The sequence below is a fragment of the Myxine glutinosa genome, chromosome 2 (assembly GCF_964187855.1).
Source record: "Myxine glutinosa chromosome 2, kmMyxGlut1.1, whole genome shotgun sequence".
Classification (NCBI taxonomy): Eukaryota; Metazoa; Chordata; class Myxini; order Myxiniformes; family Myxinidae; genus Myxine; species Myxine glutinosa.
Genome location: NC_136262.1, coordinates 257805593 through 257877681, shown reverse-complemented (window position 1 = coordinate 257877681; position 72089 = coordinate 257805593). Strand labels below are relative to the sequence as shown.

At 45.8% G+C, this 72089-nt stretch overlaps 2 protein-coding genes across 4 annotated transcripts in view; both read right to left on the bottom strand.

Annotated features, from left to right (window-relative positions):
• The window catches only part of TTC31 (tetratricopeptide repeat domain 31), a 103855-nt gene extending 91576 nt beyond the window's left edge, over nt 1-12279 (bottom strand). For both annotated transcript variants that reach the window (XM_068105827.2, XM_068105828.2), the window contains exons 1-2: nt 12232-12279; nt 12004-12082 (exon numbers count right to left, since the gene is read on the bottom strand). The gene's annotated coding sequence lies outside the window, so the exon portion shown is untranslated. The remainder of the gene's footprint in view (nt 1-12003; nt 12083-12231) is intronic.
• A 12990-nt stretch (nt 12280-25269) lies between these two features.
• On the bottom strand, nt 25270-65766 carry ETF1 (eukaryotic translation termination factor 1). 2 transcript variants are annotated; one of them, XM_068105830.2, is made up of 10 exons: nt 65465-65766; nt 50825-51000; nt 47541-47680; nt 45480-45618; nt 39958-40148; nt 39529-39658; nt 29146-29301; nt 28915-28988; nt 28577-28724; nt 25270-27048 (listed from the first exon to the last, which is right to left on the bottom strand). In XM_068105830.2, the coding sequence occupies exons 1-10, from the start codon at nt 65548-65550 to the stop codon at nt 26969-26971; spliced, it is 1320 nt and encodes a 439-aa protein (XP_067961931.1). In that variant the 5' UTR covers nt 65551-65766; the 3' UTR covers nt 25270-26968. The 2 variants fall into 2 exon arrangements, with proteins under 2 accessions (XP_067961931.1, XP_067961932.1); XM_068105831.2 differs by lacking the exon at nt 65465-65766 and adding an exon at nt 52092-52209.
• Nucleotides 65767-72089: the final 6323 nt, after the last annotated feature.

Sequence of the window (72089 nt, the reverse complement as noted above, 5' to 3'; positions counted from 1 at the left end):
GATTTTCATTGGATGGCCACTCCTAGAAAGAACAACAATGGTGTTCAATTTTCTCCATTTGTACATTATCTGCCTGACAGTGGATTGGTGGAGCCCAACATCTTTAGAAATGGTTTTGCAACCTTTTCCAGACCGATGAGCATCGACAAATCGTTTTCTGAGATCCTCAGAAATCTCTTGATCGGGGAATGAAACGGTTCCACAAACCTGTGGTGAAGACCAGACTCTGATGGTGAACAAGCTTTATGTTTTACATATAGGGCAGGACTACCCAAACTCACTCCTGAGTGTCATTCCATCGATGGAAACACCTGACTGCAATTACTTCCTTAATCAAGCTTCCTTAATACTTTTCCCGAAAACAAAACAACAACAGGAATTTTAAGGCCATTTTCCCTGCTGGAGCGGGGGTTAGCATTGCGGGCCGCATGACAATCCACTCAACCCTGCCCCATTATCCGCATCCCACCCCCCCCCCCCCCCCACCCACACCTCTTCCTCCACCACCCCCAACCATGTCCCTCTCGATCCCCCGTGTCCTCCACCTCCCTCCACACCCACCTCCATCACTCCTCCTAACCAGCCACCCCCAACGCCTCTCAACACATGACCAAACCATCTCAACCCACCCCTCTTCACAGCATCCATCACAGGCTCCACCCCCATCATCCCTCGCAATTCACCACCCGTCCTCCTCTCTCTCAACGACACTCCGCACACCCACCGAACCAGGTCTGCATCTCCACCCCCTCCAGCCGCTCTACACTCTACTTTTTCCGACAAATAAATAGAATTTTTTTTTTTTTTGTATACAAGATCGAGGCTCGTGTAAGAGCTAACATTGATCACAAAAAAGACAAACAAAACATAAAACATGATAAAGGGAGCGGGAGACAAGATGGACAGAGAGAGAGAGGGAAGCACACAAGAACAACATTTGAGAGTAGGGACATCGGGAGATCTGTGGGAGGGAGAGGGCTTGGGGGGAGGAGGCATGGGAAGGGGGGCAGGGGGGGGGGACAATAGGTAAAAAAAAACACATGGACACTGCTAGGACTTCCAGGAAAGAAGTCGGTCAAAAAAAAGGACAGAAGTCGGAAGGAATGTTGGATCATTTTGCTCAATAAATAAATGAAAAGGAAGATTTTGTTTGTGTGCTATTTCTTTGATCAGGCTCTCTTTATATATTATTATTAGGACTTAGATGAATGAAGATCTGATCTGATCACATTTTCGGTCAAATTTAAACAGAAATAAAGAAAATTATAAATGGTTCACAAACTTTTTCTCACCACTGCACATAGTCGAGGCTTGTGAAGGAGCCAGTACTAGTACATTGAACGGATCAGGACATAACAGGACAAAAGGAACAGTAGAGAGGGGGGGAAAAACACCAACATCAGAGCTGAAGTCAAAGGCAGAGGCAGGTGGACAAACAATGGGTGTGGAGAGGAATTGAGGAATTGAAGGCAGAAGAGGATGCATGGTGTGAACAAGACAGATACAGAAGAGAACTTTCAGGAGCAAAAAACAGAAACTTGGAAGGGATTGGGGTGAGTGAGGGTTCAAGGAAGGATTAAAAAAAAAAAGATCAGGGTTTGGATTGGGGATGATCTGAGATGGTGGTGAACTGCCGTCTTGAATACCTGGAGGGAAGGCTTCGATTGAAGAGGATGTGAAAGTTGGTTCCTCAGATGAATAAATGACTGAATGATCGTTTTAAGGCCATTTTTCCCCGCGAAAGTGGGGGTTAGCCTTGCGGGCCCCATGACAATCATGGTTCCCTGTTTGAGGCAATGTTTTTATGGCCGGATGCCCTTCCTGACGCCAACCGTTGGATCACGCTCTTTACGATGCGCAGGGATACGGTGTACCTATTCTAAATCGGGGTACACACCGTGATCATTCATCCCAGCAAGCTGGTACTCAATTTGCCGACCTCGGAAGGATGACAGGCTGAGTCAACCCCCCTGGTGTTAATTCAGCGATCGACTGGGATTCGAACCCAGGATCCTTGGATCCCAAGCCGGCACCCTAACCACTAGGCCACCACCATCCTCAGATGGGAGGGGGAAAATGAAAAAAGAGGAACAAATGAGTGAAGGTCAGCAGTGATCCTGGATTTAGGTCATTTCACCAAAAGTGGTTTGATGGTGGGCAGCGTGTGTTCTACAGAAACATGGGGGGGGGGGGAAGAGAGGAGGCAAAGCACAGAAAGAGCAGAGGGCACAATACCAGAGTGGAAATGGTAGAAAATAGAGACCACCAGCCTGTCTGTGATGGTGTGGCATTGGTATCAGACTCAACTTCATCACAGGAGGGTTCTATAATTTTGAAGGCCTTGGTTTCCACAGCATCAAGTTCAGCAAGATGTGAGGCAGGGGAGCAAACCCAGATGGGAGAGCGGTACTCCATCAAGCGGCGGATAAAGGCCTTGTTCAGGTGAATCAAGGTTCAGGATAGGATAGGAGTTCAGGTGAATCAAGGAAGGTCTTTGTACGAAGTAGGATGCCCAGTCAACATCGGGTTTTGGAGGCCAGCTTTGAAATGTGATTTGCCAAACAAAGATCATGGCTGATAGCGAGACCCAGGATGATCAACTTCCTCAAGAAGATTGTTAAGGAAATAGTTTGGAGAGTTTGCCAGACAGTCCTTTCGGAGAGATGATGATGGGAGTGTGAGATTTGCCAGGATTGAAAGACATATTCCAAGTGTTTGATCATCTTGCGATTATTTTTTTCAAGGTCTGAAGAGGGAAGAGGATGCAGCCTGCCTATTAGTCAGGTTCACTATGTCAATAAATTATATTTCGTTCAAAATCATGGTAGATTAGCAAACCTATACATTTTTGGAAAGGTTATAGCATAAGGAAACTAAAAATCAATGTTTACATTTGGAGAGATACCTGTATGGCGGCCATTTTGGATTTTCAAAATGGCCACTGTAAAATACATATTTTGTTCTATTTCTGCCTCTAATTACCCTAAAAACTTTTTAAAATATACTAAACCTATATTTTCAGGGACAAGGAATCCAATGAAAGTATCAAATTAGTGCTATGGGGAATGGTAAGACACGAATCAAAGGTTTTGAATTGCAAAATACTGTCTTTATATTCGCAATAAGTTGCATAAACAAATACATGTTATCATTTTGTACAGGCAGTTAACATCAAAATGTGTCACAATAATTCATATCACCAAACATACACAGGCAGTCAGCAAAATCATACATACACATGCAGTCAGTATAACTTCACATCTACACAGGCGGTCAATGACAAAATATACACAGGCAGTCAATGGCATCAAACATACACGATTACAGAATATGCCATTTAGAGTTCGTCATCACTGTCCTGTGTGTCGTATCCGACAATATAGTCCGCATCGTTTTCACAGTCCGTTCCACACAAGCAAAGGTCGGTCAAATTGATTGGCAAATCGAATTGGTCGAATGGTCGAACGAAGCGATTGGTCGAATGGAATTGGTCGATTGGTCGAATTGGTCGAATCGAATTGGTCGGAATTGGCAAATGTAAACATTGATTTTCAGATTTTCCATGTAATAACGTTTCCAAAAATGTATAGGTTTGCTAATCTACCATGATTTTGAACGAAAAAAACATAGTGAACCTGACTATATCTGAAAAATGAGGGATGTCACGGCAACGGGTTGAGTCATCAGCAAATAGATGAGGATTTTCCAAAGAGATCATTGATGAAGCTCAGGAACAGGAAGTACTGGGCCCAGACCACTGCCTTGAGGCACTCCAGCCTTGACAGGGAGGGGATACAGACGGCCCCCCTCCTCCCCTCCATAAAAGACCACCCCCACCCCTTTCCCCATTTTTCCATTTAAAAAAAAAAAACTTTTTCCATAAAAGAGTAATTATGTTATAATTATGTCTCTTCTATTGGAATTCGAGATGGTGGCTTGCAAATCGAGCCTCACGGGTGCTGTACAGCAGCATAAAAAAAAAAAATGCAAGGCACAGGGAGGTGAAATTTGCTGCACATGTTGCACACAGAGCAAAACAAGTGTTCATTTACATTCGTATGATGTCTAATAAAGAATATAGAAGCACAGCTGACACGAGGCCGAGGCTTCAGACTCTGGTACGGGAGGTTGCACCGTCAAATAAGCTGTTCCAACCCATCATCTTTGACGGGCGTTTTACCAGTTATTAATAAATATTGTATTCCATAATTAGTCTACATTATTACGTGCAATATTTTTCAAAGTACTGTATTGGTTAGTTGCAAAGTTGGAAAAGAGGAAACTCGCCTTAAACCAATTCTGTATACAGTGCTGATAAGAAAGTCTACATCCCCTTTCAAAATGTTCACCTTTTGTTACCTTGTCGCCTGGAATTAAGTTGCATTAAATCAGACTTTTTGCACCTTTATTTACACATCGTAACCCACAACTTCCATGTGAAAAACAAATTCTACAAATTTCAGAAAATCAATTAAAAATACAAAATTAGAATATGTTGGTTGGATAAGTGTCCACCCCCTTATAATAGCAATTGTAAATCAACTCTGATGATGTCGAGTCTCCTCGGGCTATGATGGCGTGTGCCATCATATTGCCTTTCTATGGCTGGTACACGGGTAAGTGTGTGGTATAGACAAGGAGGGAAGGGGGGGGGGGGGGGGGAGGTCACCCCTCATCTCCGTTTAAATTCACCCTCTCCGTAAATTAGCTCAGGTGTAACCAATCACCTTCAAAATCACACACCAAGTTAATTGGCCTCGACCTGTGTGAAATTGTAGTGATTCTGATTATTTCAGCGTAAAATCGGCTGTTCCTGTAGGTTTCCTCTGCTGGGTAGTGCATTTCACAGCAAAGACTCAACCATGAGCACCAAGGAGCTTTCGAGAGATCTCTGGGATGACGTTGTGGAAAGCACAGATCAGGGGATGGGTATAAAAATATTTCAAAGGCCTTGAATATCCCTTAAAACACAGTCAAGACAATCATTAGGAAGTGGAAGGTGTATGGTACCACCAAGACCCCGCCTATATCAGGCCATCCCTCCAAAGTGGATGCAGAAGAAAGGAGGAGACTGATCTCCTGAGAGGTCAACAAGATGCCAATGGAAACTTTGAAAGAGCTACAGGGCTTTATTGCAAAGATTGGTCACTGTGTGCATGTGACAACAATATCCCAAGCACTCCACAAGTCTAGCCTGTATGGGAAGGTGGCAAGAAGGAAGCCATTACTCAAAGAAGCCCACCTTGAGTCCCAGTTGGAGGTATGCAAAAAAACACCTCTGGAGATTCTTTAGTCGTGTGGCAAAACGTTTTGTGGTCTGACGAAACAGAGATGGAACTTTTTGGCTGAAATGCTAAATGTTATGTTTGGCAGAAACCCGAGACAGCACATCACCCAAAGAACACCGTCCCCACTGTGACGCAGGGTGGCGGCAGCATCATGTTATGGGGATGTTTCTCATCAGAAGTGACTGGGGCACTTGACAACACAGAAGGAAAAATGGATGGAGCAAAATACAGAAAAATCTGAGGAAAACCTGCTGCCCTCTGAAAGAAATCTGAAATTGGGACGGGAGTTCACCTTTCAGCATTACAACAACCCGAAGCACAAAGCCAAAGCTACACTGGAGTGGCTAAGGAACAAAAAGATAAATGTCCTCGAATGGCCCAGTCAGAGCACCGACCTAAATCCAATCGAAAAATCTGTGGCATTATTTGAAGATTGGTGTCCAATCAACACTCCCCATGCAGTTTGACTGAGCTTGAACAGTTTTGTACAGAATGGTTAAATATTTCCCAATCAAGTTGTGAAAAGTTGTTACAGACCTATCCCAACAGACCCACAGCTGTAATTTCTATCAAAGGTGCTTCCACCAAGTATCAACTCAGGGGGGTGGACATTTATCCAACCAAGGTATTCTAGCTTTGTATTTTAAATAAATTTACTGAAATTTGTGGAATTTGTTTCTCACTTGAAAGTTGTGGGTTTGTTGTGCAATTAAAGGTGGAAAAGTGCGATTGAATGCAATTTAATTCTGGGCTATAAGGCAACAAAAGGTAAAAATCTAGAAAGGGGGTGTAAACTTTATATAGGCACTGTGCATACCCCGGGAATATGAAAAAAAAAATAGGGGGCAATACCCTTGGGCGCTCATCTGGTAGAACAAGAGTTACGCCTAGGTCCCCCGTCGGGAAAGTGATGTGAGTTGACAAAGTGGAAGACGCAGAAAACATGCTATGATATGATATTTCGCTCACAAGGTTCAGACATACATGGAGGCAGCCATCTTGGATTTTGACGTGCCGACCCAATTTGCAACAGGGTTCTTCCTTATGCCTAGATACACCCACCCACCAGATTAGAAGTTGGTACTTCGCTTATTTTTCAAGACATTTCGCTCACAAGGTTCAGACATATACATGGCGGCGGCCATCTTGTATTTTGACGTGGCGACCCAATTTTCAATAGGGTTCTTCCTTGTGCCTAGATACACCCACACACCAGATGAGAAGTTGGTACGTTGCTTATTTTTCAAGATATTCAGCTCACAAGGTTCAGACATACATGGCGGCGGCCATCTTCGATTTTTACGTGGCGACCCAATTTTCAATAGGGTTCTTCCTTATGCCGAGATACACCCACACACCAGATTAGAAGTTGGTACTTCCTTATTTTTCAAGATATTTCGCTCACAAGGTTCAGACATATATATGGTGACGGCCATCTTGGATTTTGACGTGGCGACCCAACTTTCAAGAGCGTTCTTGTGCCTAGATACACCCACACACCAGATTAGAAGTTGGTACTTCGCTTATTTTTCAAGATATTCAGCTCAAGGTTCAGACGTGCATGGCGGCGGCCATCTTGGATTTTGACGTGGCGACCCAATTTTCAATAACTAGGGCATGCCCGTACTATATATATATCTAAAAGTATATCCCCCCCCCCTCTATTTACATGCAATGGTTTGGTCCAAAGCTAACGGCTTGCGAGTACGGTGACAATCCCCCCCCTCTATTTACATGAAATGGTTTGGTCCAAAGCTAACGGCTAGCGGAGTTTGGTAAAGAAATCGCCATAGCGTGCACAAATGCGCAGGAAAGCGAAAGAATCGCAAATTAGTTTTAATTAGTTGTAAAACATAGTTTAACGCCAACATAGCGGCAACATAGTTTGCCAACGTGAAATAAATGAATACGCTCTCAAATGTGCCAAAAAAAAAAAAAACGCTACCCGTACGCTCTACCCCGCCCGTACGCCCGTACGCCCGTAAACAAAAAAAACAACGCTCTTCGCTTCCGCCCTTCGCTCTGACTGAATTGGGAGAAATAATGCGCATAAGAAATCGAGAAATTATTATTTTCTCCGGAAGAAATCGAATTACGTACCGTAATGGCGCACGCGCTGGGCTCAGCATCAGCTCGCTCTCACATCGGCCACGCCTACGCAATAACGCGTTCTGTGATTGGATGCCGGAAGTGCAGTCCTCACTGTCCGGAAGGTCGTATATCGCAGTTACGATGAATCGCAAATTAGTTTTAATTAGTTTTATAATTAGTTTAACGGCAACATAGTTTGCAAACGTGAAATAAATGAATACGCTCTCAAATGTGCCATCCGAGGCAGAGTGTGTCCGCCACGTTCGGCACACGCGATAGCTCGCTGCTCTCTGATTGGTTGAATCGTTTTTTGGACATAGCTCGGTAAGTAATTGTCCGATTAATATGAAACCTTGAAAAGGCACATCCTCGGGTCCCCAGCAATATACCTGGCAAGTTTCAAGTATATCGGACCGGTAGTTGTCGAGAAACAGCGGTCACAGACATACAAACAAACAAACGTACAAACAAACATACACACAGAGATTAGTGGAATTATAGATAGATAATAATAATAATCATTCATTTATTTTGTATAGCGCTTTTCATGAAGCCCAAAGGCGCTTTGACAGAGTGCAAAACATAATGCATAACAAAACATGAAAACAACAATTGCAAAAAGACAAGAATCAATAGGGAAATATTTAAAGCAAAAGGAGGGAGAAGGAGAAGTGATAGTCAGGGGTTAAATGCTGTGGGTTGAATGTTGAATGCAGTGCTGAACAGGTGGGTCTTTAGTGATGTTTTGAATGTGGTGAGTGAGGAGGAGTCTCTGATGGTGTGAGGTAGTGAGTTCTAGAGGGTGGGAGCAGCGATGGAGAAGGCCCTGTCCCCCCAGGATCTGAATTTGGTCCGGATGGGGGGGGGGGTCAGGAGGTTGGTACCAGCAGAGCGGAGGTTGCGGGTGGGAGTATGTCTGGAGAGGAGGTCAGCCAGGTAGGATGGGGCCAGGTTATGGAGGGCTTTGTAGGTCAAGAGGAGGATTTTGTACTGGATTCTCTGGGGGATGGGGAGCCAGTGAAGCTTGTAAAGGACGGGGGTGATGTGGTCACGGGTCCGGGAATGGGTGAGTAGACGGGCAGCGGAGTTCTGAATGTATTGGAGTTTATTGGTGATTGTTGAGGGTGAACCATAGAGGAGGCTATTGCAGTAGTCCAGACGGGAGGTGATGAAGGCGTGGATGAGGGTTTCTGCAGCCGTGGAGGAGAGGGATGAGCGGACACGGGCGATGTTTTTCAGGTGAAAGAAGGCTGTCTTTGTGATCTGTTTAGTGTATTTGTCGAAGGAGAGGGTTTGGTCAAAGATGACGCCAAGATTCCGGATGAGAGGGGAGGTGGATACTGGGATTCCGTCGATGTTGAGGGCAAAGTTATGGGTGGATTTTGTGAGCGTTTTTGGGCCAATGACGATTATTTCAGATTTATCACAGTTAAGTTTGAGGAAGTTGATTTGAAGCCAGGATTTTATTTCAGTGATGCAGTTTGTCAGGATAGAGTGGGTGTCGGTGGAGACGGACTTGGTGGAGATGAAAAGCTGGATGTCATCGGCGAAGCAGTGGAATTGGAGACCATGACGGCGGATTAAGTGACCGAGGGGGGACAGGTACAGGATGAAGAGGAGGGGGCCAAGAACTGAACCTTGGGGGACACCTTGGGAGAGGGGAGCAGTGGGGGATTTGCAGTTATTGATGGAGATGAACTGGCGTCTGTCAGAGAGGTATGATTTAATCCAAGAGAGGGCAGTGCCGGTAACGTTAAAGGTGGATTCAAGTCAGGTGAGGAGGATGGTGTGATCGATGGTGTCAAAGGCAGCGCTGAGGTCGAGGAGGACGAGAATGTTGAGGTTGCCAGCGTCAGAGGATCAATAGCGTTCTTCCTTATGCGTAGATACACCCACACCAGATTAGAAGTTGGTACTTCGCTTATTTTTCAAGATAGTCCGCTCACAAGGTTCAGTCATACATGGCATCAGACATACATGGTGGTGGCCATCTTGGATTTTGACGTGGGTTGCACCCACACACCAAGTTCGAATGCGGTCCTTCGCTTATGCACGCACACACGTACGCACGCACGCACGGACGGACACACGGACGGAGGGGAAAACCATAGTCCCCCTTTTGCTCCGCGGTGCGACAGGGGACAACAAAGCAGTATACCACACTGACTAAAGGTATTTTAAACTATCACAGTATTTTTTTTAACCAATTTCATCGGTTGCTAGAAGACAGAGTAGCATGTACAATCACACTAACGTAATCATAAGACTTTAAACAAACAAAAAATACCGATTTGGGGGGAAACCACCACCCTAACTGCCTGATACCTTCTCAGACACCATTTTTTCAAATGCCTTGAACAAATGTTGGTACATCACAGGTGATGAAGGTTGTGGTCAGGTTTCATCGAAATTGTGTGTGTAGTTTCAGAGAGGAAAGCAAATACCTATTGGTGCGGGGCGGGGGGGGGGGGGGGGAGACCGTCAAACCTGGGGGAGGGGTGAGGTGGGGATGGAGGGGGGAGGGGTCAAACCTGGATCCACTTTGACCGACGGTAGACCCACTTAGACATCCGATTTTTTTTTACTTTAGTCACAACATAAATATCATGTGCCAAGTTTAGTCACAATCCCATCAGCGGCTTCAGAGAAGTTGCAAGTGTTTACGGACCGTCGACGGCCATCGCATAAGCTCCCCGGGACTTTATTCCAGGTGAGCTAAAAAGTAAGTTGCCCGTTTGGAATGACTTTCAATATTGTTTTACTACCAGGTAGGCAGACAGAGTAAAAATAAATAAACAATAATATAATTTAATAAAAATTTAAAAATAAATAAACTTCTCTCCTCCGTGCATGTCTGTGCACTGGAACAAGATTCCGTACAATTTGCCAAATTCAGTCAAAGTTCTGCTGAACTACAGCTTCATGTTCCGATTAGTGTTCAAAATGTAACATTCAATTGAAATCAAGTAATTCCTCGATCATAGACTGACAGAGTGAAACAATTGGTCAACCACGCTTTGCAGTAAATGCGTCGGGTAAAAAAAACAAAAAAAAACAAACGAGTTAAACACAATCTAAAGGTGGGGAAGAGGAGACAGGTCACCATGAGATAAAACATGACGCAGGTTGTCACTGCCAAGTTGACGATACAAAATATATATATATATATATATATATATTAATAATAAAATTAAAATAATTAAAATAATAAAAATAAAAAATAATAATAATAATAATAATAATAATAATAATAATAATAATAATAATAATAATAATAATAATAATAATAATAATAATAATAATAATAATAATAATAATAATAATAATAATAATAATAATAATAATAATAATAATAATAATAATAATAATAATAATAATAATAATAATAATAATAATAATAATAATAATAATAATAATAAACCCTGGGGATTCGACAAGCCTGGTGTTGGCTTAGCGGTTAGGGTGCCGGCTTGGGATCATAGGATCCTGGGTTCGAATCCCGGTCGATGGCTGAATTGGCACCAGGGAGGTTGACTCAGCCTGTCATCCTTCCGAGGTCGGCACATTGAGCACACAGGGAACTGGTAATTCCCTGTGTCGCAAGAGGTGACTAACAGGGTTGGCGGCAGGAAGGGCATCCGGCCATAAAACATTGCTTCAAAAAGGGGACCACGGTACCTAAAAAGGCCAATCCCTGCTATGTGGGGGAAAATGGCCTCTAAAGGTGGTTTTTGTTCCTGGATATGACACGACCAACTTGAGGATCAAACAAAGAACTACACAACTCTATATGAAGCAAGTTAAACGTCCCAATAACCCACACATGTTAAAGAAAACCTAGAAACGCACGTTCAGCTCACACAAAGAAAACCGCTCGTTTGGGACAAACAATACCTTTAAATACCTGATATATCTCATATATCTAAAAGTATTTTGACAGCAAACAATTCGGGTGTGTGCGCGCGCGTCACGACCAGGAATTACCTTTGTGCGTCACTTCGGAAAAGCTTCTTGTTGAGAAGGAATTAAATCATCGAATTTCACTTAAAGTTAAATAAAATCGAATTGTACATTTTTACATCGGGATTAATGGGATATCTCAAAAACTAACCCGAACCCTAACAACCACGGTGGACAGGTTAGGGAGGCGACAATAACATGAACGATGATGAAAAAAATTCGATTTGGGTTCAGGTTCGAATCCAGATCCGGCCAATGAGTGGATACAAAAGGTAACCTGCACACCTGGCGGAGGTATGCTCTCTCTCTCTCTCCCGAGTGCCGCTCGAGCTTTTAATCGAACGACCGAGAAAGGTAAACAATAGAGCCGATGGCTGGAGCCCTTCACCACCATCATCGAATCGAATCCAAATCATCAAATGACCATCAGTGAGGACGCGACACCATTTTCAAAATTCCAAAAGCCAAATTAAACAAGCCCACCTGTGAAGAAGAAGTCACACACACACACACACTCCTTCCAGTTCGGCCTTGTACTCCAGTCGTCTGCACCGCACGCCGAATCGCAAACGAGGCTTTGGGCGACACTCGTCCCAATAACAAGAGAACGTTCACATTCGCGTCTCGTGAAGAGATCACCTCAACAACACGCCATTGCACTTACCCTCACCCAGACCAAGAAGACGCAAGGCCTGCCGATAAGAGAGGCCCATGGCGTCAACCCTGTGCGGTAGCTGCTGTGACTGTGGGCGGGAAAGGGAAGCCGAACGAAGCGATTGACCGTGACGTATTTGTACTTTATAAACTCTCATCATTGCACTGCCATTGGTATTGTTTGACACATCAAATGTAAATCTAATGATTTTCGCATGCAAGTCATTGGTGACTTTACCTTGAACATACACCGACCCGAAATAGCACCACAAGCAGACCGGAAGTCGTATTCCTATATAAAAATCATGCCGAGACTCGTAACCGGAAGGAGAATAATCAAGCAATACACCGCCTGAAAGTTTAATTTGTACTATCAAATTAAAGCCCGTTTACTGTTGATTTCAGTCTTCGTGGTTGTGTTCCGTTAGAAAGCAGCTTGCTATCGCTTGATTCAAAGCGCTCAAGCAAGCACTCCAGCGGAACGGAGCGCTCGGCACGCGCCTAGCAAAATGGCGGTCTCCCGGGGAGATGTTTTCGGGTCGTCGTTTTTCGTTTTACTCGATCATCTTGTGACAACTTTCCCCAAATGAATTAATGGTGTGTTAGTAACAGCTTCAGAGTATGAAGGAAAGAAAGATAAATAAATGGGAAGTGAGAAGACTGTTGTTGGTTGGCTTGAATAAGAAGCCAACAGAAGAAGCAAACAAGCACAACAATGAAGAGCAGGGCTCTTGCTTGAGACGGACGAAGTGACGGGCAAGACACAAACTCGTCCGAGAAGATGTTTATTGTAAAAACCAACTCGGGAACTCTCTAAAAAGCCCGTTTATCGGGCTGCATATACGTATATCACAACCAGAAAGCACAACCGAAACCGAAAGCCACGCCTCTCAGGCGAGGCGTGTTTCGGTGGTCACGTGACCGACAGGTGCAAAGGATTATAACCGCAGGCGCGGCACGCTTTGGTGGTCACGTGACCAGCCACCCCGGCGCCGTGGCTTGCCCGCCGGTTACGTCACCGGCTGGAGCAAGGAGATTCTGTTGTTGGTCTCACTTGGGGGACGCATGGGTCGCTACACACGCCCCCCCAGAATGGACTTGATCCAGGAAAGTCAACCTGAGGGGGGTCCGGTGTGGTGGCGGGTGGTCGGATGGGGGGTGCAGTGGACGGGGGGCCGGGCAAGTCCTCGGGGGAGCCTGCCGAGGTTCCTCGCAATCCTCCCGAGGTTGCAGTTCGCAGGTGCAGTGCCGAGAAGGCTCGAGCGGTGCACGCGAAAAGCGGGTGAGCCAACCGAGGGGTTGGTCAAGGCCTCGGGGGAGGCTGCCGAGGTTCCTCGCGGGCCTCCCGAGGTTGCAGTTCGCGGGTGCAGTGCCGAGAAGGCTCGAGCGGTGCACGCTAAAAGCGGGTCAGCCAACCGAGGGGCTGGTCAAGGCCTCGGGGGAGACTGCCGAGGTTCCTCGTGGGCCTCCCGAGGATGCAGGGTCGGAGAAGTAGTTGCGGTTGTAGTTGTGCGAGGGTGACGAAGCGGCCGTGCCGCGAACGTCAGCGCGCGCGAAGGCGACGAAACAGCCGTGCCGCGAACGTCAATGCGCGCGAAGGCGACAAAGCAGCCGTGCCTTCGGAGGGTCTCGGAATAGGTTAGCCCCTCCGGTCGTAGAGGAGCCGAGCGCGGTGCGCAAACCTCATAGTCATGGCCGTCGTCGTTACCGAAACTCCGGCATGTCGAAACCGCGGTCGAAACTGCGCCCGAAGCCGTGCGGGAGAAGCCGGCGTCACCAGCCTAGGTGGCTTCCCTGGCTAGGGCGCGCTTGCCGTGTCCGTTCGCAGCCCCCGAATCCGTTCGGGGGCAGTCGGGATCACGTCGGGGTCACCAGTGAAGAGCAGGGCTCTTGCTTGAGACGGACGAAGTGACGGGCAAGACACAAACTCGTCCGAGAAGATGTTTATTGTAAAAACCAACTCGGGAACTCTCTAAAAAGCCCGTTTATCGGGCTGCATATATATCACAACCAGAAAGCACAACCGAAACCGAAAGCCACGCCTCTCAGGCGAGGCGTGTTTCGGTGGTCACGTGACCGACAGGTGCAAAGGATTATAACCGCACGCGCGGCACGCTTTGGTGGTCACGTGACCAGCCACCCCGGCGCCGTGGCTTGCCCGCCGGTTACGTCACCGGCTGGAGCAAGGAGATTCTGTTATTGGTCTCGCTTGGGGGACCCATGGGTCGCTACAACAACAGCAAAGAACATGGACATCGGTAGATCTGGAGGACGAGGGAGGGGTACACGGTATAAAGCAATTGAACACTTCTAGGAATTTCAATGAACACGACAAGGAATTTTAGGAAAGAAGTTGGGGGTTAAAAGAGGCGGATTTGTGGTGTTTTAACGGGGGTAGAAAAGATCAAGATTTTGGATTGCGGAAGATAAGAGATGGTGGTGAACAGCTGTTTTAAAGACCTGGAGGGAGGAGTGGGATTGAAGAGAGTGAGGGAGTTTGTTCCAGAGGCAGGAGAAAAGAGGAATGAAGGAGTGAAGGTGAGCAGAGAGTCTTGATTTTGGCAGTTTCACCTGAAGAGGGTTGCTGGCAGATCTTGTGCGACCTATAGGAATACTTGGGGGACAGAGCACAGAGAAAGCTGGGGGAGCAAGGCCGGAGAGGAGTCGGTAGAAGGCAGAAAGACCACCAACCTGCCTGCGGTGAGAGAGAGAAAAGCCCTCAGAATCAGCTTCATCACGGGAGATTCCAATGATTCTGAAAGCTTTGGTTTCAACAGCGTGAAGCAGGAGCACCAGCCCAGAGGGGAAAGCAGGAGCACCAGCCCAGAGGGGGGAACAGTATTCCATCGAGCTGCCGATGAAAGCCTTGTATGTGGTGAGGAGCTCAGGTGTGCCAAGGAAGGACTTCGCACGACGGAGGATGCCCAATCTGCATCTTGCTTTGGAGGCCAGCTTGGAAATGTGGTTTTCCCAGGAAAGATCATGGCAGATAGTGAGACCCAAAAGCTTCTGCAGTGTTTCCAGGTGGCTGCACATTTCTGCCTGCAGAGAAATTGACAAGGCTTTGTCTCTCTCTACCACATCCTGCACAAGCACTTCCTCCAGCACTGGAAAGTTTGCATATTTCTCTGCTTCCAATGTCCTCTTCCACAGTGGCAGCTTGGCCAAAAGAGCTTGTAGTTTTTCAGCAGTATCCATAATGGTGACAGCAGAGCCTTGATTCGAAAGATTTACCTAATTCATATGGCCAAAAATATCCGCCAAGTAAGCCAAGCCATGAATGAACTCCTCCCTGTCAAACTCTTCCGAAAGTGGCCTTTTCTTTTGTTTCAAAAAAAGTGAAACTTCTGCCCTAAATTTCATCAAGCGCGACAAGATTTTTCCTCTGGAAAGCCAGGGAACTTCTGTGTGGTGAAGAACTTCATATTCTGCTCCCATTTCTTGACAAGATCTCTTGAAAACGCGGTGATTCAGGTACCTGGCTGTGACGAAGTTGATGACTTTCACGTCAGTAGACAAGACTTCTTTCAGGTTTGTTGGCAGAGTCTTTGATGCTAGTGCATGCCAATGTGGAAAAACAGTGAGCGGCGATGACCTGAACTTCTTTCTTCACCAAATCGGCAAGACCAGATGTGTTGCCAAGCATCGCAGGTGCTCCATCTGTGCACAGAGTGGCCAAATTTTTCTTCCAGTCAAAGTTTTGCTCGGCAAAGAAACTTTTCACTGTTTCTAAGATGTCAATCGCCTTTGTAGTTTCCAAAAGAGCCTCAAAAAATAGGACTTCCTCTTCTTTGATAGCATCAGCATACACAAAGCGGACGAAAACGAGGAGCTGGCTGCACTCAGAGACGTCAGTAGTTTCATGCAGTTGAATACAACAGGCATTTTAAGGCCATTTTCCCTGCGAGAGCGGCGGGGGTTAGCCTTGCAGTCCCCATGACAATCTTCTCCATTTTGCCCTATTTTCTGCATCTCTCCTTGTTCACCCCCTTGCCCGCATTTCTTCTTGCACCACATTTAGCCAAGTCTTTCTCGGTCTTCCCCATCCTCTACTTCCTTCTACATTCATTTCCATCACTCTTCTCAACCAGTCACTTTCATCCTTCCCAACACATGACCAAACCATCTCAACCTGTTCCTCTTCACAGCATCAATCACAGGCTCTATTCCCATCATCTTTCACAATTCATCATTTGTCTTCCTCATGCAATTGCAGTTTATTACTGAAGGGAAATAGTCAGGGCCCTTAGGGATATTTTGGTTCAAATTCTTCCAAAAGCATCAAATTTGGCGCAGATGTTGCCCATGCCATACTCTTTCGATTTTTGACGGGCGCCAAGGGCGGTATGATCCGGGGACCATACCGGTCCATCCCGCCATGTCACCTGACCTATGACGTCATAATTAGGATATGCATCGAATCACATGGCGTACTATAAGTGGTCAAAGTTCAAAAAGAATCGATCGAAAAATGAAGACAGGGATCCATTTTTAAGGTTTTCATAAAATCCAATATGGCCGCCAGGTTACATGACCTATGACGTCATATTTATGACATGTATACAATCATGTATACATGAACCCGGATCATGATCGCACAAAAATTAAACACAAGGATATGGCATACAGTTAATAATACATCAAAATCCGTACCTTTGTAATTAGACTTTGCTCACCAAATCTATTCATTCCAAAATATATATATAATACCATCTCTTACAGTTCCTCCTTTCTACATTCCCTAAACTATCCAGAACTCCACCCCTCCTCCAGTGTCCTCAAACGTATTTTTGACTCGAAGGTCTCAAACTCATTTTGCAAAAAATGTTTGTTTCCCATCAATCGTACACTTTTCAAAATCCAATCTCACCCCTCCCCTCAAAATCCTCCCCATCACCCATCCCTTTCAAATCTCCCCCCTTGCCCCTTCCCTCCCCTCCCTCCTAAACTCCCCCCACACCCCTCCCCTCCGAGACTCTCCCTCGCTCCTCCCCTCTCACCCCTCCTCCTCAAAGCATCCTCCCTGCTTCTTCCCCCTTCCAACTTTCACCTTCATCTCCCCCAACCTTCTGCCTCGCTCTTCCCCCTCCTCAAATAACACCTCACTGTGCCTCACCCAATCTCCATCAAACCTTTTGTCCGCCCCATTCTTCCCTTTCTCCAAGCTATTCTGAAATCTCTGACACACCTTCAACAGCTCTCCCTACCTCTTCCTCCTCTTCCACATCTTACCCTACCCCTCCCCCCCCTGTTCTGGACCCGATGCTCCCCCTTCCTCTTCATTAACGGTATGGACCTCAAACATCCGGGGCCTTCGCTCAAACTTGACTGACCTCTCCATACAGGTTGCTTCTGACAAACCAGATGTGATCTGCTTAACAGAAACTTTCCTCCATCATGATGTCTCTGATGCCTTGGTATCTCTCCCAGGTTACTCCCTCCTCCGGTATGATAGACCTGAGCCTCGTCCTGGAGGTGGGGTTGCTATCTTTATAAAAAACTCTCTTCCTCACTCGCCCTCCACTGCCCTCTCTCCACCTCACCCCCAGGAATACCTTTGGCTACGGCTTCCCCTTCGCTCCCACCTTTTGTTCATATGTGTGTTGTACCGTCCACCAAACAACGATGACTCCATCTACATCTCGCTGTCTGATAATATGGACCAACTTCTATCGACCCATCCCAACTCTCTCTTCCTCATATGTGGTGATTTCAATTGTCACCATGCCAGTTGGCTGGGTGTGGGTACCTCTCTCACCAGCCATGGCTCTTCAGCAAAGGACTTCTGCGATTCACTGGGACTGACACAATCTGTCAATTTCCTGACCCGGATCTCAGTCAACGGAGCATCTTCTCTTCTGGATTTGGTTATGACAAACTTCCCTGAAAATGTCTGCTGCTCTTCTTCTGCTCCAATCGGCTCATCTGATCATGTGCTTGTCAAAGTGGACATCTCTCTGACCATTCTCAGAGAGCCTCCTCAGCGTCGACGAGTCTGGCATTTCACTCAGGCCAACTGGCACGGTCTTCAAGCAGCCATCAATCATCTGGACTGGTCTCCCATCTCTACCGCCTCTGACATCAACTCATCCTGGGAATTCTTTCAAAGTAAATTGCTCTCTCTCATGCACAGATTTATCCCATCTCGTCTTCAGTTGTCATACCCTTCCTCCCGTCCATGGTACATGGAATCTTGTGGTGAGGCTGTTGCCCTGAAACAACTTGCTTTCGTCTCCTGGAAAGCAAATCCAACGGAAGGAAATCTCATTTCCTTTCACAAAGCCCGAAACAAGTGTGTGTCCACCCTCAGGAGAGCCAGGAAACAATATCTCACCGTTCTCAAGACCAAACTCTCTTATCTATCTCCCTATTCCAAATCCTGGTGGCGTCTGGTCAAATCTGTTTCTGGTGTTTGTTCCCCCTCCATCCCCTCCATCACCTCAAACGGCTTAACGGCTGACTCCGCACGTGAAAAAGCTGAATGCCTCAACTCTGTGTTTGCCTCTAAATCTTGTGTCCCAAACCCATCCCTCTCTGTACCCACCGTACCCAGCTGCTCCTGGACTCTGTGTCCTTTCCTCCTGACAAGGTGGAAAAGTTTCTGTCAACCCTTGACTCTGATTCTGCAACTGGTCCTGACGGCATCAGCCCAGGGGTCCTAAAATCATGTTCTTCCGCTGTTTCACTCCCTCTTTCTGTTCTCTTCACCCTCTCTTTTTCTCAAGGTCATCTGCCATCTGCTTGGAAATCAGCCAACATCACCGCTTTGCACAAAAAAGGTGCAAAAACAGATCCCAGCAACTACAGACCAATCAGCCTTCTCCCAATTATCAGCAAAGTCATGGAATCCATCATTGCTTCAGATATGAAATCTTTCCTCTTCTCCAATGGCTCGATCTCTGATCATCAATTTGGTTTCAGACCTGGTCACTCTACTCTGGACATGCTGCTTCTGCTTTCTCAACAATGGATGGAGGTCCTCAACGCCAAACAGGAAATTAGAGCTGTCTCCCTTGACATTTCACGTGCCTTCGATACGGTCTGGCACCCTGCTCTGCTCACCAAACTCTCCTCCTTTGGTATCCATGGAAATCTCCACGCATGGCTGGCGGACTTCCTCTCTGGTCGTAGTCAACGTGTGGCCCTGAATGGGTTTCTCTCATCTCCTCTTCCTGTTCAGGCTGGAGTTCCCCAAGGTAGTGTTCTGGGCCCTGTGCTTTTTCTGGTCTTCATCAATGATCTCTCTGACTCTCTTGAAAATCCTCTCTATCTCTTTGCTGACGACTCTACTCTCTGTCGCTCCATTCCTCATCCCTCAGATCGGCAGTCTGCAGCCTCCTCACTCTCTGCAGACCTGGACAAAATCACAGACTGGGCAAACAAATGGAACATGTCTTTCAATCCTGATAAATCTCACACTCTTACGATGTCTCTCCGAAAAGACCGACTGGAAAACCCTCCCATCCACTTTCTGAATAATCCTCTCCAAGAAGTTCTGTCACTCAAGCTTTTGGGTCTCACTATTTGCCATGATCTTTCCTGGGAAAACCACATTTCAAATCTGGCCTCCAAAGCCAGTCGCCGACTGGGCATCCTCCGTCGTGCGAAGTCCTTCCTTTGCACACCTGAGCTCCTCACCACATACAAAGCTTTCATCCGCAGCTCTATGGATTACTGCTCTCCCCTCTGGTCTGGTGATCCTGCCTCACACCTAGCCCGTCTTCACGCTGTTGAAACCAAAGCGTTCAGAATCATTGGAATCTCCCGCGATGAAGCTAACTCCATGGGCCTTTCACTCACTCACCGCAGGCAGGTTGGTGGTCTTTCCGTCTTCTACTGACTCCTCTCTGGCCTTGCCCCCCCCCCCCCCCCAGCCCTCTCTGGGCTCTGTCCCCCAAATATTCCTACAGGTCGCACAAGATCTGCCTGCAACCCTCTTATGGTTAAACTGCCAAAATCAAGACTTTCTGCTCACCTTCACTCCTTCATTCCTCTTTTCTCCCACCTCTGGAACAAACTCCCTCACTCTCTTCAATCCCACTCCACCCTCCAGGTCTTTAAAACAGCTGTTCACCACCATCTCTTATCCTCCCCCATCCAAAACCTTGATCTTTTCTACCCCCGCAAATTTCGGTCCCCTTGTGTTTTATACCTCTCCCCCCCCCCCCCCCCCCACGCCTCCTGCCCCCAAGCCCTCTCCCTCCCACACTTCTCCATGCTCTCAAATGTTGTGGTTGTGTGCTTCCCCTTCTCTCCCCATCTTGTCTTCCACTCCCTCTTTTTGTATATTTTGTTTGTCTGGTTGATTTGTTTGTGAAATAAATGTTAGCTCTTTCACGAGCCTCGATTCAGTATACAAAAAAAAAAAAAAAAAAAAAAAAAAACACTGATGGACTGCATATGCCTGAAAATTAGGAAATAGACATGTAAATATTTCCTCTAATTGTCAAAAATAAGGTCAGAGTTCGATTACCCAACCCAGAAACATAAAATGGTGAACCTCGCGTAAATCTTGACAAAAAAACTCAAAAACCGACATGTTTGACTCAAAAATGACCTTTAAGATGACCTTGAGGGTTGACCTTGACCTCGAATCATCAAAATAATATCATAATTGGATTCCTCGACCTCGAAAACCCCTGAAAAGTGGTATCATACATGATTCCAACCCTTTTGGTTATTTAACTGATTTTCCTCTAATCCGGGTGGCGGCCATTTAGTATTTCGCCAATATGGGGCCCCCGGGGGGGGGGGGCGCCCGTCTTGGCGCCCGTCAAAAATCGAAAGAATATGGCATGGGCAACATCTGGGCCAAATTTGGTGCTTTTGGAAGAATTTGAACCAAACGGCCCCAAAATATCCCTAAGGGCCCTGACTAAAATGGCGTAGCTGCCAATTCCTCCATGACCTGCTTCAAAATATTAGAAGAAATATCAACTATTCTGGAATGTATGACATCATTTGACAAAGGCACTGTTTTAATTTTCTTCCTCTGCTCCAATCCAGAAACCAGCTGGACCATGTCAAGGGCACATGGCTTTGCTAAAGTCTGCTTCCGTTGGCAAGAACCTTGCTACACAAGAAACACTGTGGCTTTTGTGTCCCATCAGATTCAGTGATGTAAAACCGAAGGATATAGTATAGAATATATCAAGTTACAAGCAGAAACTGAAAAGGTACAAAGCCGCTACCAGGCAAACGGCGTCGTTGGAGCACGGGTACCACCGAGGATCTGCGGGCATGACCTGATTGTACAGATTGGTGTGTATTCATGGACTCATCTGAATACCTGTGCACATGACGGTGACTGCTATCTCTGAGTACATCATGTTCTGTGTCGATTCCCTCGTCCCTTGCAAGGTTGTCCAATCACACCCAAATAATAAGCCTAAAGTCTCTCCACCAAGGAGCTGAAGGTCTTACTTAAGCAAAAGGTGGAAGCCTTTTTAGATGGTGATAGGTTGCAGGTGAAGGTTATTCACATAGGAATAGATGGCCTAGTTACAAAGGCTAAGGCAGATTATAAACTAAAGCTGGAACGGAATTTAAAGGAAATAATTCTCGAGTTGCTTGGCAGAAAATGCAAACTATGACCGGATATAAAAACAGCAGAATGTACTAAAGACTTTGTGTTGATAATTTGAATGATTTTTATTGTAGATTTGATGTTCATGATTTGAAAGTTGAGTGATTCTGTTGTGTAAATGTTAAAGGATAAAGATTTGGGACTCAGCCAAGACTCTGGCAGTGAATGTGAAGGAGGTTCGTGCTCAACTTGCAAAGACTAAAGTGAACAAAGCCACGACCCCAGATGGTATTTACAATAAGGTTCTGAAACTGTGTAGTCAACAACTTGCTCCAGTCTTTACACCGATCTATCAATCAATCTTAGACAATGCTGTGTTATTCCCCAAAAGTGGATATCTTCAATTATCATTCCAGTACAAAGATTAAAAACCCAGTGATGAGTTGAATAATTACCATCGTCGCTTTGACCTCTAATGTAATTTAGGGGTGCGTGGTCCAGATGTTCTACTTCTCGGTGTCTAAAGGGCCTTGGAGCTTGGAGCAAGGGGGTTAACAAGGGGAAATGCAGAAAATAGGGCAAAAAGCCGAAACGGTGAAGGGATTTCAAGGTGTCTGAAGTGTTGAAAGTCTTAAAAGTGAATGGGGGTATTACGAAGGGCCTTGGGGTCTTCAGGATCTTGACGTCTTAAAGGCCTCAGGGGTCATAAGGGTCGAACGTGCCTTAAAAAGTCGAAGGGGTCTTAGCAGTCGAAAGGTTTAAAAGGTACATTCCAATAGTACGTAAATGAATCGACCTAGGTGGTCAGGGTGCAACTGATGTTCCAACAGTATACGTACTTAATATAAATATGTTCACATAGCTTCATGGACAGATGGACGGACAGCTTCAATGACGGCCTCACGGACAGATGGACGGCGGCTTCAATTACAGCCTCACAGACAGATGGCTTCAATGATGGCCTCACAGACAGATGGCTTCAATGATGGCCTCACAGACAGATGGACGGACGGCCAGACAACTTCATGGACAGCTTCAAGGCTTCATGGACAGATGGCTTCATTCACGGCCTCACAGACGTACTGCTTCACGGGCGGACATTGTTTTTTGCCTATATATATATATATATATATATACATATATATATACATATATATATATATATACATATATATACATATATATATATATATATACATATATATATATATATATATATATATACATATATATATATATATATATACATATATATATATATATATATACATATATATATATATATATATATACATATATATATATACATATATACATATATATACACTACCGGTCATAAGTTTTAGAACACCTCTATTTTTCAAGTTTTTATTGAAATTTAAGCAATTCAAATCCAGTGAGTAACCTGGAATGGTACAAAGGTAAGCAGTAAACTGCACGAGGTTAAAAAAAATAATGTAAATTACACAGCGATATTGTAAAAAAAAAAAAAAGGCCTTCTTCAGGGAACAAGTAATGGGTTAACAACTTACAGCTGTTCTGCAGCAATGTAAGTAAATTAAGCCTTGAAAGTTGATGCAAACAATTCCTTCATGAGTCCCAACCTCTGCTGATTACTTGATTACAAACCCCCTGTCTGTATAAAAGCAGTATTGGAACAGACTGTCATTACACCCTCTGAAGTATTATTTGGACAACTGGAGAAAACACTGACAGGAAGAGGTCTGGCAGACCCAAAGCCACAACAGAATCAGAAGACAAGTTTCTGAGAGTCAAGAGCTTGCGTGATAGGCGGCTCACAGGACAACAGCTTCAAGCACAGCTTAACACTCACTGGTCGAAGTAAGCAAGTCTCAGTTTCAACTATGAAGAGAAGACTTTGAGCTGCAGGTTTTACAGGTCGAGTGGCAGTAAGAAAGCCATTGCTAAGATGGCAAAATAAGAAAAAGAGGCTTGCCTGGGCCATGAAGCACCACCAGTGGACTACTGAAGACTGGAAGAAGGTCTTATGGACCGATGAATCAAAATTTGAAATCTTTGGTTCATCACGAATAGTTTTTGTATGCCGTCGAGTAGGCGAAAGGATGGTTCCTCAGTGTGTGACACCAACTGTCAAACATCGAGGAGGAAGCGTGATGGTCTGGGGCTCTTTTGCTGAATCCAGAGTCCGAGACTTGCACAGAGTGACTGGCACACTGAACCAAAAGGGCTACCAGAGCATTTTGCAGCACCATGCAATACCCTCTGGTATACACCTCGTTGGTCATGGGTTCATGCTACAGCAACATAATGACCCTAAACACACCTCCAGGCTATGTCAAAACTACCTTCGAGGAAAAGAACAAGACGGTAGGCTTCAAATCATGGAATGGCCAGCACAGTCTAAACCTCATCTAAACCACCAATCACTACCATTCTGGAACAACTCGTGCCATTCAAGGTTAAACAGTAAATCAAAACAAAACCGTTGAATCAACTAAAACCACACATTGGGATGTTATATCAAAACAACCGTTAAATCACACGTTGAATCAAACAAAATGTAACTTAATTCAAATAAATCGATGAAAAACAACAAACATGATTATTTGCTTCAAGTGATGGTGATAATTTAAACGAATTAAGCTAAACGGATACATTACCTCGGTTGCTGTCACTTGGGTATACATTCTTAATTTAGCTGTGCGATATATTCGTTTAGCTTAATTTGTTTAAATTACCACCATCACTTGAAGCAAATAATCATGTTTGTTGTTTACAATGGAACTCCGATCAACTGTGTCCACATCCATTGGAAGTTCAAATTGTCGTGTTGGATGGACACTCATTTCCTTGTTATCGACCCAGCCATCCTCAGACATTTTTATGTTGTGTGCAAAGTCATGACTAGAATAGCTAGAACACAACAAAACAAGGAGAGGAAGACTTGGAAGAATCTACGAAGAATAAGGGAGAGAAGACAGCACACGGAGTGGACAAGGTGGATACTCTCAAGAAAGAAAAGCTGAAAATTTGTAAAGAGGTGCGCTTGGGATAACAGGGGTAGAAAAGATCATGGTTTTGGATTAGGGATGATCTGAGATGGTGGTGAACAGCTGTATTGAAGGCCTGAAGAAAAGAATACGATCGAGATGGTTCCACAGGCAGAAAAAGAGTAACGAATGATGAGGTGAGCAGTGATCCTGGATTTAGGTAGTTACATCTGAAGGGCTTTGATGGCAGACTGCATGTGCCTTGGACTGCAGAAATCGAAGGGAATGGAGGGAGTGATAGACCCTTAGACTTAGCTTCATCGGAGGAGATTCCACTGATCTTATAGGCCTTGTTTTCCACGGCATAAAGCCGAGCAAGATGTGAGGCAGGGGACCCATGAAGTTGCAGATGAAGGCCTTGCAGGTAGATACGAGTTGAGGTGTGCAGAGGAAGGACTTGTACGATGGAGGATGCCCAGCACTGGTTTGCTTTGGAGGCCAAGTTTGAAATGTGGTTTGCCCAAGAAAGATCATGGCCGAGCACGAGACCCAAAGGTTTGAATGACTGAACCTCCTCAAGAGGATTATTAAGAAAGTAGATAGGAGAGTTTTCCAGACGGTTTAGGCAATAGTATTTCATACGGAAACACGATTGTGTGATCGTTATGTTGGACTACATTAAATCGGCTCCAGGATAAAATCCAAAGTCAATGACAGAAAATATTACTGGATGAGCAAGAGTTAGCTCGTTCATCACAAAAATGCTGCAGTACTACAATTGTCAAACCACAGCATTTATTCAGAGCGTGGTATCTTAGAAGACACTCCCTATACAGTCAGAGTATCAAATTATCAATGTACTGCCAATGCAGTAATTAAAACAGGAAACCTGCTTATATAATTACATATGCTCAAAGCAAAAAGAAAACTAGATTTACACTTTGCTTCACCAAAGATTTCAACTTGTGTGCACCTGCCGTCTAAAATCATCGGTTACAATGACTAGGATAACGGGAGGAAGAAAAAGGGACGTTTGGGGACAAGGGAGAAAGGAAGAATTGAGGGATAGGAAAATAAAAAGGGAAGAACAAGGAGAAGAAAAAAAAAGAAAAAAAAGATCATCCTGCAATCCCTCAAGCAATTCCTAAAAAGACAACCAGAAAAAGCAAAGACACAATCCCACCATATTTAAGCCATTTATTAACCTCGGAAAATGAGGAATCCCCATTAACTTCAGCAAACAATGTGACTTGAATGGATGCTACAACGAAGTTACCCCGGACATCCCCTGGCCACCGGACAGCACACAAATCCAGTGTAGGCCAATTTACGTGAAGCTCTTCCTGGACACAGGAACCTCCACAGTCTCCATGAGGTCCCAATATTCTGTTACAGGTTAAAAACAAGCAGCACTGGGACAAAGAAGCATGATTCATCAGTGGTGGCCATTGTAAGTAAACCAACCTGAATGAGAATCAAACAAGTTTTTATGAAGAAAAAAACAAATTCCACCAAAAACGAAAAAGAATAGAAACATCCTCTTAGAGGTGTTTTCGATGATTTGGAGAAATAAAACTTTTATTCTCGTCAAATTCAACTCGGGGCATAATCCACATGCTCGGTCCAACAGCCTATGTTTGAAAACGTTGGTGGAAACTAGTGTCAAAAATGAATTCATTAATTTAGAACCTCAAAGTAAAAAACAAAATGGATTCTTACAACAGACGGTGAGAAGGAAACGTATCTGTACTATTGTGCCGATGCGCAACATTTCATGATTTATTTATTTAGTTTTTTTAGAAGTACAACCTAACACTGCTCTTTGTATACACACAATGCCCTTCGTTCCCGCTTCCCCACCCCCCCCACTCCCCCCCCCCCCCCCCCCCCGCCTTTGGCCTGTGGGTAAAACCAAAAAAAAAAAAGAAAAAAAAAATCAACAATTAGTCCAGGTTGTGCTGCATATTTTTAAAAGGGCGATGTGATGCAGTCTTCCTAAAGGAAAAAGGACCATGCATGCACGAAGCAATGTCAAGACTAATTACACGGCTTTTCTTCCACCTGCCCCACAGCCTGCCTCCCCTCCCCCCGCCAAGAAAAATAAAATGCAAGCCAAGGCTGCTTTGTAAAATGTCTCCCCCACTCCCTCCTCTTTCCCCAAATTGTGGGTAACGCAGCACCAGGGAACATTGCAAATTGTGGAGGCACCTCAAAAAGAAACAAATAAAAACAATCAACAAATGGCAAGTATCGCCTTGACGGCCAAAGTCGATGTGACCACATCAACTTTGCTATTTTTTAAATTCTTTGCTGGAACGCTGGGTGAAGTCAGAGCTTGGGGCCTCAGTAGTGGTGCAAGACTATGTCGGGGAGAGATAGGGCCGAAGATGCAATTAACATCATGGTCACGTCCGAGCACAGGCAAGGGTGGCACGCGCTGTGACCCAGAAATGGCAAATTCGCGACTTCTCAGGACTTTAATAGTCATCCAGGTTAAATTCATCGTCGTCGCCCTGGAACTCCATTCCCTGGAAGTCGACGCGGTAACGGAGGATGCCTGCAAGAGCAGCACAATGTTGAGGCAGCACAATGATTAGGAGTGGCAGGGAGGGTTATCAAGCAGAATTACCCGTTTAACCTGGCACCAGACAGGCCATAAGAACAATCTTTTAGAGCAACACGTGACTTTCAAAATGACGTATGAATGCTAAATGAGGTCCATTACACGCATGCACCGTGTTTGTGATTGCAGTGACTCTGTTCAGCTCGGCAAGCATTTTTAACCTGCCATTGCTTGAGGAAAATCAGGAATTCAAATGATCTTTCAAGCATAACTCAAAATTTGCCCATGCCTGCCCAGGATTCTAAACGGGGTAGTAATGGACGCGGCAAGAATGCAAATTGTCTTCTTTCGTTTGAGCCGGCAAACTGGGAGCAACAATTCACATTTATTGCCAAATCTGATGTAATTTAAATGTTCAAATGGCAGCGAGGGGCTCCAATGGAAACTGTTTGTGTGATATATGTAGTTATTTTGATGCCAAGAGTGCCCGGGCCTGTAATAAAAAAATGTATTTGTGCCAAAGCCAGTAACAAATTATAAAACAATAGTAGAATTTTCAGCATTTTAGATGAAAGAGTGGCAATTTAAAAACAGAGCCCTTGGAACAAAACTCTGAGAACAATACAACATCACAACTTGGCCCATAAATCGCAATCCTTCACCGAAGCGGGGGTGGGCGAGTCCTGGGCCCTTCAAAAACCCAAATTATGGACACGGGCGCACACACACACACACACACACACACACACACACACACACACACACACACACACACACACACACACACACACACACACACACACACACACACACACACACACACACCTTTTGTGTGCAGAGGCACACCCTTCTCACAGGTGAGTTTACAAGTATTTTCGGATTCTCTAAAACCTTTTGTGAGCCATTTCATGCTACAATCCTTATCTGGCATGAACGATGTACATCTGGCCGCCACGATGGACCTCGTCACTCAGGGGTTTCTGCGAAAGTGCGCCAAGCATTCTGGGGCAGATTACATCATTTTGAAAGTCGCAAATTGTATTAGAGATAAGGTTTGATTTTTTTTGAATGGGTGTCACATTGTTAAAGTCACAAATAATAGAATGCAATGGTCATTCTACTTGACAATGAAATGATGCTTATTGTGCCTCATGAAACACAAACTTGCGCTTTTCAAACTGAAACTTTTCGTTTCTCTATGCAAAGCATCATGGCGGACCTTTAACATTTAAATTAAATGGACAGGTAAGTGGATCAGGAGTCGGGAGCCGGCGAGCACCTGCCCCCTCATAAAAAAAGGGAAAAGGAGGAGGAAATGGAGGGAAGAGAGGAGGAAGGGTTCTTTGGGGGAGGGGTGGTTATTGGTAGCCAGCAAATGGGGCCACAGTCTGAAGACTTCATTTGATAATGAACAAGAAAGGAATTTAAAACAAAATAAAAGTTTGAGAACTACTTTGTGAGATAATTCACAAGAAATACTTTCCATGAAAGGATATAAAATATGAAATCTCCAAAATATTACCTCCAATGCCTCCAAAGCCTCGAACAAACTGGGAACCTTCTTGAGACTTGTCTGTAATTATTTCGAGAGTGGCACCAAATTTTTTGTAGTTGTTCGCAAACCACTCCAACAATGGCATATTCTCCATCACCTCGTGCTCCACACCACTCTGAGGGGGAAAGGGGAGGGGGGATTACATGCAGCTACCTACTATCCGTACTGCCGGATATACTTTGGAAGAAAAAATAAACAATTCATTTTCTAATTTTGACAATACATCCCATTCAACACGTGAACGGAAACCTTTACATCCCAAGGCAGAAGGGCAATATGGCAAAACCTCGACATGTAATGCTTACCTCTTTATCCATGAAATGAGACCGGTCCTTTTCTTGCTCAAGTGTGAGATAAAGAACCTTCATCGCCTGATCGACTGCATGAGCAACAAATAAAGCAGAAAGGACATTAAAATTAGTACTCGATCGCTCAAAAGGAACTTGAAGCAGAGATGCGCAAAACGGCGTCCGTTTTTCCCAAGCAACGGAACCGGTGTACAATTGGCCTGTAAATCTCAAACGTCTCGGACGTACCTTCAAGGGTGCTGCAGTGCAGCACAATGCGCGAGATCTCAAGGTTTTCCCATACAATGAGCATCTCCACGGAACCCATCTCCAGCGCCTTCAGCGTGTCCACCACACCAAAACAATACTTACCGGTGTCTTGGCTTATTTCCTCAAAATATTTCCCTGCGATGAGGCAAAAATGCTGGATGAACATTAACCAAGGCTGCCATAGTCCATCAAAATAAATATTTCACATGTTTATACTTTCATTTGAACACGCAAAGAAAAGGACAAGTGTTTCATGAGTTCCGGTTTGCCTTTGATCGACCAAGAATGAGCTCATTATCAGTGGAATGGTGCGTTCCACTTATGAATATATTTTTTTATACACCATCTGCAACAATGTTATGAAGGAATGTTTCAAACAGTCCTTGCGTCTGATGTCTTTATTATCATAAGTATATTGGTTTGGTCTGCTCTGTCATTCCATCTATCTGTTTGTACATCAATCACCTACAGGTCACATTTTTACTCAAATCTTCACAAAACGTCACCACTTGGTGGAGGTAGTGACAAGCTAGAAGCACACGGTTTGAGGTCAAAAGGTGAAGGTAGCAAAAAAAAAAAATCGCATTTGCATCTTCATTGAGCGTCCGGATCAATTTGAGAAGTGGTGACAGAACTCCAAGGCCTCTCAACACCTTCCATAGGGATGTCGGGTCAACAGTCAAATGCGGCCTTGATGTCGATATACGCCACATTTAAGGGGTGCTCAAATTCCCGATGAAGATCTGCAAGAATACAGAGAGCTAGTATGACATCCATTGCAGACCTGTTTGTGGTGAAACCAAATTGCTGGGGGTGTCCATGTTGTAACAGGAGGGGGTGAATACGGTTCAAAAGAACATGAACAAACACCTTCCCAGGGACTTAGAGCAAGGTGATCAGGCGATAGCTCCTGCAGTTAGAGCGTGAGCCTTTGCCTTTGTACATGGGAATTATTATGCCATTTTCCACTCTGCTGGAACATGCCCAGACATATATAACAAGCGTTACGCCGAGGTCCCCCGTCGGGGAAGTGATGTGAGTTGACAAAGTGGAAGACGCAGAAAACATGCTATGATGTGATATTTCGCTCACAAGGTTCAGACATACATGGAGGCGGCCATCTTGGATTTTGACGTGGCGACCCAATTTTCAATAGCGTTCTTCCTTATGCCGATACACCCACACACCAGATTAGAAGTTGGTACTTCGCTTATTTTTCAAGATATTCCGCTCACAAGGTTCAGACATACATGGTGGTGGCCATCTTGGATTTTGACGTGGCAAACCAATTTTCAATAAGGTTCTTCCTTATGCCTAGATACACCCACACACCAGATGAGAAGTTGGTACTTCGCTTATTTTTCAAGATATTCGCTCACAAGGTTCAGACATATATATGGTGGCGGCCATCTTGGATTTTGACGTGGCGACCCATTTTTCAACAGGGTTCTTCCTTATGCCGAGAAACACCCACCCACCAGATTAGAAGTTGGTACTTCGCTTATTTTTCAAGATATTCCGATCACAAGGGTTTTTTTGTTTTTTTTTGTATACTGAATCGAGGCTCGTGAAAGAGTTGACATTTACTTCACAAACAAATCAACCAGACAAACAAAATATATAAAAAGAGGGAGCGGAAGACAAGAGAATGGGAAGCACACAAACACTTGAGAGCACACAACATTTAAGAGCAGGGAGATGTGTGGGAGGGAGAGGGCTTGGGGGGAGGAGGCGTGGGAAGGGGGGGGGGGAGGAGGCGTGGGAAGGGGGGGGGGAGGAGGCGTGGGAGAAGTATAAAACACAAGGACACCAAGGACTTCCAGGACAGAAGTTGGTATTTCAAAAAGTGGAATTGGGGTGAAATTATCGGGGATAGAAAAGATCAAGGTTTTGGATGGGGGAAGATAAGAGATGGTGGTGAACAGCTGTTTTAAAGACCTGGAGGGTGGAGTGGGATTGAAGAGAGTGAGGGAGTTTGTTCCAGAGGCGGGAGAAAAGAGGAATGAAGGAGTGAAGGTGAGCAGAGAGTCTTGATTTTGGCAGTTTAACCATAAGAGAGTTGCAGGCAGATCTTGTGCGACCTGTAGGAATATTTGCGGGACAGAGCCCCGAGAAGGTTCAGACATACATGGCGGCGGCCATCTTGGATTTTGACGTACCGACCCAATTTGCAACAGGGTTCTTCCTTATGCCTAAATACACCCACCCACCAGATTAGAAGTTGGTACTTTGCTTATTTTTCAAGATATGCCACTCACAAGGTTCAGACATATATGGCATCAGACATACATGGCGGCAGCCATCTTGGATTTTGACGTGGGTTGCACCCACACACCAAATTCGAATGCGGTCCTTCATTTACGCAAGCACGCATGGGAAAAACCATAGTCCCCCTTTCGCTCCGCGGTGCGACGGGGGACAAAAAGCCACTGTAATATGTCACAAATTGGAGTCTCAGCACATTTCAGCAGTTCTGCGGCGATGTTGTCACACTCGGCGGCTCGACCATTTTTGAGGTTCCTCACTGCACAACAGACCTAAGACAGGGATGGAGGATCCACGCTCACAGCGACATCATCGCCAGATGTGGGTGCCTCTTCCTCCAAGTGAGGGAAGTGTGTAGCAGGGGGGAAATTAAGAGCCTGCTCAAAAAGTTAGTTCCAGCAGGTAAGGGTTTCCTCATTAGTGTGGCAGGGTGTCCCGCTTGCCTTCATGATCAGAATGCTGCTTTTGTTTTTATTTGAATTTTGACCAGTACGCATGCACTGGATTGACTGGAAGGCAGGTCTAAGGTCGTTTTGATGGATACCTTCCTCAGCTTCATTGGACGGGTGCCCACACTAGAAGCCAAGGTATTTCCTCACCTTCTTCCGATAGGCACCTCAAAGGCACCTTATTTCTGGGATGTTTCCTTGAAGCCGTGCTTGCCTCATCATATCAATAATGGCCTGGGTATCAGCTGACTACCAGGGCCATTCTGTTGCCTACTAAATCCACCCGTCTTGGATGCTGTAGAGAGGATAGTGTCACCTCTTGACTCCATAATCTAATCTGTTTACATTTTATACATGTTTACATCATTATACATACTTGTACCAAGTTTGACTTGGTTCCCTCAAGCCGTTCTTAAGTTATCAATGAAACGAAAACCTATAACAGACTGTGACCTTTGACCTCTTGACTCCAAAATTAAATCAGTTAATCTTTGCATCATAATACATACCTGTACCATCTTTGGGCAAAATCCCATTGCTGGTTCACAGGTTGTCGCAGTAACATAATTTTTTACCTTACGTGAGCTCTGACCTTTTGACACCAAAATCGAATCAGTTCATCTTTACATCATAATACATACTTGCTCCAAGTTTGATTAAATCCCTTCAGCCATTCTCAACTAATCACAGTAATGAAACCCTATTAAGGACAGACAGCCAGACGGACAAGCCGAAAACATCATGCCTCCTGCAACTTGGTCGGCGGAGTGGAAAAAAAGGAAAGAAGTATAGTTAGTGGTGGTGGGATGATGAAGTTGGAAAGAAGATTGACGAGAAGAGGAAGAAGTTCAAGGAGTGGCAGAAGGCGAAGGGTACGGGGGCAGAAAAGGAAGAGCATGAAAGTTATAAGGCAGCCAGGAAGGCTGCAAAGAAAGAGGTAGCAAAGGCGCAGGAGGCATGTCGGAAAATGTTCAGAGAACGCTTGGATTTGGAAGAGGGTCAGAGAGTGGTATTCAGGATGGCAAAGCAGATAGCGAAAGAGAGGTGTGATGTGATGGGGGTGGGTTGCTTGAAGGATGAAGTGGGACAAATCGTTGTGGACCCAGATGGAATTAAAGGAAGATGGAAGAGATATATGGAAATACTGGTGAATGCAGAGAATGAATGGGATGGCAACATAGAGAGTAACCGAGTTTTAGGACCGGCAGAGAAGATAACCGAGAAGGAAGTTGAGGAAGCGATTAAAGCAATGAAGAGTAGAAAAGCAGGAGAGCCGATGGGAGTTGTGGGAGATATGTTGAAGGCAGCGGGAAATTGGGGTGTGAAGAGAATGACAGAGATCTGTAATCTGGTGGTGAAAGAAGGCCGCATTCCAGTGGATTGGGAACTGCGTACCCTCGTCCCTCTATAAAAGGGGAAAGGTGACCCTCTGGACTGTGGCTCGTATGGAGTGATAATGTTATTGGAGCATGGAATGAAGGTATTGGAAAGGGTGTTGGAGAGGAGGATAAGGAAGAAAGTGAAGATTGACGAAATATAGTTTGGATTTATGCCAGGAAGAGGAACGACAGACGCGCTTTTTATTGTGAGGCAGTTGCAGGAGAAGTACATGGAGAAGAGGAAGAAGTTGTTTCTTGGGTTTGTTGATCTGGAGAAAGCATTCGATAGGGTTCCACGTGAAGTAGTGACATGGGCATTGAGGAAGTTAGGTGTGGAGCAATGGTTGATCAGAGTAGTGATGGCAATGTACAAAAGAGCGCGCACAGCTGTAAGGACGAAGGACGGGAACAGTGGTGAGTTTGAGGTGAAGGTGGGAGTGCATCAGGGGTCGGTACTAAGTCCACTACTATTTGTAGCTGTGATGGAGGTGCTGGCTCGGAAAGTGAAGGAGGGTTTACCGTGGGAGTTGTTGTATGCAGATGATCTGGTGTTGACTGCAGAAAGTATGGATGGACTGAAGGAGAAGATGAACAAGTGGAAGGAATGTATGGAGACAAAAGGTCTGAAGGTGAATATCGGAAAAAACAAAGGCGATGGCAAGTGGTAAAGCATGTGATGAGGTGGAAAGAACTGGGAAGTGGCCATGTGCTATGTGCAGGAAGGGTGTCGGAGTGAACTCAATTCAATGTACAATGTGCGCTGAGTGGGTTCATCAAAAATGTAGTGGTTTGAGAGGGTCATTAACCAGTGTGGCAGCTACATTCAAGTGCAAGGTGTGCACAGAGGGAGCTGCAGATGGAGGAAATGTTGAGTTGGATCTTGGAGACGGCGTGAAGCTGGAAGGTGTAAAAACATTTTGTTACCTAGGAGACATGCTGAATGGAGAAGGTGGATCAGACTCGGCAACGGTTGCTAGAGTGAGATGTGCATGGAAGAAGTTTCGGGAACTGAGTGGCGTGCTGACGAGGAGCGGAGTGTCGTTGAAGCTGAAGGGAAAGGTGTATGCTGCATGTGTGAGAAGTGTTATGATGTATGGGAGCGAGACATGGGTAATGAACATAGAGTAGCAACAAAGGCTGGAAAGGGTGGAAATGCGAATGGTTCGGTGGATGTGTGGAGTATCGTTGAGAGAGAGGAAGCCAAATTATGAATTGCGAAAGATGATGGGAATAGAGCCTGTGATGGACGCTATGAAGAGAAACAGTTTGAGATGGTTTGGTCATGTGTTGAGGAAGGATGAAAGTGACTGGTTGAGAAGAGTGACGGAAATGAATGTGGAAGGAAGTAGAGGACGGGGAAGACTGAGAAAGACTTGGCTAAAGATGGTCGAAGAAGAAATGCGGGCCAGGGGGTTAACAAGGGGAGATGCAGAAAATAGGGCAAATGGAGAACATTGTCATGGGGACCGCAAGGCTAACCCTGCTCTTGCAGGGAAAATGGCCTTTTAAAATGCCAACAACAGTTAGGCTCCTCTTCGTGGAGGGCACCGTGGGCGTCTAAGGTCCATCAACTAATGGCAGCAGCTGGGAAGCCCAATTTAATGTCCATCCGAGGGATGGCACAAACATTGATGAATCAACCTGCCAGCGAAACACCAGGTCGAGAATTACTAGCCGAGCTGATATTCAACCCCGAGCAGCAATGCAACAATAAACTAAAAGGCATCTTATCAAGAAATGCTTTGTTTCTTATGACCAGCCCACAGCCTGGTGTTGGCTTAGCTGTTAGGGTGCCGGCTTGGGACCGTAGGCTCCTCGGTTTGAATCCCGATCGATCGCTGAATTAACGCCAGGGGGATTGACTCAGCCTGTCATCCTTCCGAGGTCGGCAAATTGAGTACCAGTTCACTGGTAATTCCCTGCGTGTCGCAAGAGGCGACTAACAGGGTTGGCGGCAGGAAGGGCATCCGGCCATAAAATATTGCTTCAAAAAGGGGACCACGGTGACCAAAAAAAAAGGCCAACCCCCGCTCTGCAGGGAAAAATAGCCTTAAAAGGCGGTTCTAATGATCAGCCCACATTTGTGTATTGGTGACAAATAATTCCGTATGTGTACTGTGGGAGTCAGTGAATGCAAATATATATATTTATGTATGTTGTTTTGTAAGAAAAGTTGAAATTTATATGGTTCGTAACAATGAAGTAGGTGAGGTTCTCCAGAATGAAGGCACGGCTTGGTGGTCGAAACGCATCAGGGCAGAAGCCAACTGGGACAGGGTCAGGTGACAGGGCAATGTGCTCTGCCACGTCTCCCTCAGGGAAAACACGAATGCTACAGGGATTATATTTATTTCAAAGTGAAGCATCCAATGAAATTGGCCGGTAAGTTCATACGGGTATGCTTGGCTGATTGAAGGCTCATATTCAATATCTCCAAAAGGTTATGGCCAGATTTGGACGAGAATTGGTAGACTGGTTGGGTGTGTGCGACAAAGACGAATCGATTCGATTTTGGTGAAGATCTGAATATGGATTCGGATGTGAAAATTGTTTAATTTTTTAAGTGATTCTTCACCATTGGGAGATAGGACCAAAAACGATACATAGCAGGCTATCTCAAAAAGTTATGGACGGATTTGGATCAAACTTGGTGGACCGGTTGGGTGTGTGTCGAGGATGAATCGTTTCGATTTTGGTGAAGATCTGAATATGGATTCGGATATGAGAATTATATCATTAAGTGATTCTTCACCATTGAGAGATCAGACGAAAAGCGATATATAACATGATATATAAAAAAAGTTATGGACGACTTGTGACTAAACTTTGTGGAAAAGTTTGTTTTGTGACAAGAACAAGCTGAATGGATTTTGGTGAAGATCTGGATTCAGATACAGCCCATCAGTGGATACAAAACGTAAACTGTGCGGCCTTTTGGAAGTATGCGCTCTTCCGATTGCCGTTCTAGTTTTCACATTTTGTCATATTGGTGTTAGTAAATGGCATCATCACATCATCTAACAGTCGTTTTTTTCATAACATACATCATATGTCAGTTTTTTTTAGCCTGGTGTTGGCTTAGCGGTTAGGGTGCCGGCTTGGGATCTTCGGATCCTGGATTCGAATCCCGGTCGATCGCTGAATTAACGCCAGGGGGGTTGACTCAGCCTGTCATCCTTCCGAGGTCGGCAAATTGAGTATCAGCTTGCTGGGATGAATGATGCCCGTGTGTACCCCGGGTTAGAATAGGTACACCGTATCCCTGCGCATCGTAAGAGCGTGACAAAGGGTTGGCGTCAGGAAGGGCATCCGGCCATAAAAACATTGCCTCAAAACAGGGAACCATGATTGTCACGGGGCCCGCAAGGCTAACCCCCACTCCCCGCTCTAGCGGGGAAAATGGCCTTAAAACGATCATTCATTCATATGTCAGTTTCTAGAGGAAATCATGAGTCTGGCCATCGATTGGTTTTATCAAATCTCAGATATCAGAAGAAAAATGGAGGCAGATGAGATACTTGTGCAGAACAATGATGTTTACCACTCCAGACATCAACATCAACTTCCTCAAAATGATAAGTGTTAGATGTGAAGAATGATTTCACACAGAGGGGACTGCTAAATACAAGTAAATGTTATTCTCAATTTTAATTTTGAAGATATAAAATCTCAGGTACTGTCAGTGTGCAAGCTTGTCAGTAGTTACCCCATGCACGGGAAGCGGTTCCCTTCTGTCTGTCTACAAATGTTACTTAATCATCGAGGAACAACTTATTTAAATTGAATGATATATTTTGAATATGAATCGGAGAGTGAAGCAGTACTTTGGCGATGAATCGCCCCAATCGCACATTCGCAGAGAGAAGCGACATAATACTTTTATTCTGTGCATGTCTGGCACTCAAAAAATTGAAAGTCATTCCAAACAGGAAACTTAATGTTTTGAAGGACGTCATAAAGGACACAAATAAGAGGCACAGATAACTAATGTAACGTGTTAGACAGGATGATGTAACAGACACTGGGTAAAACAACGGTAAAACCCGGCATTGATTTCTTTATACGACTTTTACAATCTTTATTAGCTCCTGTTGAACTTGGTCCGAAGCGGGGGCTTATGAAATGGGTGTCGTCCATCCATCCGCAACCATATTTCTGAGATGTATGGACCGATTTTGTCCATACTTGGCATAAAGACGATGCATGATGGTTGCATTTGGGCATCATTTTGTTTCACGATGCGATCAACGATGGCCGACTGGCGGCCGTTTTAGTTGTAAAAAAAACAACCCGATGTTGAACACGTCCTCAATCATTTCCCAGACGTGCATTTACCCCGGTTGTTCAAAATTGACACAAAGATTATGAATGATGGCTTACATATGCACGTACGTTTATTTTCCAGATCAGATCAAACTTGGCCAAGTGGCGGGCATTTTGTTACTTAAACGTGTCCCCAACCATTTATCAGACACGTATGGACCGGTGTTGTTCAAACTTGGCACAAGCACAGTACATGATGGCATACACGTACGTGCACCTTAGTTTAATTTGTGATATGATCAAAGATGGCTGACAGGAAACTGGCGACCATCTCAGTCGTTTTAAAATAAAAAAACCCCCAGTATTGGGAAAAAAAACCCCCAGTGTTGAACACGTACTCGACCATTTCTTGGACATGCATTTACCGATCTTGTTCAAACCTGCCACACAGATAACGAATGATGGCTTACATATGCACGTCATTTTGTTTTGAGATCAGATCCAAGATGGCCGACAGACTGGCATTTTGATATTTAAACGTATCCCCAGCCATTTCCCAGACGTGCTTCGACCAATTTTATTAAAATTTGGCACGAAGACAACACACATGAAAGTATACATGTGCAGATTTTGTTTTGTAATCTGAACAAAGATGGCCGAATGCCGGCCTTTAACTCCGTACTGCAAAATTACTCAAACCACAGGCTATGACATTTATGTCTTTTTCTCCTCGTTTTATTTAAATTGAATTCTATACTTGAACAACAACAACAACAGGCATTTTAAGGCCATTTTCCCTGCTTGAGTGGGGGTTAGCCTTGTGGGCCCCATGACAATCTTCTCCATTTTGCCCTATTTTCTGCATCTCTCCTTGTTAACCCCCTTGCCCGCATTTCTTCTTCCACCACCTTTAGCCAAGTCTTTCTCGATCTTCCCCGTCCTCTACTTCCTTCTACATTCATTTCCATCACCCTTCTCAACCAGTCACTTTCATCCTTCCTCAACACATGACCAAACCATCTCAAACTGTTTCTCTTCACAGCATCAATCACAGGCTCTATTCCCATCATCTTTCGCAATTCATCATTTGTCTTTCTCTCTCTCAACGATACTCCGCTCATCCATCGAACCATTCGCATTTCCACCCTTTCCAGCCTTCGTTGCTGCTCTACGTTCATTACCCATGTCTCACTCCCATAAATCATAACACTTCTCACACATGCAGAATTATATACTTGAACACTGTAGAATATAAATCACCTTATTTTCACTTTCAAAAACCTTACATTTAGCAGTACTTGGAAATGTGAAATAGTGTGGTGTACAAGGGAGATGTACAAGACCGCTTCAATAACACTAAACTTAGGTAATTCACTTTTAACGATATTTAAAATCATTATCAATCGAGGGATGTGGGGAAGAATAATGGGTAGGAGAGAACACACGGGGTGGACAAGATGGATACGGAAGCAACCTCACAGGAAAGAAAAACTGGAAATTTGGGAAGAGGCGAGCTTGAGGAGGGTTAATGGGTGTAGAAAAGATCATGGTTTTGGATTGGGGATGATTTGCGATGGTGGTGAACAGCTGACTTGAAGACCTGGAGGGAAGAACGAGATTGAAGAAAATGTGCAAAACGATTCCACAGGTTGGAAAAAGAGAAACCAATGAGTGGAGGTGAGCAGCCAACCTAGATTTTGAAATATCGTGCATGTAGCGCCTACCCTGACAAACTGAGTAATTTACCATGTTTAATATGTGATTAATTATGCTGTATTAGGCTGTTTAGGTGTGCAGCTGATTTTTCTACCATCACTGTAAACCGGCATAAATTATTGTAAGGATTCAAATTTGAAAACGTCTTGTTCATCAGAAGTGTGTCATGTGTTGTGTGGTGTGTTGTGTGGTGTGTGGTGTATGTGTGTTGTGGTGTGTGGTGTGTGTGTGTCACCCATACAGTGAAGCATTTCTCAACAATGGCCGAACAACCTGAAAATGCAACCCACCGATCAATTTCTTTTCTTGGATAAACTTGACACTTGTGAGGACCTCTTGGGAGAGCTCGATGGCCTGGTTGAAGCCGTTCTCACCGCCATACGATATGTCCACAATTTTGAGCACTTTGGCTTGTAGCCTCTGGAATAAATCATCCCAAAGGAATACTTGTGAAGCACCTGTTTATGGTTCCTGCATGGCCTACTGCCATGCTATTTATTACAGTACTGTACATATTTATGAAAATATTATTTAAACTGTTGCAATTGTTGTTGTTTTAAACATCAACTTGCGTTATCCTTTAAAGGATGCAAACGATCCTTTGATCTTCTAATATTTGCATGTTTTCTGTGCAGAGGGTCAACAACTACTAATGGGTGTCATTAAATATCACACAAGTCAAAAGGCAGAGATAATGGAGACAAAAACACAAAACAAACCGGATCAAACATGTCCGACTGGCTGAGCTCGGTCTTGAAATCGGCCGAGCCAGCAAGGATAAGTCCCACCACACTCGGCTTATCATTGCTTATGAACAACTGTACAGCAGTCTCGGCCACCTTCCGCACGTAATTGTGCCGTTTTTCCATCCGCAGACGAGCAAAACGCAGCGCAGACTGCCCTCCTCTACCTGGAAATAACAAAAACAATACCTCATTCGGTTAAACGTTCCTAGTGAGGGAGAGTTCTTCACCCAGACTCGTTTACAAAAGCAAGAATAAAGAATGCAGACAAATAATCTTTGAAGAAACTAGTCCTTGGTATTAACGAATCCACATAATCGAGTGTTTCCCACTTTACACATATGCTGAAAAGCAAAATGGTGGCAAGTGATGCAACTCAGAGGGTGGACCACGAAATAATGATTTTTTTTGTTGTTTAGTGAAATAATCGAGCAGATTGAGATTTACAGATGATTGGCTGCACAATATAGCAACAACTACCTTTTCTGCAGGGAAAGTACAAATTAAAGTCCATGGTCAAATATGAACTCGCAAACAACAACAACAACAACATGTATTTTAAAAGGCCATTTTCCCTACTAGAGCAGGGGTTAGCCTTGCGGTCCCCATGACAATCTTCTCCATTTTGCCCTATTTTCTGCATCTCTCCTTGTTAACCCCCTTGCCCGCATTTCTTCTTCCACCATCTTTAGCCAAGTCTTTCTCGGTCTTCCCCGTCCTCTACTTCCTTCTACATTCATTTCCATCACTCTCCTCAACCAGTCACTTTCATCCTTCCTCAACACATGACCAAACCATCTCAATCTGTTCCTCTTCACAGCATCAATCACAGGCTCTATTCCCATCATCTTTCGCAATTCATCATTTGTCTTCCTCTCTCTCTCAACGATACTCCGCACATCCGTCGAACCATTCGCATTTCCACCCTTTCCAACCTTCGATGCTGCTCTACGTTCATTACCCATGTCTCGCTCCCATAAATCATAACACTTCTCACACATGCAGCATACACCTTTCCCTTCAGCTTCAACGACACTCCCCTCATCATCAGCACGCCAGTCAATTCCCGAAACTTCTTCCATGCACATCTCACTCGAGCAACCGTTGCCGAGTCTGATCCACCTTCTCCATTCAGCATGTCTCCGAGGTAGCAAAATGTTTTCACACCTTCCAGCTTCACGCCGTCTCCAAGATCCAACTCAACATTTCCTCTATCTGCAGCTCCCTCTGTGCACACCTTACATTTGAATGTAGCTGCCACACTGGTTAATGACCCTCTCAGACCACGACATTTTTGATGAACCCACTCAGTGCACATTGTACATTGTATGGAGTTCACTCCGACACCCTTCCTACACACAGCACAGGGCCACTTCCCAGTTCTTTCCACCTCACCACATGCTTTACCACTTGCCATCACCTTCGTCTTTCCGATATTCACCTTCAGACCTTTTGTCTCCATACATTCCTTCCACTTGTTCATCTTTTCCTTCAGTCCATCCATACTTTCCGCAATCAACACAAGATCATCTGCATACAACAACTCCCACGGTAAACCCTCCTTTACGTTCTGAGCCAGCACCTCCATCACAGCTACAAATAGTAGTGGACTTAGTACAGACCCCTGATGCACTCCCACCTTCACCTCAAACTCACCACTGTTCCCGTCCTTCGTCCTTACAGCTGTGCGCGCTCTTTTGTACATTGCCATCACTACTCTGATCAACTATTCCTCCACTCCTAACTTCCTCAATGCCCATGTCAATACTTTGCGTGGAACCCTATAGAATGCTTTCTCCAGATCAACAAACCCAAGAAACAACTTCTTCCTCTTCTCCATGTACTTCTCCTGCAACTGCCTCACAATGAAAAGCACGTCTGTCGTTCCTCTTCCTGGCATAAATCCAAACTGCATTTCGTCGATCTTCACTTTCTTCCTTATCCTCCTCTCCAACACCCTTTCCAATACCTTCATTCCATGCTCCAATAACGTTATCACTCGGTACGAGCCACACTGCAGAGGGTCACCTTTCCCCTTGTATAGAGGGACGAGGGTACTCAGTTCCCAATCCACTGGAATGCGGCCTTCTTTCACCACCAGATTACAGATCTCTGTCATTCTCTTCACACGCCAACTTCCTGCTGCCTTCAACATATCTCCCACAACTCCCGTCAGCCCTCCCGCTTTTCTACCCTTCATTGCTTTTATCGCTTCCTCAACTTCCTTCTCAGTTATCTTCTCTGCCGGTCCTAAAACTGGGTTACTCTCTATGTTGCCATCCCATTCATTCTCTGTATTCAACAGCATTTCCATATATCTTTTCCATCTTCCTTTAATTCCATCTGGGTCGACAACGATTTGTCCCACTTCATCCTTCAAGCAACTCACCCCCATCACATCACACCTCTCTTTCCCTATCTGCTTTGCAATCCTGAATACTGCTTTCTGACCCTCTTCCGAATCCAAGCGTTCTCCGAACATTTTCCAACATGCCTCCTGCGCCTTTGCTACCTCTTTCTTTGCAGCCTTCCTGGCTGCCTTATAACTTTCATGCTCTGCTGTTTCTGCTCACGTACCCTTCGCCTTCTGCCACTCCTTGAACTTATTCCTCTTCTCGTCAATCCTCTTTCCAACTTCATCATCCCACCACCATGTTTCCGAGTGCCTCGGTGGTCCTTTTGTCCATCCACATACCTCACCAACGGCTCCCAACAGACTAGCTTTCATTGACATCCAACCACTTTCAAGCTCAACCACATCATCCTCGACCCTACTCAGCCTCTCTTTTCATGCCTCCCTTACCGTCACCTCTTTCAACCTGCACACCTTCATAGCTCTCCTCGCACCTTTCACCCTTATGTCGCAGACAACCAAGTGGTGCTGTGAAACAGCCTCCTCCCCCGGGATCACCTTTGTGTCCCAGAGGTGCCCCCTATCTCACCTATGCACCATCAGGTAGTCAACGGTTGTCGTCGACCCTCCTGACGTGTATGTAACAAGCTTATTATCCTCCTCTGGAACTGAGTATTACAAATCAACAAATCAGCTCCATCAGCAAACTCCAAAATCCTTTCACCTTCTCCATTTCTCACACCATATCCGTAACCCCCATGAACTCCGTCAAAACCATCCATACTCCTTCCCACATGTCCATTTAGGTCTCCTCCAACCACAACAACTTCCTCATCTTTCACGTTTTCCATCAGCTTCTCTATCGCACACCAGAACTTGTCCTTCTCTTCATCGCTCCGACCAACCTGCGGAGCATATCCCGAGATGACGTTCACCAAGAGCTTTCCAATCATCATTTTCACCATCATCAACCAATCACTCACTCTAGTCACACTCACGACACTGTCTACAAACTCCTCAGAAAACAGGACACCAACACCATTCACACACTCCAGGCACCCTTGCCACATAAACTTGTATTTCTGTCCCTGCCTACCCTTCACCATTCTCACACCACTTCCCTTCCATCTCGTCTCTTGCACACAACATATGTCCACTCTTCTTCTGACCAATACTTCCCCCACTTCTCCTGATCTCCCTGTCATTGTCCCTACATTCCATGTCCAAAACCTCAGAAACCGATCTCCACTTCGGGCTGTACCCTGCCCATATGTAATTGTAATTGTCATGGTTCTCTTTTTGAGGCAATGTTTTTATGGCCGGATGCCCTTCCTGACGCCAACCCTCTTAGTCATCTCTTACGACACGCAGGGATACGGTGTACCTATTCTGACCAGGGTACACACTGGGAAACGTTTAAAACATGGAAATTCTGGGGGGGGGGGGGGGGGGGGGGATATAAATCGTTAAAATACAAAAAGCCTTCAATTTCTGATATTTTACCTTTTCATTTGGGCCTCCCATTTGAAGCCCCGCCCATAGGGCGGGTACCGTTGCTAGTTTAAACAAGAACGGAAATCACCTTTAGGGGATAAATCAAGCATTTTCTTTTGGTAGTGATTTATTTTGAACCTTTACAGGAATGAGGCTCGTGTAAGAGTAAGGTAGAACTGGCAGTGAGGCAAACATTGAGGGAATGAATGAACAAGAAAAGAGGAGAGGGAAGAGGGAAGAGAGGAAATACAAAATAGCAATTAAAATGATTGAGTAAGGAAAGGCTAATGAGGGTTACAAAGGACATGGGTCACAAGTGGGGATGGCACTGGTTGCATGAAGTCCTGGAGGGAATTGAGGGAAGGATGGAGTGAAGGGTGGGGGGGAGGTGCGGGGAATAGAGAGGGAGGGATGGATTGAGGGAAGGGGTTGGGGAATATAGAGAGAGAGGGATGGAGTGGGGGGTGGGGGGGGAATAGAGAGAGGAAGGGATGGAGTGAGGGGAGGTGGGGAATAGAGAGAGGGAGGGTTGGAGTGAGGGGAAGTGGGGAATAGAGAGAGGGAAGGATGGAGAGAGGGGGGGGCGGGGAATAGAGAGAGGGAGGGAGTTCCATCGACAGAAGTGAGGAATAAGAGTTCAGGTGTGCAGTCCACCTGGAAATCGAAAATTTAACCAAGAGCGGGGATGCTGTACGAATGTGTGGACTTCATCCTCTGCTGAAAGCAAGTGAATTGCTGTGATGAGAAACGAATGATCAATGATTGATGTGTCTGATGAATCTGTCCACAATTATTTTACTTTGACAAGGAAAATGGTGAAGTAAGAGGAAATTCCAACTTCTTGGCCATCCTGTCAGATACAAACCCCGACACACCCAACACACCCAACACATTCGAGGAGAGAGGGGCACAAGGGTGCTGGTTTTGATCTGCAAGGTTGTTTTCCAAGTGGTGAATAAATGAAAGCTGCATTTTAGCACCTGCCTCCACATGGGTATGTCAGTGGCCTTGGTGAGTATATTGAACAGGAGAGCTGGAGGTGTAAAGGAGTGAACCAGTGAAGGAGAGAAAACGTCCAGGTCATTTCGTCCAGGTCACATACCCAACGTTTATGCCAAATTTCGGCCGAATCCGTTCACAACTTTTTGGGATATCTTGTTCACAAACAAACAGACAGACAGGGGTGAAAACACAACCTCCATCCACCTTCAATGGCGGAGGTAATAATAAGGAATTTTGTAACAATGTCGTAATTCAACTTTGTACTTGTGCCCCTGCCACAGGTGACAACAAAGGACACCTCTGATTCTGGGCCAGTCATGTGAGCTGCATTTCTGCCAGTTTTTGCACAGATGACTATTTGCCCCCAAATTGGTCTGTGGTGCACAATACTAAACTTTAAAGTTATTCTATTTAATTTGGAAAGGTGGCGGGGTTCACGTAACATACATGGAAAATGCCACTTGGAAGAAACAAGTTCAACAAAGAAAAGTAACAAAGTGCATTTCACTGGAGAGATAACCAAACCTTCACCTCCCCCACCATCACTACCATTTCCAAATAAAACGGTTCGTTCATGACACTTTATAAGTTGCACTGCGGAGGAGAGGGAGAAAAGGAAGAATGGGGGAGAAAGAGAAGAACCGCTGACCATGCTTCTTGGGCAAATCGACGGTGAACTTGTGAAGCACCTCTCGTGTGTTTCCCTGGAGCGTGCCGAACAGCGCTCCGCTGCCGTCCATGACGATAAAACCAAACTTGCTGTCGTCCGAGAGCAGCGCCGTGAGGGCCTGGAAAACGTGCCCGGTGACCAAGCAGCATTTAACGAGCGAGTTAATGTCGGCCTCCAGAATAATCATCACCACAAAGCATGATTAAAAGCAACGAATCAGGAAAAAGCAGATTGAAGGATAATTTATAACAAATGGCAGGGAACAATGTACACAAAGTATCCAGAAACATTCCGACCTGCCATCTATCTCGCGGAGCAATTCAAGCAAGTCACGGTGACCACTTCGACTTTGTTACATTTATTTAATGACTCAGCAGGAGTTGTTAAATATTGTTGTGGTTTTGGCTTCTAGGGGTAAAATAATCAATCTTTAATGTAGCAATAGTTATTTCATAGTATTTGTTACTTTGGCGTGCAAATAGGTATGCGTTGCAAATGTGTTGGATAGGTGTCCATATATATTATTTTTACCTCTTACACACTGCACTCTTATATCATTTTTATGCACATCTCAGCACAAACGCCTCCGCTTCCTCTCTCGAATTCCTTACAACCCTTGAAAACCACACTGAACCAGTCTGCAGTATATTCTGCCAGCCATGAGTGCCAAGTGGGCAATCGATCACAATTAAGCCCCGACAGCACCCCAACACCCGGTGATATCCAACAAACCATACCATGGGCCAATCCCAAGATGCCACCAGAAGTTGCGGCTCTAACACACCAATCGGGTGAGAGGGGAGAACCACTCTCCCCGACTCCTCCCATGGAAAAGGTGGGGGGTTGGGTGAGAAAACGCCATAAAGGGGGCACACACGAGATGTTCGGGGCTAGATTGCATGCTTAGCTTGTTCCTCGAGAACTCGGCTCAGGCACTTGGGGGACTAAAGAGAAACAGGCCCGGGACTGGATGAGGATTGGGTCTGGAGAATCTTGTCATCTTCGGAGTCGCCAGCGTCTTATTCTCGGTGACCTAACTGGTCCGGGGTCTGCGCTACGCTCATCGTCTGTCGTCTGAGTGACACCCAATTCATGATGCTAATCTTCCTGGCAATGGTAACAGCTTTGGACCTGGGAGTCGGCTCGAGGTTCGCAGTACAAAAGGGAGGGGGGGGGGGGGGGGGACCAAAACAATATATTGCATGCAGGACAAAGACTTTAAGAGACATCGGTGAACTATAATGTGAAATACGAGAAAATTATTAGAAAATGGACGAATACAAATAGTCTTTGGAATTTGAACCCTCCAAATAGCCTGGTGTTGGCTTAGCGGTTAGTGTGCCGGCTTGGGATCCTAGGATCCTGGGTTCGAATCCCGGTCGATCGCTGAACTAACGCCAGGGGGGTTGACTCAGCCTGTCATCCTTCCGAGGTCGGCAAATTGAGTACCAGCTTGCTGGGATGAATGATCCCGGTGTGTACCCCTGTTTAGAATAGGTACACCGTATCCCTGCGCATCGTCAGAGGCGACCAAGGGTTGGCGTCAGGAACGGCATCCGGCCATAAAAACATTGCCTCAAACAGGGAACCATGATTGTCATGGGGCCCGCAAGAGCTCTAGCGGGGGAAATGGCCTTAAAACGATCATTCATTCATTCATTCATTCAAGCTTCACAAACCATCGGACCAGAGATTAACATCAAACGGCCAACGCAAACGTCGCTAGAGATAGGCGTGGCATGGAAATTTAAAGGGAAAAACATAAAAAACATTATTCCCACTTGAAATTTGCCCCCACATCATTAAACAAGGAATGGCCATCCAAAAAGAAGGCCCCAGACAACTTCACAAGTTTGAAGCAAAGGGCCAATTAGCCGAATCAGGAGTCAACATGGTATGAGGTAAATTGGGGAAAAAAAGGAAATGCTGTCCACCATTAAACCCAAATATGAGAGAAAATAATCACAAAAATCAACCACAAAACAACACAAGTGTGGTATGTGTGCACGATCCGACATTCCACTCCCTCAGTCATCGTACCTCTGTATGAAACTTGTTATCACACAGGTAGAGAGATGTATTGATCGGTTTGAAAGGCTCAAAATCAATGTTGACCTTCTTCTCTTTACCTTCTTCTGTTACGATGGTTCCACAGTAGACAACCAAGCCATTTGGTGGAACTGTAAACATGGAGGGGTATAAGAAAGAGGGTCGGGGGAGACGGTAGAAGAGTCAATTATCAGTTACCTTAATGCGGTGGTTCCCAAACTTTTTTGTCCATGACCCAAAATTTGAAATCGCATTCACAACACATCCCAAATGGTACCATTACCTATGATAAAAAATTGTCGAAGAAAACGCATTCGACGGGATTTTGACAGGGATTTTCAAGTTCGGGTCTCGACCCTGGGATTGGGAACCCCTGCCTTAATGTATACATTGTACGTACAGCTGCCATGTCCTCTGCCTTACAAAAACACAACAGGAGTAGAATGGTCAGTTTAAAGGCATACAAGGCAAATTCACCGAAGAAAATGATGAAGGGGAAGCGAAGAAACGATATACTGTACTTGCACAGTTCAACCAAATGAAGGGGTTCAAGCCCTGATAACCTCAGCCATGAGACGACACTTTGTGCTGATGATAAAGAAATAATATCCCACCATTTCGCACGCACAGAACGTTGCTCCTGACAGACGTGTAATGTCGCATGAAATGTCATCTCCTTCAATTAAAATGGTCGTGCAATTATTATTAATGGACACAGTTTGAAAAAGAACAAGCATTACGCCAAGGTCCCCCGTCGTTGAAGTGATGAGTTGACAAAGAGGAAGATGCAAGGCGGCCATCTTGGATTTTGACGTGGCGACCCAATTTTCAATAGCGTTCTTCCTTATGCGTAGATACACCCACACACCAGATTAGAAGTTGGTACTTCGCTTATTTTTCAAGATATTTCGCTCACAAGATTCAGAAATGTATATGGTGGCGGCCATCTTGGATTTTGACGTGGCGACCCAATTTTCAATAGCGTTCTTCCTTATGCGTAGATACACCCACACACCAGATTAGAAGTTGGTACTTCGCTTATTTTTCAAGATATTCCGCTCGCAAGGTTCAGACATACATGGCGGTGGCCATCTTGGATTTTGACGTGGCGACCCAATTTTCAATAGCGTTCTTCCTTATGCGTAGATACACCCACACACCAGATTAGAAGTTGGTACTTCGCTTATTTTTCAAGATATTTCGCTCACAAGATTCAGAAATGTATATGGTGGCGGCCATCTTGGATTTTGACGTGGCGACCCAATTTTCAATAGCGTTCTTCCTTATGCGTAGATACACCCACACACCAGATTAGAAGTTGGTACTTCGCTTATTTTTCAAGATATTTCGCTCACAAGATTCAGAAATGTATATGGTGGCGGCCATCTTGGATTTTGACGTGGCGACCCAATTTTCAATAGATTTCTTCCTTGTGCCTAGATACACCCACACACCAGATTAGAAGTTGGTACTTCGCTTATTTTTCAAGATATTCCGCTCACAAGGTTCAGACATACATGGCGTCAGACATACATGGTGGCGGCCATCTTGGATTTTGACGTGGGTTGCACCCACACACCAAATTAGAATTCGGTCCTTCGCTTACGTATGCACGCATGAAGGGGAAAACCATAGTCCCCCTTTCGCTCCGCGGTGCGACGGGTGACAAAAACATGTGCGACGACTTTCGGAGCAATGTGGATCAGTCTCTGCCAGGAAGTAACCTTAGTAGTCAGGGCAGTTGATCAGTTTGTAAACAAAGTTAGAGGAATGTCTCGATATTGAGAATTATACAGATAAAAGTTGTTGGGGTAAGTTGTTAGGAATGAGTGAGCACATGATTGCTCCTCGAGAGAAACTCACACCCAACACCCTCTCTTCCATATTTTGATTTATACTCAAATACTTGTTCCTAACCATGTTTGACAACCTCACACCAATACCATCAGGAGTATAGGTACAGATACTGCTTAATTGACCGTGGCACCTTTTACAGCAGTTAGAGAGCAAATCATCCAGTAATTGGTCAACCAATCTTCTTCTTTAGCAGCCATAATTAATCCCAATTCTTATGGGTTTGGCAAGGAAAACTTTGTGTCCCAAGTCTTTCATGAATAGGTAGGTTGGCCAGGACTGACGTTCGACCAAATCGTTAAGACGGAATTTTGAATTTGTTCAGGGTGCCGGTGAGAGCTCACCTTCTCTTCCCAAAGGACACCGTGGGATCTTTAACGTCCACCAGCTAATGCTAACAGACAGAACGCTGGATTAACATCCATCTGAGGGACGGCACACACCATGATGAACCACCCTGCACGTGAGCACCACACAACTGGAAACGCCCCGAAAACAAGGAGGAAAGCCTTTTTTTTTTTTTGTTTGTATACTGAATCGAAGCTCGTGAAAGAGCTAACATTTATTTCACAAACAAATCAACCAGACAAACAAAATATACAAAAAGAGGGAGCGGAAGACAAGATGGGGAGAGAAGGGGAAGCACACAACCACAACATTTGAGAGCAGGGAGAAGTGTGGGAGGGAGAGGGCTTGGGGCAGGAGGCGTGGGAAGGGGAGAGGGGGGGGGGGGGAGGGTTTCGCTAACTGAAAACAAGATATAAACGCCTACTTTAAAATATATAACCCGAATCCTACTTTCCTAAACCCTCATCAAATTCCTTAATGATGCTTCCTTTGGATACATTTGAGCACAACACAAGGCCATCACTGTGACAATACAGAAAGAGAAAACATACTACAGCAAAGCCTGGTTATTTGGATTTTTGTGATCATTTTCTCTTAAGAAATGGCATTGTTTGCCAGAAAGGACGACGAGACAGATTTCCTTCTTCTTCTAAATTTGGTTAGAGATGTGGTCGGTAATTATCACCCGTAAAGGAGGAACTTTAGTGCCCACTTCAAATTGCCCAGAGACATTTTAGAATCAATCACGAAGCATACAATGGCAACATATCCACCAAACGAGCAGTGGAGCAACATTACCTCCACACAGGTGGATCAGCAGATGTCCTTTGTCAACCCTTTTTATTTTAAACAATGAAACAGCAACATGTTACTTAATTATCCCGGCTTGCTTAGGTTTCCGAAGATTAAAATCCAAATTCTGAAAAATGCTGACCTCAGAGAAAGTGGACACCATGATATCTGGGATGCCGGTCCGTCGTCCTCTCAACATAGTCATGGTACACACAACGACGAAGAAACAAGGGTCCGTATATTAAAGTGCAAAAGGCCCACCATTGGTTGATCCAACTTGCCTTTGTTGTAGAGTTTGAGCCTCTGCTGTACAGAGGTGATTGCACCCAACACCGAGAGCCTGTTAACGCGTGACTTAATGTTCGACGCTGTGCCAAATTCATCGGCCAACATTTTGGCCACTCGAGAGATCTGGTCCTTGGGTGGAATGATGAGCGAGATCATGCTTGTTCCGTTTCTGCAGCAGAGGGGCAGAGAATACAATGAGGAAGGTAAAATGAGCCAAACGCCATGACATTACAACTAATCCAATAGGATCACAAATGGGAACCTAATATGATCAACCCTGGAAGCTTATAGAATGTCACTCCATGAAACATTGTCAATTGTCTCTACAAAGGAGAGAACTTCCAATTCACAGGATAACGTTTCATGCAGGAGCTCAGTAAACATCGTTTGTGATAACTGATAACAGAAGTGGATTCAAATGTGGATGAATAAGGTTTACAAAACGTGGCAGATAAATAATGGTTATTAACAAAATTTATTAACATTAACAAATAACAAATAGTTATTAACAAAAACAAAAAAACAAAAATTGTAATACCAATTATATTACTTTATGCACATGCTCAGGCTGGTAATGGAGCTGATACATGACAGACACAGACAGACACACACACCTCGTTTTTTCATTTCTGTTCCTCACAATTCTGTCTCTCTCTTATTCACACAGACACACAATCATATATATCTTTTTTTCTTTTTTTCTTTTTTTGTTTCTCACAATTCTATCCCTTATGATTTTCAATTCTTATTTTAAAATGCATTTCATTAATTGTACAGGATTGGTCGTTCCCAAACTTAAATAATTTAAAGGATTGCTGTAAATGATGTTGACTTCACAACATCCGATGAATGAATGAATGAATGAATGAGTCACAACATCGCATATTTAACCTTATTTAAATTGTAAACCTCAAAACAATATTCAATATCAAAACACAATTCCCTTACGTAAAGCAAGAACGTTAACCTGTAAGCAACTGACTAGTTTCCCGACTGCATGGATCATCAGCTGGGCACCGTTCTTCTTCGAGGTTTCGATCCTTTCAGCCCAGGACCTCTCCAAACGGCGGATCCACAACCTCGATCATGGATCCACATCAATAGATGATACATCAGTAGATCCACAACCTCAGTTGCGTCCAGGCAGTCAGTCAACTAATCAATGCAACATCACTCGTGAGGATTTAATGTATTATCATATATTTATAACTTTCCTCACACACTCCATAATACGATATCATTAAATCATGCACATCTTACCTTAAATAAACCATGTCCACCAACCAGCATGACCACACCACCTACACACAAACACAAACGCACACCTACACACAGTTTGGGGGAAGTGGGTGGCGTCACTGCCGTCACTTCCCAGGACACTCTGGGTACCATGTTTGATAAGCAGCATGTTTGGTATGACATGTTTGGTCTTTGGTATGACTCAAACCAGTCCAATCCGGATGGGTGTTTTTTTTTTTTAGTAGACACCATCTTCTTACTGAATGGCCGTTTGCTCCCCACAAGAGCTCTTCCACCCTTTGCGACTTGTTGTTTTTGGTTCTGGCAAGGTGTCAGTCACCCTCCCCACTAGCAAAGCCAATGAGGGGTGCCGGTTTAGTTGCCAACAACCTGGCCATTTTAAACATATTTGTGCAGAGCTTGGCTGATGGGATGATGCAGAGGTAACAGGTTGAGCTGGCAGTCTGGATTTGATTCCTGACCAGACTAAAAACTGCTGGATTGGTGCATTGCAGGCAGGGCGGCAATCCCTCAATTGAATGCTAACCTGGGTTTCCCTTATGCCTGCAATAGTTGGTGCCAGCATAAGGGAATCATGGGAAACGTTAAAGATCCCACGATGTCTTTTGCAAAAACAGGGCAAGCTAATTGCCAAGTCAGAACAATTGACCAATTCCTCCCAAAATCAGTTCCAATTGAACCTCAGAACTAGGCATCACATTCATGAAAGACTTGGGCCATATCTTATTCTCTGCAAACTCCATAAGGTGGGATTAAGTGGTGCTGTTAAACAAGTAGAAGTAGTGCTGGTGGAATTTGTGGAGTTGGTGGTGGTGATGATTTTAAAAAAAAAATGTTTTCTCAATTCCATACAGCGGGGAAAAAGGTAACATTTCAACGTCACATAGAAAGAATATTATTTTCCGAAGGTGCGATAGAAACAATATCATCTCAAAATATATTAGAATTATGCACCATGCTTGATACAGAGCATCAGTTCAGTCAAAGCAGTTTCGTGGTTTGGGTTACAATCACAGACTGGGTAGTCGTCCCGTTGTAGGATATTCGACCAAATGTGCAGGAATTTGTCATTTGTTCAGGGTACTGGTGGTAGCTCACATACTCTTCACGGAACACTTCTTCTTCTTCTTCTTCAGCGGCCACCATTAACATAACTTTCTTGTTGGGTCAGCTGGGGGAAGCTTGGCCCAAGTCTTCACAAACAGCATAGCCAAGCCTGATGTTCGACAAGTTAGGGCAGGAATTTGTCATTTGTTCAGGGTACTGGTGATAGCTCACAAACTCTTCACGGAACACTTCTTCTTTAGCGGCCACCATCAACATAACTTTCTTGTGGGGTCAGCTGTGGGCTTGTGAAGCTTGGCCCAAGTCTTCACAAACAGGATGGCCAAGCCTGATGTTCGACAAGTTAGGGCAGGAATTTGTCATTTGTTCAGGGTACTGGTAATAGCCCACCAACTCTTCATGGAACACACCGTGGGGTTTTTAATGTCCACGAATGCTGGCAGACGGGATGCCCGTTTAACGTCCATCCATAGGACGGCAAACACACCGATGTATCGGCATGCATGCAAACACCAGAATGATGGTTTATAGCTGGGTTGGGATACGAACCCATGCCAACCAGATCAGGTGGAGTGTGCTTACGTCGAGGCTATCCTGACAGCCCTCAAAAGGTTGGTGACAAATTACAAACACAATGTTTTACAGAAATCATCAAATGTAGGAAGGCGTAAATCAAGTCACAGCCACATGCATATTAACGTGACATTCAAAACACAGAGGGTGCACGTTGTACATTTCACATGACCATCAAAGCCCTTCGAAGATATTTGCGACAGTCATGTATCTCGACATGGCCTCGCCTGTCCAACTGGCCGTTGGCAGCTGTTCCAAAAAATTGTCAATGAGGCGATTCGTACTGGTGGAAACACTTGGGCCGGAAAAAAAACACTTGACCAACAGCAGACAGTAGCTACCTTTAAATTTAACGACCTCCGCCACCGAAGGTGGATGGAGGTTATGTTTTCACCCCTGTCTGTCTGTCTGTCTGTCTGTGAACAAGACATCTCAAAAAGTTGTGGACGGATTCGGACGAAATTTGGCAGAGATGTAGTGTATATGACAATGGCACTCTGTACTGAACTCCATTCAATGTACAATGTGCGCTGAGTGGGTTCAACAAAAATGTAGTGGTTTGAGAGTGTCATTAACCAGTGTGGCAGCTACATTCAAATGTAAGGTGTGCACAGAGGGAGCTGCAGATGGAGGAAATGTTGATTTGGATCTTCGAGACGGCGTGAAGCTGGAAGGTGTGAAAGCATTTTGCTACCTCGGAGACATGCTGAATGGAGAAGGTGGATCAGACTCGGCAGCGGTTGCGAGAGTGAGATGTGCATGGAAGAAGTTTCGGGAACTGAGTGGCGTGCTGACGAGGAGTGGAGTGTCGTTGAAGCTGAAGGGAAAGGTGTATGCTGCATGTGTGAGAAGTGTTGTGATTTATGGGAGTGAGACATGGGTAATGAACGTAGAGCAGCAACGAAGGCTGGAAAGGGTGGAAATGCGAATGGTTCGGTGAATGTGCGGAGTATCGTTGAGAGAGGAAGACAAATGATGAATTGCGAAAGATGATGGGAATAGAGCCTGTGATTGATGCTGTGAAGAGGAACAGGTTGAGATGGTTTGGTCATGTGTTGAGGAAGGATGAAAGTGACTGGTTGAGAAGAGTGATGGAAATGAATGTAGAAGGAAGTAGAGGATGGGGAAGACCGAGAAAGACTTGGCTAAAGGTGGTGGAAGAAGAAATGCAGGCAAAACACCCCGAAGACCCAAAACACCCCGAAGACCCGAAACACCCCCGAAGACCCGAAACACCCCCGAAGACCCGAAACACCCCCGAAGACCCGAAACACCCCCGAAGACCCGAAACACCCCCGAAGACCCGAAACACCCCCGAAGACCCGAAACACCCCCGAAGACCCGAAACACCCCCGAAGACCCGAAACACCCCCGAAGACCCGAAACACCCCCGAAGACCCAAAACACCCCCGAAGACCCAAAACACCCCCGAAGACCCAAAACACCCCCGAAGACCCGAAACACCCCCGAAGACCCGAAACACCCCCGAAGACCCGAAACACCCCCGAAGACCCGAAACACCCCCGAAGACCCGAAACACCCCCGAAGACCCGAAACACCCCCGAAGACCCGAAACACCCCCGAAGACCCGAAACACCCCCGAAGACCCGAAACACCCCCGAAGACCCGAAACACCCCCGAAGACCCGAAACACCCCCGAAGACCCAAAACACCCCCGAAGACCCGAAACACCCCCGAAGACCCGAAACACCCCCGAAGACCCGAAACACCCCCGAAGACCCGAAACACCCCCGAAGACCCGAAACACCCCCGAAGACCCAAAACACCCCCGAAGACCCAAAACACCGCCGAAGACCCAAAACACCCCCGAAGACCCAAAACACCCCCGAAGACCCAAAACACCCCCGAAGACCCAAAACACCCCCGAAGACCCAAAACACCCCCGAAGACCCAAAACACCCCCGAAGACCCAAAACACCCCCGAAGACCCAAAACACCCCCGAAGACCCAAAACACCCCCAAAGACCCAAAACACCCCCAAAGACCCAAAACACCCCCAAAGACCCAAAACACCCCCAAAGACCCAAAACACCCCGAAGACCCAAAACACCCCGAAGACCCAAAACACCCCGAAGACCCAAAACACCCCGAAGACCCAAAACACCCCGAAGACCCAAAACACCCTGAAGACCCAAAACACCCCGAAGACCCAAAACACCCCAAAGACCCAAAACAAAATAGATCGTACAGGTGTAGTCTGAATTTACCATATTTATGTAGTGTGTGGTGCCAATTGATTTTCCCACCGACTGAGCATTCCTCCCCCATAACAGAGCTCCAAAGTTCTCTTCCGATATTCTTTATCTTGAACAAATATCGAGCAGCTGCAATCTAAGCCGATCCGACCTTCTCTCATTGATTAGTTTGCAACAGTGTTGTCCAAAAAAAAGAGTAGCAAGTTGGAATAGAATGGGTTTTGCAAAAAGGGAAAAACTAAATAAATAAATAAAACTTTCAAAAACTTTTCTCATAAAATCCATTATTAATATTATATAGAAGATGCTTTCAGTGGTCAGAAAGTCACTCAAACCGAGGCAAAGGCAAAAGTGCAAGTTACAATCATTGCATCATGTGATTGTGGCACGGGGCAGCAATAAAACCACCAAGACTAAAATAGGAATTAAAAGGGACAGTACATCGATCAGGTCTCGGGTTTCATGGAGCTTGCATGAACCTTCACGATTCAACTGTGACGTTGTTGTATATACAAAAGCGGTCTCCCATCCTCACGGGCATCACTGCACCAGTTTGTTTGTTTGTTGACTTCAATATCCAAATTGTGACTGTGACTGTGATCTGTGACTCGGTTTAACAGCTGGATGTTCAACGACCACACTGTGCAGCTGTTGTCCGATTGGTAACGCAGCCTGTTTGCCCAATGGGGTATGACTGAGCCCGTTAGGGGGTTAGAGGTTGTTTGCCCAATGGGGTATGACGGAGCCCGTTAGGGGGTTGGAGACTTGGAGGTTGTTTGCCCAATGGGGTATGACAGAGCCCGTTAGGGGGTTGGAGGTTGTTTGCCCAATGGGGTATGACAGAGCCCGTTAGGGGATTGGAGGTTGTTTGCCCAATGGGGTATGACGGAGCCCGTTAGGGGGTTGGAGGTTGTTTGCCCAATGGGGTATGACGGAGCCCGTTAGGGGGTTGGAGGTTGTTTGCCCAATGGGGTATGACGGAGCCCGTTAGGGGGTTGGAGGTTGTTTGCCCAATGGGGTATGACGGAGCCCGTTAGGGGGTTGGAGGTTGTTTGCCCAATGGGGTATGACAGAGCCCGTTAGGGGGTTGGAGGTTGTTTGCCCAATGGGGTATGACGGAGCCCGTTAGGGGGTTGGAGGTTGTTTGCCCAATGGGGTATGACGGAGCCCGTTAGGGGGTTGGAGGTTGTTTGCCCAATGGGGTATGACGGAGCCCGTTAGGGGGTTGGAGGTTGTTTGCCCAATGGGGTATGACGGAGCCCGTTAGGGGGTTGGAGGTTGTTTGCCCAATGGGGTATGACGGAGCCCGTTAGGGGGTTGGAGGTTGTTTGCCCAATGGGGTATGACGGAGCCCGTTAGGGGGTTGGAGGTTGTTTGCCCAATGGGGTATGACGGAGCCCGTTAGGGGGTTGGAGGTTGTTTGCCCAATGGGGTATGACGGAGCCCGTTAGGGGGTTGGAGGTTGTTTGCCCAATGGGGTATGACGGAGCCCGTTAGGGGGTTGGAGGTTGTTTGCCCAATGGGGTATGACGGAGCCCGTTAGGGGGTTGGAGGTTGTTTGCCCAATGGGGTATGACTGAGCCCGTTAGGGGGTTGGAGGTTGTTTGCCCAATGGGGTATGACAGAGCCTGTTTTAGGGGGTTGGAGGTTGTTTGCCCAATGGGGTATGACAGAGCCTGTTTTAGGGGGTTGGAGGTTGTTTGCCCAATGGGGTATGACAGAGCCTGTTTTAGGGGGTTGGAGGTTGTTTGCCCAATGGGGTATGACAGAGCCCATTAGGGGGTTGGAGGTTGTTTGCCCAATGGGGTATGACGGAGCCCGTTAGGGGGTTGGAGGTTGTTTGCCCAATGGGGTATGACTGAACCCGTTAGGGGGTTGGAGGTTGTTGCCCAATGGGGTATGACTGAGCCTGTTAGGGGGTTGGAGGTTGTTGCCCAATGGGGTATGACTGAGCCTGTTAGGGGGTTAGAGGTTGTTTGCCCAATGGGGTATGACAGAGCCCGTTAGGGGGTTGGAGGTTGTTGCCCAATGGGGTATGACTGAGCCTGTTAGGGGGTTGGAGGTTGTTGCCCAATGGGGTATGACTGAGCCTGTTAGGGGGTTGGAGGTTGTTGCCCAATGGGGTATGACTGAACCCGTTAGGGGGTTGGAGGTTGTTTGCCCAATGGGGTATGACTGAGCCCGTTAGGGGGTTGGAGGTTGTTTGCCCAATGGGGTATGACGGAGCCCGTTAGGGGGTTGGAGGTTGTTTGCCCAATGGGGTATGACGGAGCCCGTTAGGAGGTTGGAGGTTGTTTGCCAAATGGGGTATGACTGAGCCCGTTAGGGGGTTGGAGGTTGTTTGCCCAATGGGGTATGACTGAGCCCATTAGGGGGTTGGAGGTTGTTTGCCCAATGGGGTATGACGGAGCCCGTTAGGGGGTTGGAGGTCGTTTGCCGAATGGAGTATGACAGAGCCCGTTAGGGGGTTGGAGGTTGTTGCCGAATGGGGTATGACTGAGCCTGTTAGGGGGTTGGAGGTTGTTGCCCAATGGGGTATGACTGAGCCTGTTAGGGGGTTGGAGGTTGTTGCCCAATGGGGTATGACTGAGCCTGTTAGGGGGTTGGAGGTTGTTGCCCAATGGGGTATGACGGAGAGCCCGTTAGGGGGTTGGAGGTTGTTTGCCCAATGGAGTATGACTGAGCCTGTTAGGGGGTTGGAGGTTGTTTGCCCAATGGGGTATGACGGAGCCCGTTAGGGGGTTGGAGGTTTTTTGCCCAATGGGTTATGACGGAGCCCGTTAGGGGGTTGGAGGTTGTTGCCCAATGGGGTATGACTGAACCCGTTAGGGGGTTGGAGGTTGTTTGCCCAATGGGGTATGACGGAGCCCGTTAGGGGGTTGGAGGTTGTTTGCCCAATGGGGTATGACGGAGCCCGTTAGGGGGTTGGAGGTTGTTGCCGAATGGGGTATGACAGAGCCCATTAGGGGGTTGGAGGTTGTTTGCCCAATGGGGTATGACGGAGCCCGTTAGGGGGTTGGAGGTTGTTTGCCCAATGGGGTATGACTGAGCCCGTTAGGGGGTTCGAGGTTGTTTGCCCAATGGGGTATGACTGAGCCCGTTAGGGGGTTGGAGGTTGTTTGCCCAATGGGGTATGACTGAGCCCGTTAGGGGGTTAGAGGTTGTTGCCCAATGGGGTGTGACTGAGCCTGTTAGGGGGTTGGAGGTTGTTGCCCAATGGGGTATGACAGAGCCCTTTTGGGGCTTGGAGGTTGTTTGCCCAATGGGGTATGACTGAGCCCGTTCGGGGGTTGGAGGTTGTTGCCCAAATGGGGTATGACAGAGAACGATAGATCGTGACTGAAACAACTATGATCATGTAAGATTGTGCCGTGTACAGATCCTGGTGATGATGTACCACATACAAGTGTGTGTGTATATGTGTGTGTGTATATGTGTGTGTGTATATGTGTGTGTGTGTATATGTGTATGTGTATGTGTATGTGTGTGTGTGTGTGTGTGTGCGTGCGTGCGTCAGTCATCAGTGGTTGCTAGGATACGGCAGCATGCAAAAAACCGTTATAAATGACAGTTTGAGCATTTGAAGTGCAGTTTGATAGAAAGGTAGGTGGCGTGGACATGCTGGTTGGTAGATTGATGTATTTAAGGGTAAGATGTGAATGGTTTAATGATATTATCATATTATCGAGTGTGTAAGGAAAGTTATAAATATATGATAACACATTAAATCCTATTGCGAGTAAAGTTGTAATAAGTGATGTTGCATTGATGGGTTGACTGACTGCCTGGACGCAACTGAGGTTGTGGATCTACTGATGTACCATCTATTGATGTGGATCCATGATCGAGGTTGTGGATCCACCGTTTGGAGAGGTCCTGGGCTGAATGGATCGAAACCTCGAGGAAGAACGGCGCCCAGCTGATGATCCGTGCAGTCGGGAAACGAGTCAATTGCTTACGGGTTAAGGTTCTTGCTTTAGGTGGAGAAACTATGTTTGAGGTTTACAATTTAAATAAAGTTGAATATGGGATGTTGTGAAATTATCATTTACAACAATCCTTTAAATTATTTAAGTTTAGGAACAACCGATACTGTACAATTAATTAAGTGTGTGTGTGTGTGTGTGTGTGTCTGTGTAAAATGGCGTGTGTGTGTGTGTGTGTGTGTGTGTGTGTGTGTGTGTGTGTGTGTGTGTGTGTGTGTGTCTTCATAACGCTAGGTTGTAAAGACTTTGAGTAGTGCTTTAGGAGGGATTTAAGTGGGGGGGGGGGGGGGGGGGGGGTTTAAGGTGCAATCTTTGAACACGACTGTGTGTCCACTGGTTAAAAGAAAGACCGAGGACCCAAAATACCCCAAGGACCCAGAAGACCCAAAAGACTAAAAATACCCCGAAGACCCCGAAGACGAAAAATACCCAGAAGACCCTAAATACCTCAAGGACCTAAAATATCTCAAAGACCCTTTTTTTTTTTTTTTTTTTTTTGTATACAAGATCGAGGCTCGTGAAAGAGCAAACATTAATCACACAAAAAGACAAACCGACACACAAAACACAAAAAACAAGGGGAGCGGCAGACAAGATGGGGAGAGAGGGGGGGAGGACACAAAAGAGAGGGGGAAGAAGGGGCAGGACACAAACACAACATTTGAGAGCAGGGACATCGGGAGGACTTGGGGGGAGGTGGGAGAGGATTAAAACATATGAACACTGCAAGGACTCTGGGGTGAATTACCGGGGGTAGAAAAGATCAAGGTTTTCGATGGGGGAAGATAAGAGATGGTGGTGAACAGCTGTTTTAAAGACCTGGGGGGAGGAGTGGGATTGAAGGGAGTGGGGGGAGTTTGTTCCAGAGGCGGGAGAAAAGGGGAATGAAAGAGTGAAGGTGAGCAGAGAGCCTAGACTTTGGCAGTTTAACCATAAGAGGGTTGCAGGCAGATCTTGTGCGACCTGAAGGAATATTGGGGGGACAGAGCACAGAGAGAGCTGGGGGAGCAAGGCCGGAGAGGAGTCGGTAGAAGACAGAAAGACCACCAACCTGCCTGCGGTGAGTGAGTGAAAGGCCCTCGGCATTGACTACATCGCAGGAGATTCCAATGATTCTGAAAGCTTTGGCCTCAACAGCGTGAAGCCGAGCAAGGTGTGAGGCAGGAGCACCAGCCCAGAGGGGGGAACAGTATTCCATTGAGCTGCGGATGAAAGCCTTGTATGTGGTGAGGAGCTCAGGTGTGCCAAGGAAGGACTTCGCACGACGGAGGATGCCCAGTCGGCGACTGGCTTTGGAGGCCAGCTTGGAAATGTGGTTTTCCCAAGAAAGATCATGGCAGATAGTGAGACCCAAAAGCTTGAGCGACAGAACTTCTTGGAGAGGATTGTTGAGAAAGTAGATGGGAGGGTTGTCCAGTCGGTCCTTTCGGAGAGACATTGTAAGAGTGTGAGATTTGTCAGGATTGAAAGACATGTTCCACTTGTTTGACCAGTCTGTGATTTTGTCCAGGTCTGCAGAGAGTGAGGAGGCTGCAGACTGCCGATCTGAGGGATGAGGAATGGAGCGACAGAGAGTAGAGTCGTCAGCAAAGAGATAGAGAGGATTTTCAAGAGAGTCAGAGAGATCATTGATGAAGACCAGAAAAAGCACAGGGCCCAGAACACTACCTTGGGGAACTCCAGCCTGAACAGGAAGAGGAGATGAGAGAAACCCATTCAGGGCCACACGTTGACTACGACCAGAGAGGAAGTCCGCCAGCCATGCGTGGAGATTTCCATGGATACCAAAGGAGGAGAGTTTGGAGAGCAGAGCAGGGTGCCAGACCGTATCGAAGGCACATGAAATGTCAAGGGAGACAGCTCTAATTTCCTGTTTGGCGTTGAGGACCTCCATCCATTGTTGAGAAAGCAGAAGCAGCATGTCCAGAGTAGAGTGACCAGGTCTGAAACCAAATTGATGATCAGAGATCAAGCCATTGGAGAAGAGGAAAGATTTAATATCTGAAGCAATGATGGATTCCATGACTTTGCTGATAATTGGGAGAAGGCTGATTGGTCTGTAGTTGCTGGGATCTGTTTTTGCACCTTTTTTGTGCAAAGCGGTGATGTTGGCTGATTTCCAAGCAGATGGCAGATGACCTTGAGCAAAAGAGAGGGTGAAGAGAACAGAAAGAGGGAGTGAAAGAGCAGAAGAACATGATTTTAGGACCCGTGGGCTGATGCCGTCAGGACCAGTTGCAGAATCAGAGTCGAGGGTTGACAGAAACTTTTCCACCTTGTCAGGAGGAAAGGACACAGAGTCCAGGAGCAGCTGGGTACGACTGGGTACGGTGGGTACAGAGAGGGATGGTTTGGGACACAAGATTTAGAGGCAAACACAGAGTTGAGGCATTCAGCTTTTTCACGTGCGGAGTCAGCCGTTAAGCCGTTTGAGGTGAGGGAGGGGATGGAGGGGGAACAAACACCAGAAACAGATTTGACCAGACGCCACCAGGATTTGGAAGAGGGAGACAGATAAGAGAGTTCGGTCTTGAGAATGGTGAGATATTGTTTCCTGGCTCTTCTGAGGGTGGACACACACTTGTTTCGGGCTTTGTGAAAGGAAATGAGATTTCCTTCCGTTGGATTTGCTTTCCAGGAGACGAAAGCAAGTTGTTTCAGGGCAACAGCCTCACCACAAGATTCCGTGTACCATGGACGGGAGGAAGGGTATGACAACTGAAGACGAGATGGTATAAATCTGTGCATGAGAGAGAGCAATTTACTTTGAAAGAATTCCCAGGATGAGTTGATGTCAGAGGCGGTAGAGATGGGAGACCAGTCCAGATGATTGATGGCTGCTTGAAGACGGCCTGAGTGAAATGCCAGACTCGTCGACGCTGAGGAGGCTCTCTGAGAATGGTCAGAGAGATGTCCACTTTGACAAGCACATGATCAGATGAGCCGATTGGAGCAGAAGAAGAGCAGCAGACATTTTCAGGGAAGTTTGTCATAACCAAATCCAGAAGAGAAGATGCTCCGTTGACTGAGATCCGGGTCAGGAAATTGACAGATTGTGTCAGTCCCAGTGAGTCGCAGAAATCCTTTGCTGAAGAGCCATGGCTGGTGAGAGAGGTACCCACACCCAGCCAACTGGCATGGTGACAATTGAAATCACCACATATGAGGAAGAGAGAGTTGGGATGGGTAGATAGAAGTTGGTCCATATTATCAGACAGTGAGATGTAGATGGAGTCATCGCTGATTGGTGGACGGTACAACACACATATGAACAAAGGTGGGAGCGAAGGGGAAGCCGTAGCCAAAGGTATTCCTGGGGGTGAGGTGGAGAGAGGGCAGTGGAGGGCGAGTGAGGAAGAGAGTTTTTTTATAAAGATAGCAACCCACCTCCAGGACGAGGCTCAGGTCTATCATACCGGAGGAGGGAGTAACCTGGGAGAGATACCAAGGCATCAGAGACATCATGAAGGAGGAAAGTTTCTGTTAAGCAGATCACATCTGGTTTGTCAGAAGCAACCTGTATGGAGAGGTCAGTCAAGTTTGAGAGAAGGCCCCGGATGTTTGAGGTCCATACCGTTAATGAAGAGGAAGGGGGAGCATCGGGTCCAGAACAGGGGGGGGGAGGGGTAGGGTAAGATGTGGAAGAGGAGGAAGAGGTAGGGAGAGCTGTTGAAGGTGTGTCAGAGATTTCAGAATAGCTTGGAGAAAGGGGAAGAATGGGGCAGACAAAAGGTTTGATGGAGATTGGGTGAGGCACAGTGAGGTGTTATTTGAGGAGGGGGAAGAGCAAGGCAGGAGGTTTGGGGAGATGAAGGTGAAAGTTGGAAGGAGGAAGAAGTAGGGAGGATGCTTTGAGGAGGAGGGGTGAGAGGGGAGTCTAGGAGGGGAGGAGCGAGGGAGAGTCTCGGAGGGGAGGGGTGTGGGGGGAGTTTAGGAGGGAGGGGAGGGAAGGGGCAAGGGGGGAGATTTGAAAGGGATGGGTGATGGGGAGGATTTGGAGGGGCGGGGTGAGATTGGATTTTGAAAAGTGTACGATTCATGGGAAACGAACATTTTTTGCAAAATGAGTTTGAGACCTTCGAGTCAAAAATACGTTTGAGGACACTGGAGGAGGGATGGAGTTCTGGATAGTTTATGGAATGTAGAAAGGAGGAACTGTAAGAGATGGTATTATATATATATTTTTGGAATGAATAGATTTGGTGAGCAAGGCGAAAGCATCCTTTTGTAGGAAAAGAAGAAAAGGGTGTTATAATATATGAGAGAAAATAGTTGTTCAGGGGAGAGATTATACATTTCTAACCGCGTGATCGCGAACGAAGAACGAACGAACAAAAAGAACAACAAATAAACGAATAAGACCTGGGAAGGAAATATTTTTTTGGGTTTTTTTTTGTTTGTTTTTGTGAGTACAGATATTAAACAAGGAGGTACGGGGTGAACGACTGGTACGAAACAGAGAACGAAAATAATTTCAGCGCATTCGACGAATCGCTGAGAGAAAAACAAACCACAAGGTCTGAGACGGTACGGTAGTCTAAGCCTACGAGTACTAGGCCGCAGAATACTCGATACCATTAACCGACGATTGTGTATACATGAACGAAAAATTAGCACCGAAAATTTTCCAAAAGATACGCTATAGGTACATACACCGAAAGATAGATACAGTCTCGACAAAAACACAATTGAGAAATATAACTTAGCTTCGAAAGCGTGAGCGCATGGAGCAGCTTCGAAAAGACGTGACCTCGCCTTAAGACCGATATGGGGTTTATTTATTTATTTATAGGACGTATTGTACTGGACAGAGGGTCATGTTAGTTATTTATAGCATGCACTGTACAGGACATAGAGGGTTATGTTAGTTATGTCTCGAATGCACTGTACAGGACATGGGGTTATTTATTTATTTCTCGAATGCACTGTACAGAACATGGAGGGTTATTTATTTATTTCTCGAATGCACTGTACAGGACATGGAGGGTAATTTATTTATTTATCGAATGCACTGTGCAGGACATAGAGGGTTATTTATTTAGTTATAGGTCGTAGTGCACTCCATATGGGGTTTATTTATTTATTTATTTTTGTACAAATTGCCACGTACGGTTGGGTGTGGCGTCGTTGTACAGTGTACGTTGAGGATCCTTAAATAAAACCCATGGATACCTATTTGGCCATTCATCGGGGGTCGACACAGAACACCTATCGGGATTAATCAAATCCAACAGGAAAGGGGCATGGGTTCGAGCAGGGAGGAAACACGTGCTCGTTAAATCTCGTCATTCTGCGCAAAGGAACTCGGCGAACGGCGAAGACCCTCCATGGTGGGAAAAGAAACAACTTCAAGCAAACGGACGACAAACAAAGGGACCGAGGGAGGTCCCAGGCAAGCGAATACGCCGGTTCAACAAACTATCCGAGTACAGGCCGGAGTAAGGAGCGATGTAACCAGCGATCTAGTCGCACCCCGACTGGGCCCGACGATCGTCCCGGTCACGTAACGTTGTCACACCCGATGACCACTCACCCCCGAGCCGCCTCAAGGCTCTTTATGAGCTTCTTGATCTTCCAGATCTCGACGTTCCTGTCCGCCGCGCTCGGATCATCCGCCATGTTACACCCAACAGAGGCGACCGCGATCCCAGCGGTCAATCCGGTGCCTCTGTGCACCCAACACGAACGGCCGGATAGGCCGCTTATTTAGGCTCAAACTCGAGCAGCCGCACACACCGGCGCAAGGTGCAGCAGCCTCGAGCTTGGGCAATAGGTGCGTGCGAGCACGACAAAAGGAAGCCGACCGGCATGAGTGGAAATGCTGACGTCATATCCGCTTTGAAAAACTTCCGTCTTTTAACCCCTAATTTAACTAATTAATACACGACAAATATATTTATTTGTTCAAACGTTGAACTATAAACTTAATATACATTTATACTTTCAAAACGTAAACATGATAAACAATATATATATATGCATAACTTTGAAACCACATTGACATTGTGTGTCTTTTTTGTGTTATATTGAATGGGTGGATGGTGTTTTATCATTATCACCTCCACCACCACCACCATCATCATTGTCATCATCATCACCATCACCCAACCACCATCATCATCATCACTATCATCATCAGCAGCAGCAGCACCATCATAATCACCATCATCACACCATCAGATTTACCACCATCATAATCATCACCACCACCACCACCATCGTCATCATAATCACCACCACCATCATCATCATCATCATCACCATAATCACTATAATCACCACCACCATCACCATAATCATCACCACGACCACCACCACCCAATCATCATAACCATCATCATTACCACTACCACCACCATCAACATCATATCATCACTATCATCATCATAAACATCATCATCACAATCACCACCATCATCAACATCATAATCATCATAAACATCATCATCATCATAATCACCACCATCATCATAATCATCACCACCACCACAACCCAATCATCATAACCATCATCACCATCATCACCATCATCATAATCATCACCATAATCAACACCATTGTCATAATCACCACCACCATTACCATTATCACCATCATAATCATCAACATCATAATCATCAACATCAACATCGTAATCACCATCATAATCACCACTACCATCAGCATCACCATCATAATCATCACCATCATAATCATCATCATAATCATCAACATCATAATCATCAACATAATCACTGCCATCATAATCACCACCACCATCATCATAATAACTATCATAATCATCAACATCATAATCACCACCATCATAATCATCACCGTCATCATCATCATAATCATAAACATTATAATCACCACCATCATCACCACCACCATCATCATCATAACCATCATAATCACCACCATCATAATCATCGCCATCCTAATAATCACCATAATCACCACCATCATCATCATAATCACCACCAGCATCATAATCATCATCATCAACATAACCATTATCACCACCACCGCCATCATCAACATCGTAATCACCACCATCATCATAACCATCATCATCACCACCACCACCACCACCATCATCATAATCACCACCATCATCATAATCACCACCATCATCATAATCACCACCACCACCATCATCAACACCCATTATCGCCACCACCACCATAATCATCACCACCACCATAATCATCACCACCACCACCATAATCATCACCATCATAATCACCACCATCATAATCACCACCATCATCATAATAATCGCCACCATCATCATCATCATCATCACCGTCATAATAATCACCATCATCATCACCACCACCACCACCACCACCATCATCAAGCTCATAATCACCACCATCATAATCATCACCATCATCATCACCACCACACACATAATAATCACCACCATCATAATCATCATCATCATAATCACCACCATCGTCATAAACACCACCACCATTACCATCATCATCATAATCAACCTCATCATCGTCATGGGCGGTGATTCCGTCGCGATGTGCATCGTTATTAGTCCCCTACCGTGTACAACGGAGGGGACTATAGGTTTGCACGCCGTCCGTCAGTCCGTCAGTCCGTCAGTCCGTCAGTCCATCAGTCCGTCAGTCCGTCACGCAAAGAACAGTTTTCCGGACTTTTTTTTCTAAACTCTTAATGCTAATGATTTCAAACTTGGCACATGGTTTCCTCATGATAAGTTACAGATCGAGTTCGATCTTCACGACGTTTCGATCATTTTTGACAAAGTTATAGCACTTTGTTTATTCTAGAGTTCTCCTCAAGCCGCACCGCGTGCCCTCAGCCTCATCTGCGAACGTCGACAGCGTGACACAGCGCGCGCTTTCCGGAGGGGCGGAGCCAAGCCGAGCAACATATGTATACACATCGATCATTGATCGTGAACCGGAAAATATAATAAATTACTCATAGTTAGCGACTCAGAAGGTTCTTTATCAACAACGTATTTTCTCGTGCTTCTGCTGACCTGTCTGCAAGGTGTATAAATCGAAGTCCCGAGTGGAATCACAGGTGAGCCCATCTTGAGGTAATTAGCGATTGGGAACGATTCAGAACCTGTGGGTAAATAACCCTTGGTAATTTCCCCAACAGTTTTCCGAACGACAGACTGCCGGTAGGCGGGTAGGGGACATGTATTGCAGCGCAATACTCAGAATGCTTGTTTCATTCTGACTTCGTCTTATTCAGTGCAGCTTATACTTCATAATTAATTGGAGATTTGGATGTTCTACCCCAGAAAAACACCTTTGCCAAAACATACCAAGTACTAGTAGGCTACCGTGTCCGACCTTGGCTTGAGGCTTTGTTTTTGTCGCAGCGGTTCTTCGATTGCGCTGCAATTACTTTCGGTCTCTGTTTTTCACGGTCTTTTCACCCCATACTTCCTTGTTTTAAAATCTCAACTCAAAAAAATAAATATATATATATATATATATTTCCTTCTCTGTTCTTATCTGTTTGTTCGTTCTTATTTGTTCGTTCGTTCTTCGACCACGTTGTTCGTGATCACTTGATCACGTTGTTTAAAAATGTTTAACTGTCCCCTGAAGAACTGTATTCTGTCGTATACTATAACACCTTTTCTTCTTCTTCTTCTATAAAAGGATGCTTTCGACTTGCTCACCAAATCTATTCATTCCAAAAAAAAATTCCATCTCTTACAGTGCCTCTTTCATACATTCCCTAAACTCTCCAGCACTCCACCCATCCTTCAGCGTCCTCAAATGTATTTTTGACTCGAAGGTCTCAAGAAACTAATTTTGCAATAAATTTTTCGTTTCCCATTAATCGTACACAATTCAAAATCCAATCTCACCCTCCCCTCCAAATCTTCCCCATCATCCCTTCCCTCCAAAACTTCCCCATCACCCCTCCCCTTCAAAACTTCCCCATCACCCCTCCCCTCCAAATCTACCCCCTTGCCCCTCCCCTCCAAATCCCCATCATCCCTTCCCTCCAAAATTTCCCCTTCACCCCTCCCCTCCAAAACCTCCCCATCACCCCTCCCCTCTAAATCTACCCCCTTGCCCCTCCCCTCCAAATCATCCCCATCACCCATCTCTTTCAAATCTTCCCCCTTGCCCCTCCCCTCCAAATCTTCCCCATCACCCATCCCTTTCAAATCTTCCCCCTTGCCCCTCCCCTCCAAATCTTCCCCCTTGCCCCTCCCCTCCAAATCCCCATCATCCCTTCCCTCCAAAATTTCCCCTTCACCCCTCCCCTCCAAAACCTCCCCATCACCCCTCCCCTCTAAATCTACCCCCTTGCCCCTCCCCTCCAAATCATCCCCATCACCCATCTCTTTCAAATCTTCCCCCTTGCCCCTCCCCTCCAAATCTTCCCCATCACCCATCCCTTTCAAATCTCCCCCCTTGCCCCTTCCCTCCTAAACTCCCCCCACACCCCTCCCCTCCCAGACTCTCCCTCACTCCTCCCCTCCTAGACTCCCCTCTCACCCCTCCTCCTCAAAGCGTCCTCCCCGCTTCTTCCCCCTTCCAACTTTCACCTTCATCTCCCTCAACCTTCTGCCTCACTCTTCCCCCTCCTCAAATAACACCTCACTGCGCCTCACCCAATCACCATCAAACCTTTTGTCCGCCCCATTCTTCCCTTTCTCCAAGCTATTCTGAAATCTCTGACACACCATCAACAGCTCTCCCTACCTCTTCCTCCTCTTCCACATCTTACCCTACCGCTACCCCCCCCCCCCCCCCCCCGGTTCTCTATCCGATGTTCCCCCTTCCTCTTCTTTAACAGTATGGACCTCAAACATCCGGGGCCTTCGCTCAAACTTGACTGATCTCTCCATACATGTTGCTTCTGACAAACCAGACGTGATCTGCTTAACAGAAACTTTCCTCCTTCATGATGTCTCTGATTCCTTGGTATGTCTCCCAGGTTACTCCCTCCTCCGGTATGATAGACCTGAGCCTCGTCTGGAGGTGGGGTTGCTATCTTTATAAAAAAAACTCTCTTCCTCACTCGCCCTGCACTGCCCTCTCTCCACCTAACCCCCAGGAATACCTTTGGCTACGGCTTCCCCTTCGCTCAAACCTTTTGTTCATATGTGTGTTGTACCGTCCACCAAACAGTGATGACTCCATCTACATCTCGCTGTCTGATAATATGGACCAACTTCTATCTACCCATCCCTACTCTCTCTTCCTCATATGTGGTGATTTCAATTGTCACCATGCCAGTTGGCTGGGTGTGGGTACCTCTCTCACCAGCCATGGCTCTTCAGCAAAGGACTTCTGTGACTCACTGGGACTGACACAATCTGTCAATTTCCCAACCCGGATCTCAGTCAACGGAGCATCTTCTCTTCTGGACTTGGTTATGACTAACTTCCCTGAAAATGTCTGCTGCTCTTCTTCTGCTCCAATCGGCTCATCTGATCATGTGCTTGTTAAAGTGGACATCTCTCTGACCATTCTCAGAGAGCCTCCTCGGCGTCGACGAGTCTGGCATTTCACTCAGGCCGATTGGCACGGTCTTCAAGCAGCCATCAATCATCTGGACTGGTCTCCCATCTCTACCGCCTCTGACATCAACTCATCCTGGGAATTCTTCCAAAGTAAATTGCTCTCTCTCATGCACAGATTTATCCCATCTCGTCTTCAGTTGTCATACCCTTCCTCCCGTCCATGGTACACGGAATATTATGGTGAGGCTATTGCCCAGAAACAACTTGCTTTCGTCTCCTGGTAAGCAAATCCAACGGAAGGAAATCTCAATTCCTTTCACAAAGCCCGAAACAAGTGTGTGTACACCCTCAGGAGAGCCAGGAAACAATATCTCTCCATTCTCAGGACCGAACTCTCTCATCTGTCTCCCTCTTCCAAATCCTGGTGGCATCTGGTCAAATCTGTTTCTGGTGTGTGTTCCCCCTCCATCCCCTCCCTCACCTCAAACAGCCACACGGCTGACTCCGCACGTGAAAAAGCTGAATGCCTCAACTCTGTGTTTGCCTCTAAATCTTGTGTCCCAAACCCATCCCTCTCTGTACCCACCGTACCCAGTCGTACCCAGCTGCTCCTGGAGTCTGTGTCCTTTCCTCCTGATAAGGTGGAAAAGTTTCTGTCAACCCTCGACTCTGATTCTGCAACTGGACCTGACGGCATCAGCCCACGGGTCCTAAAATCCTGTTCTTCCGCTCTTTCACTCCCTCTCTCTGTTCTCTTCACCCTCTCTTTTGCTCAAGGTCATCTGCCATCTGCTTGGAAATCTGCCAACATCACCACTTTGCACAAAAAAGGTGCAAAAACAGATCCCAGCAACTACAGACCAATCAGCCTTCTCCCAATTATCAGCAAAGTCATGGAATCCATCATTGCTTCAGATATGAAATCTTTCCTCTTCTCCAATGGCTTGATCTCTGATCATCAATTTGGTTTCAGTCCTGGTCACTCTACTCTGGACATGCTGCTTCTGCTTTCTCAACAATGGATGGAGGTCCTCAATGCCAAACAGGAAATTAGAGCTGTCTCCCTGGACATATCACGTGCCTTCGATACGGTCTGGCACCCCGCTCTGCTCACCAAACTCTCCTCTTTTGGTATCCATGGAAATCTCCATGCATGGCTGGCGGACTTCCTCGCTAGTCGTAGTCAACGTGTGGCCCTGAATGGGTTTCTCTCATCTCCTCTTCCTGTTCAGGCTGGAGTTCCACAAGGCAGTGTTCTGGGCCCTGTGCTTTTTCTGGTCTTTAGCAATGATCTCTCTGACTCTCTTGAAAATCCTCTCTATCTCTTTGCTGATGACTCTACTCTCTGTCGCTCCATTCTTCATCCCTCAGATCGGCAGTCTGCAGCCTCCTCACTCTCTGCAGACCTGGACAAAATCACAGTCTTTGCAAACAAGCGGAACATGTCTTTCAATCCTGACAAATCTCACACTCTTACGATGTCTCTCCGAAAAGACCGACTGGACAACCCTCCCATCCACTTTCTGAATAATCCTCTCCAAGGAGTTCTGTCACTCAAGCTTTTGGGTCTCACTATCTGCCATGATCTTTCCTGGGAAAACCACATTTCAAATCTGGCCTCCAAAGACAGTCGCCGACTGGGCATCCTCCGTCGTGTGAAGTCCTTCCTTGGCACACCTGAGCTCCTCACCAC

Coding starts and splice junctions, on each gene's coding strand:
- ETF1 (XM_068105830.2), bottom strand. CDS start 65,550: ATGGCGGATGATCCGAGCGCGGCGGACAGGAACGTCGAGATCTGGAAG. Junction 47,681..50,824: donor GCTCAAACTCTACAACAAAG/GCAAGTTGGATC, acceptor CCATGTTTACAG/TTCCACCAAATGGCTTGGTT. Junction 45,619..47,540: donor ATAACAAGTTTCATACAGAG/GTACGATGACTG, acceptor CACGTTTTCCAG/GCCCTCACGGCGCTGCTCTC.